We start from the raw sequence: 72,089 nt of genomic DNA, 5'->3' as shown, positions 1-72,089 counted from the left end.
AAAAAAAAAAAAATTTAAGTTAATTTTTTATTCGTTTAATTAATCTTCTTTTGATTATTGAGAACAAAACTTAATATTTCAATTATGCTTTTATCAATGCATGAAAACTTGTAAAGAAATTTGTAAGTTAATTTTTACTATATTATTATAACAATATCTATTGTAACCTTATATTTTGAATTATTTATTATTATCATCTATTGACAACAATTGTCATTAACAAACTCTCAAAACAATTTGTCTCAACAACGAATGGAAATTTAAAAAAAAAAAAAATCAATGATTTCATTATTGTGGATGAAAAGTATGTACGCCACTTTATTCAGTCGTTATGCCGTGGAACTGTGTCCACCTTGCAATGCGGACACAGTTCTATGTTCGTAATTACTGAACTATATGTTCATAATTATAAAGCTAAATATTCATAATTTTTTAACTTCATATTCATAATTATTGAACTCTATAATCACAATTAATGAACTCTATGTTCATAATTACTGAACTATATGTTCATAATTATAAAGCTAAATATTCATAATTTTTTAACTTCATATTCATAATTATTGAACTCTATAATCACAATTAATGAACTCTATGTTCATAATTATTGAACTATATGTTCATAATTATAAAGCTATATATTCATAATTTTTTTAACTTCATATTCAAAATTATTGAATCTCTATATTCATAATTACAGAACTATATGTTCATAATTATGTTCACAACTTTATGTTCATAATTTTTGAACTATATATTCATAATTATGAACAATTTTGGAACCATGTCCACCTTGCAAGGTGGACACGGTTCCACATCATAATTTTCCCACTTTATTGCTCTTATTACTTAAATTAAAAAATAAATTAGTAGCTACAACAAAAAATAATATATATGCATTTAATTAATTTAGAATTAGATGTCTCACAACACATGAAATATGTAGGGAAAACTACCACTACCAAATATCAACATGTGCTTGTAAGATAAAGAGTTCATAACACAACTAAGATCACAGTCATATACACGTACAACAAGACAAATTTAAAACTTCATATACCATAATCTCATTGCATGATGAATCCCTCTATGATACTACCAGTAAACCAATTGCACATGACACACTACCGATAACAAAAAAAACAAAAAAAAAAAAGAAAAAAAAAGACATGTATTGAAAATGAAAACAATAACAATGCTACCTAAAAGAGAATTAGAAACATTTAAACAAAAAATAGTATTTATTTAGACTATTGCTTTTAGACTTAGTACTTAGATTAACGTTATTACAAAGTTGCAAACATTTATTTTTGTGACAGTTATATATAATCAATCTCTCATATATTATCATGCATTTATATACTTTAAATTACCGATTAAATAAACAAATTAAACATTTATTTACCTATGCATGAACATCTTCTATACAATATTACATTGATATACTTTGAAATACTTATTTAAAAGTAAGTATTGGGCATTATCCTATTCGCGCAAAGCGCGTAGAAAAACTAGTACTATATATAAAAACAAAATCCTGAAATTTGAACTTCCCCAATTCCTAAAAAATCTCTCTCTCCCAATAAAATATATTGATTTCTACTTTCCCATTCGTACAATAATTCTGGGTAAAAATTCTATTCTAAAACTATAAAATAGTGTAATACAATTCCTATTGCAATCTATACTATATATAAAAACAAAATCCTAAAATTTTAACTTCCCGCCCAATTCTAAAAAAATCTCTCTTCCCAATATCTTTTTTTTTTTTTGAAAATTCTCTTCCCAATATCTACTTTCCCATTCGTACAATAATTCAGGGTAAAAATTCTATTCTAAAATTATAAAAAAGTGTAATACAATTACTATTGCAATCTATACTATATATAAAAACAAAATCATGAAATTTTAACTTCCTGCCCAATTCCTAAAAAATCTCTCTTCCCAATAAAATATATTGATTTCTACATTTCCATTCGTACAATAATTCTGGGTAAAAATTCTATTCTAAAATTATAAAATAGTGTAATACAATTCCTATTGCAATCTATCTTATCTATACTATATATAAAAATAAAATCCTGATATTTTAACTTCCCGCCCAATTCCTAAAAAAATCTCTCTTCCCAATAAAATATATTGATTTCTACGTTCCTATTCGTACAATAATTTTGGGTAAAAATTCTATTCTAAAATTATAAAATTATAAAATAGTATAATACAATTCTTATTGTAATTTTAACTTCCCGCCCAATTCTATTCTTTTAAGTTGTAAAGTTTCAAAATGTTTGTTTGAAATCGCGTATTTTTTCGAGATCTATCCACCGCAAACAGCCGTAGGCGGTTTGACCCACCAATTTCTAAAAAAAAAATGCTTTATTAAATAGTTTCTAAGAAAAAACTATGAGAACCTTATGTTTTATTAATTAAAAAATTGTCCCGTGCATTATTTCATAATCTCTCTTTATAATTGGTCAAATTATTTAATTATGATAAATTAGGGAATAATTAATGATGGTAATAGAAATCCTAGAAGAATATCAAATTGAAGAATATTTAATTATTGTTATATTATTATTGTGACTCATTGAATACAATACAAGAATATTTAATTATGGTTATATTATTATTGTGCCTCACAGCCATTATATACTAATAGAACTTGAAAAGAAACTAATAGTAATAATAATATAATAATAATAATATAAGTGGTAAAAATAATATCTACAAGTAATTAAGTGTTAATAATAATAGTAATTAAGAATATTAACGTAAGAATTATAACATAGAATAAATCGTAATAATTACTAACTATAGTCTAGAATTAAATTCGGAATTGTCAGGAAAGATAAGCGACTTCTGGTGAAATTAAATCTTAAATAATTATATATCAATTTAAATATTCTTAATATATTACAACAATTCCATTCCGTACATCGCACGCGTGAAAATACTAGTATTTATAAAAAATATTAAATACATACATACATACACTTATGCATTATACTAATCATACAAAATTTAAATGCTACTTTTTTAATTTCTAAATGTAATTTTTAAAATATAAATTCATCAATATAAATCTATACTTCTATACTATTATTAAAAACAAAATTCTTCTTTCTTACTTCCCCGCCTAAACAATAAAAAAGAGAAAAAAAAAAATTACCAATTAATAATACTAATAATAATTAATAAAAAAATTTATTAGTAAAATAGAAAACTAAAAAAAAAAAAAAGATCTTTAATTCGCGAAAAATAGAAAAAAAAAATGAAATTCACTGATTAATTAATACTTACAATAATCAGTAAAAACAAATTTGTAATAAAATAGGAAAAATAAAAAAAAAATCCTTAATTCACTAAAAATGGAAATATAAACAAAATTTACTAATTAATAATAATAATAATAATAATAATAATAATAATATTAATAATAAGTAAAATAGAAAAATAAAAAAGGAGTCTTAATTCAATTAAAATGGAAAAAAAAAAAAAAAAAAAACAGAAGATTGTGAAAAATGGGTCATAATAAGGATAACAGTACAAAAAAAATCCTACCAAAAATTAGAAAAATAAAAAAAGAGTCGTAATTCACGGAAAATAGAAAAGGAAGCGAAATTCACTGATTAATTAATACTAATAATAATCAGTAAAAAAGTTAGCAGTAAAATAGAAAAATAAAAACTGATACTTAATTCACTAAAAATCTATCTATCTATACTATTATTCAAAACAAAATTCTTATTTCTTACTTTCCCGCCAAACAATAAAAAAAGGGGAAAAATTTACCAATTAATAATACTAATAATAATTAATAAAAAAGTTAGTAGTAAAATAGAAAAAAAATCTGTAATTCAAAAAAAATAGAAAAGAAAACGGAATTCACTAATTAATTAATACTAACAATAATCAGTAAAAAAAATTATAGTAAAATAGTAAAATAAAAAAGGATCCTTAATTCACTAAAAATAAAAATATAAACGGAACTTACTGATTATTACTAATAATAATCGATAAAATACGAAAAAAAAATGAGTCTTAATTTAATGAAAATGGAAAAAAAAATGAAGGTTGTGAAAAAAAATGGTCATAATAAGAATAACAGTAAAAAAATCCTACCAAAAATTAGAAAAATAAAAATAAAAAAAGATTCTTAATTCACGAGAAATAGAAAATGAAACGAAATTCACTGATTAATTAATACTAATAATAAGTAGTCAAAAAGTTAACAGTAAATTAGGAAAATAAAAAAAAAAGATCCTTAATTTACTAAAAATGAAAAAAGAAACGAAATTCACTGATTAATACTAATAATAATCAGTAAAATTGGAAAATAAAAAAGGATCCTTAATTCAATTGAAAAAAAGAAAAAAGGAAAGGAAAGATTGTTCAAGAAAAAAGGGTAGGATAACAGTAAAAAAAAAAAAAAAAAAAAAAAAAAAACTACCAAAAATTTGAAAAATAAAAGAAATCCGTAATTTACGAAAAATAGAAAAGGAAACGGAATTCATTGATTAATTAATATTAATAACAATCAGTAAAATTAAAAATTGGCATTAAAAAAGAAAAATAAAAAAAAAAATCCTTCATTCACTAAAAATGAGGTTATAAACCACATCATAACTAAGAAAGCTAAGAAACGATGCCGGAAACACTCTCGTCTCCGCGCTCATCGGAGGATATGGATCTTCTGGAACGAAGCACAAAGAAAACGAAACGAGATTCAGGGACTTCTGATCAACAGCTGAGGCTGGAGAGTCAGGGAGAACGCATCAGCCAAGAGATCGTGATGGTGCAAGAGAAGCCGCTGGCCGACATGGATGGAGGAAACGTGGGGACATCGATGACGGAGCCATGCATGGAAATCCCTGATCCTTCACTGGGGGACAAGGAGATGCCCAAACAGCCGGAGGAACTACGTCGGACCTACGCCGAGAGCCTGACAGGGAAGATCGCGGACGCCCAGCCGAGGCAGGAGGTGTCCATGAGCCTAGATCATGTGCATGAGGAGATAGTAGCGAAGGAAAACGATGACCCCCTTTGCCCCACAATACGCCTGACCAAGGAGGAGCTTGAGAAAATTTGAGCGCCATGGAGGAAATCACTGATTACTAAGGTGATGGGCAGACGAGTGGGCTATGCGTATATGCTTCGGCGGCTCGTGGCAATGTGGAAGCCGAAGAGTAGCATGGATCTGATTGCTTTGGCCAATGATTATTACCTGGTAAGATTTGGTTCCGTGGATGATTTAGAGTTTGCCATGTTTGAAGGGCCTTGGATGGTCCTAGACCATTATCTGATCGTTAAGCCGTGGGAACCGGATTTTGATCCGATGAATGACACGACAGAGAAGGTGCTTGTTTGGGCGAGAATCCCTTGAATTCCCATGGAGTACTACGATTACATTTTCCTCCAAAAGCTCGGACGTCGAATTGGCAGGGCAGTGCGCGTGGATCAGGCGACCAGCCTTGGAGCCCGAGGGATGTTTGCGAGAATCTGCGTGGAGATCGACCTGCGTAAGCCAATTATTTCAAAATTTACATATGAAGGCAGAGTGAAGCAGGTGGCGTATGAGGGCATCCATCTGGTATGCTTCTCATGTGGACTCTATGGGCATGATAAAGATAAGTGTCCGAAACTGAAAAAGTCAGGTCCTGATCAGGAGGATGGCAAGGAAGATGAATCAGATGATGTAAACCCATCCCAGGTGGTGCAGAAGACAAATGCTATGACAGAGGCGAATGATCCCAAAGTCCCGTTTGGGACTTGGATGATTGTGCCCCAAAGGAGGGGTAGGCAGCCAGCGACAGGACCTAGCAGAAACACCAAGATGCCAAACAGCCGTGGGGGTAACAAGGGGGTGAGTTCGGGGAGGGTGAATACATCTCGATTTGAACCGCTGGCACATGAAAAGAATGAGGAGGAAGACGCTGAGGAACCACCGGAGATTGAGGGCCATGCAGGAGGTGAACAAGAGGGATCGGATAAAGAAGACACCATAGTCGCTTTACACAGGTCGGCCCAAGGACCAATCCGACCCACGACAACCAGAGGAAATGAAAATCGCAGGCAAAATGTTATTGCCAATGAGAAACAAATTGCTAATGACCCCACTCCGGCACAGAGTCAAAGTTTAAGAACACCGTCACCGGCTCCCAGACTTCGACGGGAGGTTGGGGAGAGTTCCAGAAGGGCAGCTGAGGAGAATGAACATGTGGTTGTCCAGGGAGAGCAAGGAGGTTTGGTTATTCAGTCGTCCCGAGTGTTTGCTGGAACCACTGGGGACGCGCTTCCTTCCCCGGTCTGGCAGTCCACGGGAGAACATTTTGGTGACCCCCCGGAGGCAGTGGACGACGAAGGGGATGTGGTCATGGACCTAGACGCGCAGCGAGAGGATGGAGGTAACGGAGGAGCCCAATAAAGCTCCTCCGTTTTGTGTTTTTTTTTTTTGTGGTTTTTCGACTATGTGTTTGTGTATGGCGTTTAATTTTGAAGTCGTGTGGCTTCCGTTTCTTTTTATTGTTTGTTAATGGTTTGCCTTTTCTGGAATTGTCAGGGTGCAGCCGGTAAGCCGTTCCTGCGCGCCCTTCAACTTCTCCTCCGAATTCACAGGCCGAAGATACTAGGACTTTTCGAACCAAAGGTCTCCGGTGTTCAGGCCAACGATATATGCAAGAAGCTGGGTTTCTCAGACTGGATAAGAGTGGAAGCAATTGGATTTAGTGGTGGCATTTGGGTCTTCTGGGAGACCTCAATGCGGATCACGGTCAAGTACACTCATCCCCGGTTCGTTTTATTGCAGGTTATGGATGAAAATCAGTTACCATGGTGGATAGCCGCGGTCTATGGAAGCCCAACACACCATCTCAGGCGGCGCCTCTGGCAGGAGCTTCGGCAATCAGCACGTGGCATATCTGGACCCTGGCTGGTAGCCGGGGAGTTTAACTCGGTCCTTTCCAAGGAGGAAACCAATAACTACTCTTCTTTCTCTTCCCGCAGGAGCTCGGATTTTGCTACCTGGATCCAAGACGAAGGCTTGATTGATTTGGGTTTTTCGGGGCCTAGCTTGACATGGGTGAAGGACGGAAATACCGACACAATAAAGGGTGCCCGACTTGACCGGGCTTTATGCAACTCAGATTGGAGTGTCAAGTTCTCTATAGCTTCTGTTACTCATCTCGCGAGAATTGCGTCTGATCATGCGCCTATTCTCATTCGGACAGAAGGGGATTCCCATCAACGACAGGAGGCACCTTTCAGGTTCCAGGCGGCTTGGCTTACGCACCCGGAGGTACATGCTGTAGTTGACCGGTCCTGGAACCAGCAAAAGGGGATTATAGAGAACAGCAGTAAGCTGGCCACAGATTTGTCTTGCTGGAATAAACAGGTTTTTGGGAATGTGTTCAAACGAAAAAGAATCCTCGTGTCCCGAATCAACGGTATACAGAGGTGCTTAGCAGCAAATTATCGCAAAGGTCTAGCGAAGCTGGAAGTCAAACTCCGCGAAGAGCTTGAAACGACTCTCCAACAAGAAGAACTCTTGTGGTACCAAAAATCCCGGGAGGACTGGATTACTTCTGGAGATAGAAATACGGCCTATTATCATGCAGCAGCTGCTATCCACAATGCGCGAGTTACAGTTCGGACGCTTGTTGATGAAGATGGGGTATGGCTAACGCAGGAGACAGGCCTCAACAACCATGTAAGGCAATTTTACGTGAGGCTTTTCTCGGAAGGAGACCAGGTGCTGCATCATGAACGAAGTTTTGCAAACTATCAGCACACTTGGGATAAGACCGGGGACAATGTGTTTAGTTTGGTAAAGCAGGCTTTTTTAACGGGGACTTTGACGGAGGGAATCAATGACACCCTCATAGCTTTAATCCCTAAAGTCAAGGGACCGGAGAACAGCAAGCAGTTCAGGCCGATAAGCCTGTGCAATGTAGCTTATAAGATCATAACCAAGACGATTACAAACAGGCTTAAACTTGTGCTGCCTAAGATTGTGGGCCCGCACCAGAGCTCTTTTGTCCCGGGTCGGCAGATTACTGATAACATTCTTATTTTTCAGGAAGTGATGCACACGATGCGTGGGAAGCAAGGCGGGACAGGGTACATGGCGATCAAACTGGACTTGGAAAAAGCATATGACCGGCTCTCGTGGTGTTTCATACGCGAGACGCTTGAGAAAGCTGGTTTTACAAAAACCATTAAGGAGCTCATGATGACTTGTGTACAGACTGCTAGACTCTCAATAGTTTAGAATGGAGAACGCCTAGAGCCCTTCAGGCCCGAGCGGGGAATCAGGCAAGGAGACGCTATGTCACCGGCAATATTTGTGCTGTGCATGGAGCGTCTAGTCAGATGATAGTGTCCCAGATGGATAGGAAGGTGTGGAAAGGCATAAAGCTTGCAAGTTCCAGACCTACCCTAACTCATTTGTGTTTTGCAGATGATATGGTGTTATTTACAGAGGCCACGGTGGAACAGGTCGAAGTAGTGAGAGAATTCCTTGATAATTTTTGTGCAACTTCGGGGCAGAAGATCAGCTTAAGCAAATCACAGGTGTTCTTTTCTAAAAATACGAATACGGCCACAATGGAGGACATAACCAGCAGGCTCCAAATTGGGCAGACTAAGGACTTAGGAAAATACTTGGGAGTGCCGGCCATACACGGGCGGGTGACATGCGCAACACATGCCGATCTTCTAAATAGGATTTCTGGACGGCTGGATGGATGGAAAGCAAAAACTCTCACACTCGCAAGGAGGGTTGTGCTAGCAAAATCAGTGCTCAACGCTATACCAACATACACAATGCAAACGACCTATCTCCCCAAAGGGGTGTGCCTGGAGATTGAAAAGCGAACACACAACTTCATCTGGGGAGGCAGTGGAACGAGTAACAAGATGAGCCTGGCTAAATGGGAGTTAGTGACGACGGGGTTAGATGAAGGGGGCCTGGGGCTCAAACGGTTGTGTGAACTGAACATAGCCTACATGGCTAAGCTAGGATGGCGTCTCTTAACAAAGGGTGGTAGCCTATGGGCACAAACGATTAATTCTAAGTATAGGAAATCCGGAGAGCTACATACCTTGAGGCCGGGACGACGCAAGGTGTCCAATGCATGGAGGGGAATTGAAGCTGCATGGCCGGATATGCTCAAAGGAGTTTCGCGCAAAGTGAAAAGTGGGCAAAACACCCAATTCTGGATGGATAAGTGGCTGTCTTCGGAGCCTCTATATGGACGGCTTAGGAAGCCAATAGCGCTTCCTGATCTTTATGCCATGGTGCGTGATTATTGGGACGAGGCCAGGGGATGGAAGTGGGAACTGCTAGAACACACGTTGCCTAGAGAAGCTAAGGAACAACTTGCAGGTCGTGTTCTTACGACAGCCGCGATGGAAGATGAGATGGGGTGGAGTTTAGAGCTTAATGGAAAATTTTCAATCAAATCAATGTATGATTTACTGGTGGGCGTCAATAGCAGCGAAACTGATGCTTCTTGGCGACGTCTGTGGAGGATCCCAGTACCGGCGAAAGTTTGCATGTTCCTTTGACTTGTGCGACACAAAAAAGTTTTGACAAATGCAGAGAGAGCTCGACGGAAACTAACTGAGGACCCTTTTTGTTTTCTTTGTGCAGGACATGTGGAAGATCTACAACATCTCTTCAGAGATTGCCCAGCGGCGAAGTTCATTTGGGAGGCCGCGCTACCTAGGCGCATGAGAGTGCACCTGGAAACCCTCCAATGGGACCAATGGCTGGAGGCAAACCTAGAGGGCGATGTGCGCAACGGGTTCGACGAGGATTGGTCAGCGAAATTTTGTACGAGGCTGTGGTGGCTCTGGCGTTGGAGAAACGATGGTGTGTTTAACAGGCAGACCATAGGGCTGGATCGCAAACTGGACTGGCTTATGAAGCAGGATGTGGAGGTCAAGGCAGCTTTTGCTAAGAGGCTCAACCCGGGGACTGGAGACACAAAGGTGGCGAGTGAGACAATTGGGTGGCAAAAACCAGCGACCGGATGGTGGAAACTAAATGTAGACGGAAGTTGCAAGGCAAATGGTGTGGCAGGCTGTGGAGGGCTGCTACGGGATGAACATGGTAATTGGGGTGGACGTTTCATGGCGAACATAGGGAGATGTCAGGTGCTAGAGGCGGAGGCGTGGGGAGTTTTTTTATGGAATACGCAAAGCTAAAGACCGAGGAATCAATCGTCTCGTGGTGGAGAGTGACTGCATGCAATTGATAACAAAGCTGCGATGGTATAATAGGGACTTCCAAACAGACTGCAACATTCTTTGGCGAGGCGTGCAAGAGGCAAAGGATCTTCAGGGAGTGGAATATGTGCATGTTCTCCGTGAAGGGAACAAAGCAGCGGACACTCTGGCGAAGATGGCGACGACCTTTAGTCTGGGCTACCGAGAGCTTGTGGAGGCCCCTGATGAGATTCAAGAGCTCATCAGCCATGATATATTAGGAGCTACGTTCCTCAGACGGATGTAATTTTTTGGGTATCCCCCTCCTTACTGATCCAAAAAATAAAAAATAAAAAATAAAAAAACTAAAAATGAATAACAAAATGAAATTCACTGATCTACAGTAATAATAATTAGTTAATAGGAAAATATAAAAGGATTCTCAATATATACTATTATTAAAAACAAAATCTACCTTCCTTACTTTCCCGCCTAAACAATAGAAAAAAAAAAAAAGAAAAAATGTATTTTATAATTAAAAACAAAATCCTATTTACTTGATTTCCCGCCCAAACAATAGTACATAGTAAATGTAAATTAAAAAAAAAAACAAAAAAAAAAAGAGAGAAAAAAGGAACAAAAATATTTCAAAATAATATTCTACATCATCAATTAAAAAGAGAATGAAAATGAGATAAATTAGAAAAAGAAATAAATATTAATAATTGATAGAAAATTAAATATAGAAAAAGGAACAAAAATTAGGTTAATTGAAAAAGAAAATGAATATTAATAATTGGCTGAAAATAAAAATGATCCATAATTGAATAAAATAGAAAAGAAAATGTCAGATCATTGCATTTTAATTTTTCACAATAATATTACACAGTATAATACATCAATTCACAATTATGTCATAAATCTTTCACAATTTTAAACAATAAAATGAAAATATTTCAATAATAATATTCTACATCATCAAGTAAAGGTAAATTAAAAATGAAAAGGAAATATTTCAATAATAATATTCTACATCATTAATAGTAAATACATATTTTGCTGTGTTCAGTATGTCCCTTTCAGAATTGTTTTTCACCGCTCATGGCCGAGGCAATTGTATGCGAAGAAGTTTTGTCATGGCTAAAGAATCGGGGTGAGGAGTCTGTAAAGATTTATACGGATTGCCTCACATTACAGCATTATCTCACTTCAACACCATCAGTGTTCCGGTCGTACGTTGGTTATGCCATTGATAGCTGCCAAGCAGTTGCATCTACGTTTGTTTTTTGCTCTTTTAATTTTATTCCTAGATCGAACAATTATTTAGCGCATACTTTAGCATCTACAGCTTTTCAGTATCATACTGCTATGTATTGGGATTTAATCCCTCCTAACATTATTGCGGCTTATTTCTAATGAAAGTACCACATATCATTCAAAAAAAAAAACATATTTTAAACAATAGTAAAAGTAAATTAAAAACGCAACGGAAATTAAAAATGAAACGGAAATATTTCAATAATAATATTCTAAATCATCAATTCAAAATGAAACAAAAATTGGGTAAAAATATCACTACATATGATATTTTAATTGGCTAATTGACTAATTGACTAAAAAAAAAAAAGAAATAATTAACTGAAAATGAATAATGATATTACTAATTGACTGGAAATATAAAAGGAAATGAATATTAATAGTTGACTGCAAATAAAAAATGATCTATAATTGACTAATATGAAAAAAATAAATGGTTAGATAATTGCATTTTAATTAAAAATGGAAAGAAAACTAAAATTGAACGGAAATATTTCAATAATAATATTCTACCTCATAAATAGTAACGCATATTTTAAACAATAGTAAAGGTAAAATTGAGAATGGAACGGAAATATTTCAATAATAATATTATACATCATCAATTAAAAATGGAACGGAAATACCCTTGACCCTATAAATTGGGCCTTAACCCTCCAAGTTAGGGGTTCCTTCCCCTCTTCTTCCTTAGAGACACTCTCTCTCTAAATGCTCTCCCTTCTCTAAGAACAATGATGAATAAAAGCGATTTATTTTGTTCTACTACTATATTGTTCGTACACATACATACGGTACATACATTCCACGTACAGCCCGAAATTAGTACTATCAACGGAATTGCAGTATTTATGTAACAATTAACTCATTTCATCAACAGTGCAATTATAAATTTCTGCGAATACCACGATGTAAAATAAAATAAAATATTATTTCAAATCATTCCAAATATGACCAATATTGAATATTTCATATGAACCAAATCGGTAAAATAATTATAAATTAATTGAATTTATCTTGATGTAAAATAAAATAAAATATTTATTGAAATCATTCCAAATATGAGATAACTAAATTTATATCATTTTCTAAAAACAAAATCCTTCCAAATATGAGATAACCTTATGATTGCAGTTGATCCAGTTTACCAAATTTAATATTATAATAATTAATTTCATTAAATTTCATAACATCAATTCTGCTAAATCATTTTAAAATTCTTAACAGAATTGCAGTATTTATGTAACAATTAACTCATTTCATCAACAGTGCAATTAAAAATTTATGCGAACACCACGATGTAAAATAAAATCAAATATTATTCAAAATCATTTCAAATATGACCAATATTAAATATTTTATATGAACCAAATTGGTAAAATAATTATAAATTATTTGAATTTATCTTGATGTAAAATAAAATCAAATATCATCTCCAACAACTCAAGTACAAAAGCCAACGTGGTATTGAAATCTTCAATAATTTGTAATTTTGTGACACTTATTTTTGTATATTGTATGTTAAAGTAATTTCATTATTGTTACTATTTTGCCTTTACATTTTTTTTTTTTAAAGATCGACTTTGTAATTTGCAAATTTTAATATAGTAATCTCTTAAATTTTCACACAATTACACAATATCTTGAACAATACCTTTCCCGTGCATCGGACGGGTACTATACTAGTATTTCAATAATAATATTATACATCATTAATTAAAAATGGAACCGAAATTAGGTAAAAATATCACTTGCATATGATATTCTAATTGACTAAAAATAAAAAAAAGAATAATTGACCCCAAAAAAATTGACTGATCGAAAATGAATTTGATATTACTAATTCACTTAAAATATGAAGGGATCGCTAATTGACTAATATTCTACGATTATATATTTTCACCGAAGTCACCCATCCTGATCGATTGAAGGTATTAGCTCTAGATGATGATGGACAAGATTGTGTTGCTACTACCAATGTCGTCTACAAAGAGGTTTCAATAATGTATAAATAAAATCGTTGATATTATGTGTTTTTAATGACAAAATTGATATATATCTAGATAAAATAAAATAAAAAAAAAACAAAAAAAAAAACATATCTTCCCTACAAATGAATTAAGATAGCAATTCATTCATATAATTGAGTTGTTAGAGAACGAGCACATTTGCCTAATTTATAAAAAAAAAATACTAAAGAATGATAAATAAAATTTCCAAAGTTACAGCATCGCATTCGTACATCTACACATTAGCTATTAATTTGAGCAATTATTTGCTTAAATTCAAACAATGATAACATCAAAAGACATAAATGATTCAACGTATTTTCAATTGCACTATATAATATTTAATATTTTTAATATATTACAAAAAAAAAAATATTTTGTGCATCGCACGGGCGCAAATAGTAGTATTCTTAATATATTACAAAAAATCTATTTCGTGCATCGCACGTGCACAAATACTAATATGCAGTAATACCATAGTTACGAAAGTCTATGCATTATCAATACTTCATTGGATAGTGTAATCGATAACATCCATATAAACAATACATACATACGCAATCCATCACATGCTTTCTATTTTCATATAACCAATACATACATGCTTACAAACAACATACGAAAAACTTAAACATTTGAGTAGCAAATAAAATCTCATTAAATATTTTGTACAGAGCATCATTAGATTAGGAAATAAAATCTCATTAAATATTTTGTACAGAGCATCATTATATTAGGAAATAAAATCTCATTACTGCTACATCAAATACGAAATATGAAGAAGAAAAATATGAAAACATTACGTACATGGTTAAAATCCTTATTGGCAACAGTACAAAATATGAAGAAGAAAAATACTTAGGATTGGGGTTCAGCCTTTTGGAAGAAGAAGAAAAAGTACGAAATATCTCATCAACAGTACGTACATACATATTCATCATAATATATGGAAAAACATAAAGTACGTACATACAACCCTGAACCCTTCATCATAATATATGAAAAAGCATATGTTCTACCAGCTGACTCTGATACCACATGTAAGTAAATTCCTACGAACACAAGATTTGAACACATAATTTTCACATACTGTATTTATTTAGCATTCTATGAACATACCTGGCTCCATTGTTTTCCCGTGAATGCTTGAACTAGAAACTTGGGGGTCGTTTACTAACTTGGAAAAATGGAAAATTTTTCAGAAAAATGGAGAAATTGAGAAGTGGAAAAATGAAAATTGGAGATGTTGTTTACTAAATTTATTTCTCCAAAACTATTTTCCATCTCCATTTTCCGCATTCCTTAAGGAATTTGGAGATATTTGGAGACATTCTAAACAAGTTTCTCCAAATGGAGAAATGGAAGGACGTAGGTGACAGTGCTGCTTACATTTAGAAGTCCAAGGTTCAAACCCTACTGGCGCCTCAGCTTTATCTCTGCTATTTATTTTTACTATGGCGTGCCTCTTCTTCACATCTTCCTATTATTATTATTATTATTATTATTATTATTATTATTATTATTATTATTATTATTATTATCTCTTTTCTTTTTCATTTTCCTCCTACTTATATACACAAATTTGTTGTTGTTATTATTAAATTATTATTACTATTATTATTATTATTATTAAATTATTATTATCATTATTACTATTATTATTATTAAATTATTATTATTATTATTATTATTATTATTATTATTATTATTATTATTATTATTATTATTATTATCTCTTTTCTTTTTCTTTTTCCTCCTACTTATATACACAAATTTTTTGTTGTTATTATTAATTATTACTATTATTATTATTAAATTATTACTATTCTTATTATTATTAAATTATTATTATCATTATTACTATTATTATTATTATTAAATTATTAAATTATTATTATTATCATTATTATTATTATTATTATTATTGTTGTTGTTGTTGTTATTATTATTATCTTTGTTGTAGAAATATACAAATACTGTATGGGATGATTGTTTTTAATAGAATAGAAAATTAGAAAAATAAAAAATTGGAGGAATGGAGAAATGGAAAACTGGAAGAATGGAGAAGGAAAACTGGAGAAATGGAAGAATGGAAAACTGGAAATGGAAAAACAGAGAAATGAAGTAAACGACCCCTTGATTTCTCCCTCTCAGCCTTTAACATTCTCTAGTCTAATTCTCTGATGGAGAGAGTTTTAATTTTTTCAGAAATGTTGGGGAGAGGACCAGAGAATCAGAATGATTTTTAAAACTATCTCACATTCCATCAACGTTGAGAAGTTATCTATGTAGTTAAAACTGCTATTTACCATTGACTGGCCAATAATCGAATTCCATCATTGTTAAATGTAAATAGATATTTATACGCCATAAAATAATTATAATGAGCCATATAATAATAATAATAATAATAATAATAATAATAATAATAATAATAATAATAATAATAATAATAATAATAATAATAATAATAATAATAATTGTTGTTGTTGTTGTTGTTGTTGTTATTATAACATTAATCTGCAAGAAAGAGTAGGGAAAAATGGTTTAATTTCTTAGCCATATATGGCGATAGTTATGGTCTCTCCTCTGATCTTTCCATGTGTGTTATTACCTCCGGCTTTCTCCTTTGAGGTTGTTTTTTTTTTTTTTTTTTTTTTTTTTTTTTTTTTTTTTTTTTTTGGTTTGCAAATGAACAATGTATGGAAGAGAAATTTTTATCTAGAAACTTCAGAAATTTCTTACATATGTTCAAAGGATGAAAAATTATTATTCTGGCCTTAGATAACCACAATATATGTTTCAATAATTTGATTCTCTGCGGAATTGTCTATTGCCTTTCTTTGTTTCAGTTGATCATGTCTAAGTCAGTTTATCTTCTTGTGATTATTTATCTGTTAGGTTAACAAGTTGAACTTTACCCAAATCGCATATTCATGTAACTATTGTCGCCCACATTGTTGTTCGGGAGACCGTTTTTGAGTCAGGTTGCGGAGAGTTGTTTGATACCCCTCCTCCTTTCCTCGTTGATTGTATTTATGGTGATTTAATGAATTAATCCTTCACTCCAAAACAAAAAAAATTAAAGTAATTATTAGTGAGATATTATTATAAAAATTAGTAAATGGTACGTGCAACGGGTAAAAATTCGTACTCAATCTAATGTTAAAATAATAATCACTTTAAAATTATTAAAGAATTTTGAGTTTAAATTATTATTTGTAATTTATTAAGTTGATAAAATTTAACTATTAAATTTGAAAAATATGAACAAAAGAAAAGAACTTATATTATTTTTAATTTGTCTTTTACTAATAATATATATTGTAAAATAATTTCATAAAGTTTAATACTCCGTATTACATTTTTAGATACAAACTAACTAATCGTTACTAAATTTAAATAAAGAGGAGGGTGAAACCCGAAAAACGAAGAATAACTACAACAGGCATAACGATTGCAAGGAATTACTTTTTTTAAATGCTATTGAAGCACATCATAAATAGTAGAAAATCTCTTCTCTCTCTCTCTCTCTCTCTCTCTCTCTATCTATCTATCTATCTATCTATCTATATATATATATATATATATATATATATATATATATATATATATATATATATTAAAGCAAAATAATTGTTCCAAAAATTTTTCCTTCAAATGTGAAAACATTTATCGCATTCATATTAATTTATAAATAAATTTATGTAATTTAACATGTTGAGTAAAAGAAAAATATAATATTGATTATTATTATTATTATTATTATTATTATTATTATATTTATTACTATTATTATTATAGTAATTATTATAGTACTAATAATTTGTTATTATAGTATAGTATTTTAATTAAATTAAATTATTTAAATTAAATGGGAGATTATCTCGGTTCCTCGTGAACAAAATTGCCTAGCTGATGCGTTTGCTGCGATGGCCAAACACTTCCCCAAAGGCTTGTATATTTTAGAAAACCCCCCAGATGAAGTGATTAATATTTTGCTTGATGACTTAGATGGCGTACCAGCTTGGCGCCTTGTTCCCTCTGTCTGAACTGCTTGTATTCCTTGGGTCTTCCCTTTCCAAATATATAAAAAAAAAAATTATTTAAATTAAATAACCCTATATATTTAGTATTACAAATGATTATCCTTAATTAAATTATTTAAATTAAATCAGCCTATATATTTAGTATTACAAATAATCATTCTTAATTAAATTAAATCATCCTTAATTAAATTAAATCATCTTTAATTAAATCATTTAAATTAAATCAGCCTATATATTTAGTATTACAATTAATCACTCTTAATTAAATTAAATCATCCTAAATTAAATTATTTAAATTAAATCAACCTTAAATTAAATCAGCCTATATATTTAGTATTACAAATAATCATTCTTAATTAAATTAGATCATCCTTATTTACCAAGACTATGTGGTCTAATGGTATCCGGGTTGGACTTCCATTTGGAAGATTATGAGTTCGAGCCTCAGTGGAGGCGTTATTGGTTCTTTGTGTTTCAGTAGGTTGAGAAAGTATATGAACAGATACTACAATGTAATAGGGCCAGTAACATTCAAAAAAAAAAAGATTACCTTTTTTCTTTTGAAAGTAAATTAAATCCTCTTTAATTAAATCATTTAACTTAAATCAGCCTATAGATTTAGTATTACAAATAATCATCCTTGATTAAATTAAATCATCGTAAATTAAATTCAATCATCCTTAATTAAATTATTTCAATTAAATCAACCTTAAATTAAATCAGTCTATATATTTAGTATTACAAATAATTATTTTTAATTAAATTAAATCATCTTAATTAAATTAAATAATCTTTAATTAAATAATTTAAATTAAATCAGCCCTATATATTTAGTACTACAAATAATCATCCTTGATTAAATTAAATCATCCTAAATTATTTAAATTAAATCATCTTTAAATTAAATCAGTCTATATATTTAGTATTACAAATAATCATTCTTAATTAAATTAGATCATCCTTAATTAAATTAAATCTTCTTTAATTAAATCATTTAAATTAAATCAGCCTATATATTTAGTATTACAAATAATCATCCTTGATTAAATTAAATCATCCTAAATTAAATTCAATCATCCTTAATTAAAATATTTAAATTAAATCAACATTAATTAAATCAATCCTTAATACAAAACGTAAAATCAGTCTTAATAAGAACACAAAAAAGCGGAATCATCCTATTAGCCAATTATTTTTACTATAATTACTATTACTATTTACTATAATAATAATAATAATAATAATAATAATAATAATAATAATAACTTGCTATTGTATACTATACTACTATATTAAAATAATACTATATACCAAAATTATTATTACTATATTTACTATTACTATGCATGTGTAATTCATGTATTTATATTTAGTATGCATGGGAATTATTATTCATCTGTTACTATGCACGGAAATCATACAATAGCTATTAGTATTAGTATTTAGTATTTTATAATTAAATTAAATTATTCATTTGTAATTCATTTGTACAAATTCATAATTATAAATACCTTATTGGTTTTGTTTCTTATTCACTTGCAATCCTCTCCCTGTATATGCTAAACTTTTCAACTTTCAATATGGCTCCCACCTTCAATCTACTTAACCAAATCACCGCTACCTCCACAAATTGGGCGATACAAGTTCGTCTCATCCGAATGTACGAGTCAACATTCAACAATAACACCTACAATTCTCATACTTTGGAGTGTGTGTTTCATGATTCTGAGGTATATTCGTCACTTGTAGTATAGATATATATAGATTATCTTTTAGTATATATATATATATATATATATATATATATATATATATAGATTATTTCATAATATATTCAATCCCAACATATATTTTTCTTAATTTAAGTTTTATAATTCATATTCTAATATATTTGTTATATAACACATATTCATGTATTTCATATTCTATTATAATATAGATTTCCATCAAATTTTTACTTTTTGCTAATTTAGGGCACGTGTATACATGTAACAATAAAAAAGGCTCAAGTTGATGAATTTAAAAAAAAAAATCTTTTTTGAGGGTCATTTGTACTCTATTAAAAACTTTATCGTTGCACCAAATGACATGCGATATAAAACTATGCACCACAAATACAAGATTTTGTTCATGCATTCTACAAAAGTCTTTCCGTATAACAACGACTTTCCAAACATGACATACATGTTGAAAGCTTTCGATCAACTTGATCCTACCCAAATTAATGCTTCCGAACTATTTGGTAATACTTATTTACGATTTTACGGTCCTCATTTTGTTTACCATTTCAAGTATATATATATATATATATATATATATATATATATATGTATGTATGTATGTATGTATGTATAAACAAATTTGAAATGATGGAATTGAAGCAAACAACAGAAGTTCCAGATTCTCACACCAAGATCGGTCTGCATAGACCATTGATAATGATAGAATTTGTGTATTCATTTTGGGAAGCTTTTATTTCATTGTAAACATCAGTAAAGCAGAGTAACACACTATCCACTTTGAGAAGCAGTGCTGGGAATGGGGAAGAAGCTGATAACCATATTTTCTGCTGCATTTTACACATTCACACACATTAAGTACAAATCTCAGGCACATTAGACACAACACTCACGCACATTGAGTACAAATCTCACGCACATTAATAACCGCACAACCGCACGGGAAGCATTCAACCGCACGGGAACCTTTCACTATATATATATATATATATATATATATATATATATATATATATATATATAAAAGAAAGTTCAAATGCGGCGGGTCTTCTCGTGCGGCGGTGCGGCGGAATTTCAGAATACACCAACAGTGTAAGGAAAACACACCACAACGAAATGCAATAAAACATCAAAAAATACACAACAGACCCAAAAAAATTACACCATATAACTCACCACCCCCAATGGTGTATCTCCGAACAGTGTATGGTTTGGTTGGTTCTGTTGTCTCGATTGAATCTCGATGTACAACCATAATTAATGGACGGGAGACCAAGTTCATCCACTTTGTTCTTCAGGATCATGAGTAAGTCATGTTATATTAATCAACTTTACACTTAATCATGGATTTTATGTGTTTCCTAATGTGTGCACGCCTTATAACAATCTTTTTTTTTTTTTTTCTCTTTGCAGAGAGAGACGTTTACCTTGCACATTTTGGGAGCAATATGTTGATGAACTATTACAGCATGTCAACTATGACAACCTAATCCAGTTGTTTACTCATTCAGTTTTGTCATGCAAAAAGGTACAACAGTAAGTTACTATTCTATATTCACTTTTTTCTACTATTTTTGGCATATTCCGTGTTTCGTAATGTTCATAGTTTACACTCATTATTCTATTGATTTAGATGAGGTTTCAATATCTAACACATGGAATGCTACCAAGATTGTGGTATATGCAAATTGTCAAGAGATTAGTGAATTTTAAAAGTGGTAATAAATATAACTATTTCTAAATCTATATTTATATCTATTATTATGCCAAAATTTTTGTAATATCCTTTGATATTTGAAACTTTGAATATTTTTTCATAAGGTTGGGAGTTCACTCAACCCCAAAACTATCTTTGAATACACCATCAAGAATTTCGTCAGCTACACTAGAAGATGAAATTAATGGGGATACACTCAAGATCTGTACCATTGAGTAGTTGTATGATTTTCCGGAGGTATTTTTCTATTGATATAACTGTCATTTATTAATTATTAATTTATTAATGTTAACAGACATATAATAATTAATAATTTCCCAATTCCTTTATATACACTAATATAATTGTTAATTAATAGGTGGGAAGTTATTGGGAACAGGCTACAATTTTAACCATTCAGACAATAGGCGATTGGTGGTACCTTTCATGCAAGAGATGTCCAAGAAAACTAGAACAGGCATCCAACCATTTCTACTGTGACAAATGTGATAACTCATATCCAGATGAAAATTTTAGGTATAAACTTATAATACGCGTTGTCGATTCCACTGGAAATGCACCATTTATATTGTGGGATCGGGAATGTAATGAATTGATTGGAAGTCAGCTAAAGATTTAAAGAAGTGTTCAGTATAAATGTACATAATTATGAAACAAATTACTTATATATAATGTATAAAATTGATACGTTTATTATTTTACTTCCATTTATCATGAAGGGTAATGCAAATGAACTTCCCCCCTGAGATGCAAATGATTGTGGATAAGGAAGTCCTATTTAAAGTGCAAGTGAAATCTGACCAGCGGAATAATTATCGTGGCCCTTTCATTGTAATGAAACTCAACTGTGATGCAACACTTATCTCAAAGGTCTGCGAGTCTTTGCGAGAGAATCAGGTTATTTATAACATTTAATTATTTACATATTTGAATCTCCAATTTCACATTTTTTATTTTATTTAAAAAAATACACATTGAGAATTTCAATCATAATTAATTACACAGGAATCGGATACATGCAAGACAACCACATAGAGGTAATATTCCCCATGATTAATTTAGTAATCACTATATTTATGTTTATTTGTTTAATTTGAATCATATTTAATTTGTGTTTGTTAATATTGTTTTCAAGGATTTGTCTTTTGGAGATGAGGTCACTACACCGTACCCATATTAAAGTAAAATAATTGTCCCAAAAGTTTTCCCTCCAAAAGTAAAAACATTTATTGTATTCATATTAATTTATAAATAGATTCATGTAATTCATGTAATTTAACATATTGAGTAAAAGAAGAATATAATAATAATAATAATAATAATAATAATAATAATAATAATAATAATAATAATATTATTATTATTATTATTATTATTATTATTATTATTATTATAGTAATAATAATTAACATATAGAACGAATCTTTCACATACAGAAATGCGGAATCACGCATCCTATTAGCCTTAACGAATTATTATTACTATAATTACCTTTTAATATAATAATAATAATAATAATAATAATAATAATAATAATACTATAATACTATACTATAATAACGAATTAGCCAATTTATAAATAAATTCATGTAATTTAACATGTTGAGTAAAAGAAGAATATAATATTAGTTACTATTATTATTATTAATATTATACGCTAAGTTAATGGATGGTGCTAACAAAGGAACAAAAGTGTTGATTCCCAGAATGTCAATGTCACCATCTGGTACGAGGTTGCCATTCAAGTTTCAACGAAGACAATTCCCATTGATGTTATCATATGCAATGACTATTAACAAAAGTCAAGGTCAAACATTGTCACATGTAGGATTGTTACTTAAAAAACCAGTTTTGTGCATGGTTAATACTCAGTTGTACGTGGCTGCTTCTCGAGTTAACAACCCAGGTGGTCTTAAAATATTGATTGCCAAGAACCCAAGTTTCTCTATTACATCAACAACCAACATAGATTACGACGAAGTTTTCAATAATTTGTAATTTTGTCACTCTTATTTTTCTATATTGTATGTTAAAGTAATTTATTTATTGTTTCTATTTTTCATTTTATATTTATGTTCCAACTTTTTATATACTACATCATCTCTTAAATTTTTCACACAATTACACAATAAAATGAATAATATTCATGTCGTCCATCACATGAGTATTATACTAGTGTGAGTATAAAATGGAAGTCCATGTAGAATGCTTAATGCCGTTTACTTCTCCGTTGAGAACTACTGTTACGGTATTGTTTATTTGATTGCGGATGGGATCAGTTAGTCAAGTGATTTGTTGTCTGACATGCGAATGATATGTGCATGTAATCCCATCAAGAAAGGATGACTAAAGCATTGCATTCCTGCTTATTATCTACTCCGTAACAATTAAATTAATTTATATCACGAACATTATTTAATACGGAGTACAATAAATCAATTATATATATATATATATATATATATATATATGTGTGTGTGTGTGTGTGTGTATGGAGATAGAGAGGATCAAATAAGAACAAGCGCACAAAGAGAATTAAAAATCAATCATAGCCGTCCATCTAACGGATCAAAAACATTTAAAAAATGATATGACATTTTTGTAAATAACTTTAATAACTCGAACTTTGACATCCAAGTAATAACAGTATGAAGTGCAAGTAACAACATCAAAAATAGAGTGCAACAATATAAACTACACTCGAACATTGAAGTGCAACAAATAATACTATGGAGTGCATTTCACATTATAGATTGCAACAATATAAAGTACACCCGAACAACAATATTAAGTGCACTTAACATTATTATCATTAATTTGTTGGTTCCGAGGTTGACAAAAATTCTAGAGAAGGAGAAGGGGGGTTGAATAGACTTTTTAAAAATTCTAAGTTAAAAGTTAAAACAAATTTTCAAAATCAAAGCTTATTACTAGCGTAGATCAGAGCAAGTGACAGGCAACAAAAGTCTTAAAATAACTTGTAGCGCGGTTTAATTTGTGCTAAAACAACTTGAATGGTGTAAGTGTATGTGCGTCTACAATTCGATCAACTGCAATAATAAAAAAACATAAAGTAAAGTAAAGAAATAGAGAGTGAAAGATTTTTATAGTGGTTCGACAACAGCCTACTCCACTCTTTTCCTTAATGTCTAAGGAGCATTTACTAGTATTTTAGGTATAAAATACAACTGAGCCGATCTCAGTGTGTCCCCAAAGAATTGACGATTGCGGTAGTGTTTCTTCGATCCGGATGTTCCCTCCGATCTTCAACACTTGATCTTCTATTCCAAGAGTTAGCCACACAGTCGCCTTGAGCAGTAGATTTTCAACCACAACTCCAAAATGTGATTCTTTTGCTTGCCCTCACAAACGGGATGGCCTGTGAATCTGGATAATTCACTCTTAAGCTCGAAGTTGCTCTAAGTATAAACTTTGTAAGCTTCAATTCTCTCTTTGCTTGCACAACACTATGTCAATCATAATCACGATAAAAATGGCAACTTTTATGAGCTTTCGAATCCTTTATTTATAGGATAAAGGTGATGGTAAGCTAGTAATTTTTCATGAAATTTGAATCTATTGTTGAGTTATCTTTTCTCCTAAAGAGCATATTCGCCAAGGTGGAGATTGTTGAGTTTGTCTCATATATGGATTAGGAATATGAGTTTGTCTCATACTAGGAGTAGGAGTGAAACGGGTAGACCCATTGTATAGGGATTAGATGCCTATAAATATATTGGTTGTATTCCTAAGGGGTGGTGTCACCACTATCACCATCACTATGAATATAAGAATTGTTTCACTCCCGTGGATGTAAGCACTTTGCCGAACCACGTAAATCTTGCCTTCTTTATCTTTTATGCCATTATTATTTTTCTTGTTCTTGTTAATCTCAACAAATTGGTATCAGAGCACTGTTGAGATGACCAGTTCAAGTAAAAAATTCGAGGTATCAAAGTCTGATGGTATAGGGAATTTTGGGTTATGGCGGTTTATGGTAAATGATTTGTTGGCATATCAGGGCCTTCTGAAAACCTTGAGGGCGGAAAATCCAGCAAATCTGGAAGAGGCTGATTGGAAGGAGTTGAAGAAGCAGGAAGCTACGGACGTGGTACATGCTGATGACTCTTATTATAGTGAAGGTGATGTTCTAGCGGTAACTAGTAACAAGTTCGAATATTGTTTGGACTTGTTGGGCGTGACTAGATACTAGATGAGAAGGTGGTGAGGGGCGCTGTAGTGTTGGGCAGCGTGGATACCAGAAGGGGATATGGATCTGGTATGAGTCGGGCTTGTCAGGAGTCACGACTGGTATGGGCTGGGCTTGTCATGAGTCACGACTGGTATGGGCCGGGCTTGTCATGAGTCACGGCTGGTATGGGTCGGGCTTGTCATGAGTCACGGCTGGTATGGGTCGGGCTTGTCATGAGTCACGGCTGGTATGGGTCGGGTTTGTCATGAGTCACGGCTGGTATGGGTCGGGCTTGTCATGAGTCACGGCTGGTATGAGCTGGGCTTGTCATGAGTCACGGCTGGTATGAGCTGGGCTTGGCATGAGTGACGACTGGTATGGCGGATTGCTTGGGACGAAGCAGTTCGTGAACATGCACGGGGAAACGTTTGATGCTGCGTGGTGCGTGTTGCTGACCAGTGGCAATTACTGGTTAGTGGAGCATTGGGCAAGGCACACAGGTTTAGTGTGACTTTGCAGGGGTGCTATTGTGTTAGGGGTAGCGTGGATACCAGGAGGGGACATGGACCTGGTATGGGCCAGATGCAGGAGGTGAGCTAAACGGGACAGTAAGCATGAGTCGTGGCTGGTATAACAGGTCGACGGCTGAGGGGCAAATGGCTTGGGACAAAGCGGTTCGTGTACATGCACTGAAAAAGGTTTGATGCTGCGTGGTGCATGCATATGGCTGGCTAGTTGGGATGAACATGGTTGTTCCTACCCATGTGTATATGTGAGATAAGTCTTTTTCTCCTAAAGGGCATATATGTGAAGGTGGAGATGGTGATAGTCTTTTCTCCTAAAAGAGCATATAGGTGAAGGTGGAGATGGTGAGATTAGTCTTTTCTCCTAAAGGGCATATATGTGAAGGTGGAGGTGGTGATAGTCTTTTCTCCTAAAGGGCATATATGTGAAGGTGGAGATGGTGAGATAAGTCTTTTCTCCTAAAGAACATATTCGCCAAGGTGGAGATTATTGAGTTTGTCTCATATATGGATTAGGAATATGAGTTTGTCTCATACTAGGAGTTGGAGTTAAACGGGTAGACCCGTTGTATAGGGATTAGATGCCTATAAATATATTGGTTGTATTCTTAAGGGGTGGTGTCACCACTATCACCATCACTATGAATATAAGAATTGTTTCACTCCCGTGGATGTAGGCACTTTGCCGAACCACGTAAATCTTGCCTTCTTTATCTTCTATGCTATTATTATTTTTCTTGTTCTTGTTAATCTCAACAGAATCAATGCGTTACCTTCTGAGCAACAGGTGTCCAATATTGCCACTAACTCCAACGTGCTGCAATTGTATGTTCGTCCTTTTCTACAACGACTTTTGTCCCTTTTCTCTAGAATTTGTGCGCCTGTATTTGAAAAGGAACATGCAACAGTTGTCCTTTCTTTAACCAATACTTGGGAAAATTCCATATGTCTTCATCTTGCTTCGAAGACTTAGCTGGTGTGTTTGGGATCTCCCGCTGATAAGTATCTTAGGCCCCTTCTAAAATAGTCTGATGACCTAGCCGGCCAAATAAAGTCTGTTGATCCACTCTACTGATATGCTATTTGTTGGTCCATTGTCTTCAATTCAGTTGGTTCATTGTAGCTGATGCTTTGGCAGCATCCGGTTGATACAATAAGTTGGTCAGCTTGAACACATTCAAGTTGAAACTACAAATGAAATCCTAACTTTTTAGCCTAGACAATAGATATCTAGTTGAATACAAGCTATGAAAGAATTGGGGTATAAATTCTTAATACAATATTAACATCATCGAAATCTAAGTACAATAGTTCGTAACATAATTTCACCGAATGTGAAAGGTATATTACTTACACTCTATAATGTAAAATGTTACACTTTATAGTGATATTACTTGCACTTTAAATTTTGAGTTATTTACGAAAATGTCACCGTGTTTGTGAACAAAGAAAATTGAATAAAATATAGTAATATTCAAAATTCTGGATTACAGTAGTATATATCAATGCGGTGGCGTACAAGTCTCTGAATGGTCCTCTGATTCTTCAATTGGATGTCTTGAACACTCCATGCACCATTGAAGGGCCTCCGGGTTTCAAGTGGCTTGATCTTTAAAGAAGCTTGTATATATAGCTTGTTCTTCTTCTTGAAGGGCCTCCGGGTTCAAATGGCATGATCTTCAATGGAGGTTTGAATCAACATGCATCAACATATGGAGGAGGAGGGGCTTTTACTTTCAGGATCACATTTTTATTGTGATATCTGAATAAGTTTCGGAGTTCTTTCTATGATTTTTTCTAGGATGAATACATAGAAATGAAAGGTTCTATTTATAGCTGTAGGATAGAAGAGTTTTGATAGGTTCAAACTCTTTTGATATTATCTAATTAACAAATTAGATAAGATCAATATTATCCAAAATATTTTAAATATATTTAAATATACTAATATTGATAAATAATATATCAATATTTATCAAAATTTAAGTGTGTACCGTGTTATCTCATGTTCTTAATATGTTCTTATAAAACCTTAGATACATATAGATCTTTATGTCTCAATGCGTTGATGGACTATATTTATAATTCGTTCAACAATTAAATGATCAAAATTGTAAAAATTGAAAGAAAGTTACTAGTTACTAGATTTATAACTCAAAAATAATTTTAGGATAATTTTTTTTCTTAATTTTTAATAAAAATAATTAATGTTTAAAACACTTGAATAAATTACAAATAGAGTCAACTTCAGAGGAGAAGTATGGTTGAGAATGTTGGCATGATGATAATATTATAATCAACTTGGGTTTTTATTTTTTAATTTAATTTATTTTATTTTATTTTTCTAACTTGCTCCCTGTAAAGGCTTTATAATATTCGTCTTGGCTTTCAAAAAAAAAAAAAACATATTTTTTTTCCTTCTTCCTGATTTCTTGCCATTCACTGTCAATAATGCATGCATATAGATTTGTAGGCCTTATTTAATACTTAAACTAGTTTATAAAATAGTGGCACGAAATGGGTGGGTTTGAGTCCCAGTAAAGGCGATATTGACTCTTTATGCTTCACTAAGTTGAGAAAATAGTTATGAACAAATACTATATGAGTTAATATTATATGAGGTCTTCCGAGTATAGTGGTTTTGCCACGTTTAGTCTTAAACTTTCAAATCACTAAACTTTCAAATTGACCATCTGTGGTCCTTCGACTTTCAAATTTAACCATTCGTGGTCCAAGTTAACCACCTATGGTCCTTCAAGTTTCGAAATTTAACCAGTCGTGGTTCTCTTGAAAGGACCATGGTTGGTTAAAATTTAATAGTTGAAGGACCCTGGGTATTTAATTTGGACCACGAATGGTTAAATTTGAAAGTCGAAGGACCACGAATGGTCAATTTGAAAGTTTAGGACTAGACGTGACAAAGTCACTATACTCGGAGGACCTCGAATGGTATTAACTCAATACTATATTGTAACAGTCAGTGAAACTCAAAAGAAAAAAAAATTAGTTTATAAAATTTTTAACATTGTTTCTTATCATGCTACTCCAGTTATTTCTCTCATACACTAATTTATACCGTCAGTTATTTCTCTCTTACACTAATTTATACCGTGAACTATGATCCACTTTTAAGTTAAATTTTAGTCCAAAAAATTTACGTTCTTAATTTTTTTTTTTTGTATAAATAAAATTAAAATATAATAAATATCATTAACAAGAATGAATAAAACTGATATTCTGTACTGCTACATGTCTTCATAACAAGAATGTTGGGAATAGAATAATGAATAAATTTCACTTTTCGTCTCCTGAATCGCATTTAATTATTGACTATTAAAATTTTTCAATTAGCTACATGATTAAATAATTTGTATCACATTTAGTTTTGCTGTCCAATTTTCGGAACAACTATATATTGCCGGAAATGCTCCTTTCGGAAGAAGCAAATGCAGTGCTTCTTCCGGGATGAGCACTTCTGGCAATAGTCGGCCAGAAAATTAATGGACAGGACCAAATGTGATACAAATTATATAGTCATGAATCTAATTAAAAAATTTTAATACTCAAAGACCAAATGTGATTCATGTATAATAGTCACGAAACCATAAGTGAAATTTTCTCCAGTCTCTAGAATAATTATTCTGACTCGGTGATGTTGGTAACACACCTAAATCATTAAAACGTTTTAATTAATTGGAATCTTTTGCATGACATTTATATTAATATTTTTAAAAGAAATTTAAATAAATTTACAAGTACATAAAATCATTATTTTAGATACATAAACCACTACATCACTATTGATTCATAAAGTCACAATTGTATGTACATAAAATCACTACTACAAATTTATAAATCATTACTGCCAAGTGCCAATTCATAACAAATTATTAAAATAATATATTGAGAAAATATATCAACATAGGTGTCATTTAAAATATTTAAATGAGATGTTTTTAATATATTGCTTTTATTTATACAAAAGAATTCAAAATAATATATTAATGTGATAATTGATCAATTGGTTCTATTTTTATTAATAGGCCTGCAATATTATTCTTATGCATCTAAATAATTTTTATATACCTATAATATTTTTTTAAGTACATAAGCTCATAATACGACCTTGTGATGATCTAGTGACATAGAGGGAGTCTTGTAAATAGGAAATTATGAGTTCGAGTCTTAGTAGGGACGATATTGATTCATTGTACTTTAATAGGTTGAGAAAGTATATATGAATAGATACTGACGGTAATAATGTTACCGGTGATAATAATACTATAATAACGTTATAAGAGAGTAACAATAGTTGTATTGCCTTAGTTTCAGTATGGAAAGTACAGTGTGTCCTCTGCTAGCTGAGGAGAGCCTCATTTATACTTAGAGTCCTAACGGTAACAACATGGGACATAAATGGGGAGCCTAGCCTCTAATTCTCTCTCATCAATGGGGGCTTCAATGCTGGCTTCAATGATAGTAAGGTGGCACCCTGTTGGAATTCCTAACCGTTCGAGTTCTGCCCGTTGGGTTCCCATGCGATGCTGAGTCAATTCCTAACCGTTGGAGTTCTGCCCGTTGGGTTCCCATGCGATGCTGAGTCAATGCCCATTTGTGATCCGAGTCGGGTGTCAGCCCTATTATCCTGTCACCAGTCCCCCCTACTCCTGAGTCAACGGATGTGTTTGAGTTTGACTTGGGAGTAAAGCTGAATCTATTTTGATCTTGTGTAGGATCCTCTTGATTTATGATATTTTATTTGATCCTGTGTAGAATTCTGCTTGATTTAGGATATTTGGTTTTGTTTTCCAAATCCCTAACTTGCCTTCCAAATCCCTGATTTGTGCTTTCCCAATCCTTTCCTGCTTCACTTAACTTTTTTATCTCAAGCTCCTCTCCAATATAAACCCCTGTCTAGCTCTCTGAGCAGTTTGAGAGCACTTCTTCAACAACTTTCTGCCACAGCTCTGTAAGTCTCCGCTGTCATTATTATTTTGCAATTTATTTTACAATGTATTTATGTATATATGAGTATACGTGTCCTGCCTTTTTTTTTTTTTTATCGGCTTGTGGCCGAGGCGTCGACTCAGCCACTTGGCCGAGGCGCAGCCCCGGCCACTTGGCCTAGGCGCGGCCCCGGCCACTTGGCCGAGGCGCGGCCCCGGCCACTTGGCCGTGGCGTCGCCTCGACCTTGGCTGAGGCGCGACCTCAACCAAGAGGCCGAGGCGTGTGCCTCGGCCTTGGCTGAGGCGCGGCCTCAGCCATTATTTTATTTTATTTTATTTTTATTTTTATTATTATTTTTTTTGACACGCTCTTTTCCTGACAGGCAGTTTTTGTACCCAAGTCTTGCGAGCTTATCTGTAACCGAGGTGAGGTTAGTGTCTTTTGCTTCATAATGGATGTCACCCCTTTGATTGATGTTGGAGAACTTGATTTTGATGAGGAATACCTTCTTGATGATTCCCCTCTTTTTGAAAAATTTTACCCTCTTCCGTTTGTTGCTGACTCGCCTACACCTAAGCCCCAAATGAAAAAGAAGAAAAAACGCAAGGCCTCCTATTCTGTTCTTGATAAGTCCCTTGTCTTGTCCATACAGCCTCAATTAGGGGGACGGGATTGGGATGATATTAGAGGTCTCCTTAGTCCTGACGTTCTGACTCTCCCTCCTGACCCTCGGGGTAATATCACCGACCCACCCCTGAATAAGTATTTTGGGGTCCATCTTCTATCGCTACAGGTTGGGCTGCGGTTTCCCCTTCATAGGTTTGTGATAGATTTTATGAACCACTACGAGATAGCCCCCGGTCAGCTTGTTCCCAATGGTCACCAGGTAATTGCGGGCTTTCTTGCTATATGTAAGGACAAAGGGATAGAACCCGCGTCGGCACCCTGACGAATCAGCCCTGGTCGAAAGGCTGCAGAGAAGGATCAAGGAGTTAGCAAGAAAGGTGGAGGCACGCAATGTTGCAAAACACGCTAGGCTCCCCCTAGGCGCCTAGGTGCCGATTTTTTATTTTATTTATTTATTTATTTATTTTATTTATTTATTTATTTATTTATTTATTATTTTTTTAATTAAAAATAAAATTAAAAATTAAAAATTTTTAAAATTTAGTAATAAAACATAAGGTTTCCATAGTTATTTCTTAGAAACTATCTACGAAAGTGGTTGTAAAAGTGTTCAAAAGATTGTTTAAACCTTCTAAATACATAAAAAACTAAAATTAAGAGCTAAAGAAGCATTTTTTTGAGAAATTAGTGGACCAAACCGCCTTAGGCGGTTTGCGGTGGATAGATCTCGAAAAGTTATGCCTTCCCGAAGTTTTCGCAATTTAAAACGCAAAAAAAAAAAAAAAAAAAAAAAAAAAAAAACAAAATTAAAAGCGCCGGTTCAGGCGCCGATTCAGCCGGCTAGGCGGCCGGCCGCGGAGATGGCCGATTTCGGCCTTCTTCGCGGCGGCGCAATGGCGCCTTGGCGCGATTTTTGCAACATTGGAGGCACGAGAGCAGTCGCCGGAACCCGAGGTACGAATGGCATCACCGTTCTCCCCAAGCATCATGGATGTACCTCTGCCGAGGGACTTCAGGTTACCCGCCATCAAGGCATACACGGGAGCCACTGACCCACGTGTCCACATGACTAGGTACAAGGCTGCTATGGTGATGATTGGGGCAGGGGACGCCATCATGTGCCGAGCGTTCTTGTCCACCGTGGATGGAACGGCCCAAGATTGGTTCAACACCATCCCGGACGGGTCGATCCAAAATTTTGGAGAGTTGTCCAAAAGCTTCCTGACATACTTCTCTGGTAGCATACAGCGTAAGAAACCGTTCTCTCACCTCTGTGTAGTAAAGCAAGATAGAGGCGAGAGCCTCAAAGACTTCCTGATCAAGTGGAAAAAGGAAGTCAATAATGTCTACGACTTCGACTCCAAGGCGGCGATCCCGATATTCATCCACGCCTTGAGATCGGGATATTTTCACCAGCAGCTGAACGCCCACCACCCCCGTTCTTACGAAGATTTGATGAGGACGGCTAGCCGCTATGCCGAAGTAGAGGACGTCGATAAGAAAAAGAAAGATGAGGAGGACGGCAGGAAAAACGGGAAAGCTGGTCCGTCCAGCCAGGCACCACGTTCGAACCACCCGGCCGCAGGGAAGGGCCGGGACCATGAACGGCCTCGCCTGGTTCCCCTGCGTAACCTAACTCCTCTTACCCATCCCGTCAGCGTCATCCTAAAACAGGCTGAGGAGATGGGAATAGTCGAGTTCCCACCAGAGTGCATGAAGGTCTCCCCAAAAGGAGACCAAGCAAAGTACTGCAGGTTCCATAGGCAACCCGGACACGACACAGATGAATGTAACGTACTAAAGAGACAAATAGAAGAACTCATCCAGCAGGGCTACTTCCGGCATTTCGTCAAGCGATCCAAGCAGCAGCAACAGCCGCAGCGCGATCCATCAAAAAATCCACCAAAAAATGTCTGGAGGAAGGAGGTTGGCGCCGAGCCGTCCACCTCGAACGCCAAGAAAAGAGAACATGACCAGATATCTGAGCAGGATGATAGCGAGAAGGAAACCGAGGTGGCGCCCATACGACAAAAGAAACACACCATACACTTCATCTATGGTGGACCTGCGGGGGGCGACACACCCACAGAGAGGAAAAAGTGGAGCAGACAACTGTACGTGGGAGAAGTGGTAAGTCTTCCCAAGGGAAAGAACCAGAGGCGGGAGGCCATCACTTTCTCTGACGAGGACCTCCCCGAGGGCCCCTTACCCCATCGTGACGCACTTGTGATCAAGATGGATATCAATGATACGATCGTACATCGCATCTTGGTCGACACGGGAAGCTCGGTTAATGTGATGTACTACGACGCTTTCACCAAGTTTGGGCTACCCAGAGGCCAGCTCAAAGAGGTACGAACTCCACTCTCTGGGTTTACTGGGGATTCGGTGGAAACAGAAGGGTCGGTGACCCTGCCCGTGGAAATAGGCACGAGCCCCAACATTCGCAAGCTAGAGATGGAGTTCATCGTGGTAAGACTCACCTGTGCGCACAACATCATACTCGGGAGGCAAGCACTGGAGGACCTCAAGGCCATAGTATCGGTGAAACACTTGTGTATGAAGTTCCCCACTCCGAATGGAATAGGAGTCGTCAGAGGTGACCGACGGCAGCCCGCAGTTGCTACGTGAAGGCATGCAAGAAGATTGGCAGCAAGGACCTACAGGTCCACACGATCGTGGAGAAAATTTTCAAAGAAGAAGAGGCCTGGCCCCGCGCCGAGCCCGTGTCAGAGACGGAAGATATAGTTCTGGATCCCTCCAGACCAGACCGAGTGGTGAAGATCGGCACAGGCTTAAGCCCAGAGCTAAGGGCCCAGATAGTGGATGTAATCCACCGTTCTCACACGGTGTTCGCATGGGGGCTAGAGGACATGCCGGGCATAAATCGAATGATCATAACCCACAAGCTCGCAGTCGACCCCAGCGGAAAACCAGTGCATCAGCGAAAAAGGTATATGTCGGCAGAACGAAGAGAGTTCGTGAAAAAGGAGGTGACCGCATTACTCAACGTAGGGCACATCAAGGAGATTTACTACCCACAGTGGCTGAGCAACGTAGTCTTGGCTCCCAAAGGATCAACGTGGAGGATGTGCGTAGACTACACGGACCTCAATAGGGCATGCCCTATGGACCGTTTTCCACTACCCAATATAGATCAATTGGTGGATGAGACGGCAGGGGTGTGAACTCATGAGCTTCATGGACGCCTTCCGTGGGTACCATCAGATATCCATGCATGAGGAGGACGCCGAGAAGACCGGCTTCACCACTCCCGAGGGGATATTCTGCTACTTGGTCATGCCGTTCGGATTGCAGAATGCCGGGGCCACATACACTCGCATGGTGGCAAAGCTGTTCAAGACAGTACTGGGACGAAACATGGAAGCATACGTGGACGACATGATCGTCAAAAGTCGCAAGGCCACCTCCCATGTCGAGGATCTCAGCGAGGTATTTTCCATTATGAAGAAATTTAATTTGCGCTTGAACCCAAAAAAATGCACCTTCGTCGTTGATGGGGGCAAATTTTTGGGCTTCATGGTCACTAGGAACGGCATTGAGCCGAATCCAGAAAAAGTAAGGACTATCCTTGACATGGAGCCTCCGCGGTCCATAAAGGAAGTCCAGAGACTCAACGGGCGTCTGGCGGCCTTAGGCCGTTTTCTATCTAAATCGGCTGAACGTTCCCTCCCTTCTTCCAAATCTTGAAAAAGAGCAAAGGGTTCGAGTGGACGCTAGACTGTCAAAAGGCCTTCGAGGAGTTGAAAAAATACTTGTTGTCCCCGCCCCTGCTTGCAAAGCCAGAGGCAGGTGAAGCCCTAATTTTGTACTTGGGCGTGTCACAGGGTGCGATCAGCTCCGTGTTGGTCAAAGAAGAAGGAGGGACTCAGCGTCCCATATACTACGTAAGCAAAGCCCTACACGACGCAGAGCTCCGATACAGTGTGTTGGAGAAGACAGTATTTGCCATAGTCACTTCATCAAAAAGGTTGGCTCACTACTTCCAAGCTCACCCCATCCACGTACTCTCACACCAGCCGTTGGGGAGTGACAGGATAATAGGGCTGGTACCCTACCCGGATCACAAATGGGCATTGACTCAGCATCGCATGGGAACCCAACGGGCAGAACTCCAACGGTTAGGAATTCCAACAGGTGCCACCTTACTATCATTGAAGCCAGCATTGAAGCCCCCATTGATGAGAGAGAATTAAAGGCTAGGCTCCCCATTTATGTCCGATGTTGTTACCGTTAGGACTCTAAGTATAAATGGGGCTCTCCTCAGCTAGCAGAGGACACACTGTACTTTCCATACTGAAACTAAGGCAATACAACTATTGTTACTCTCTTATAACGTTATTATAGTATTATTATCACCGGTAACATTATTACCGTCAGATACTACATTGTAACAGAGTTAGCATTACTCACAATTTTATATATATATATATATATATATATATATATATATATGAATTATGATTAATTATATAATTTGACAAATTTGCCTGATGCGGTTTACTTCTCCGTTTAGTACTAATGTTGTGGTATTGTTTATTGATGGCTGATGGGATCAGATACTCGAGTGATTTGTTGTATTGACTTTTAATTAATCTCATCAAGAAAGGATAATGATAATGATGAAGTGGCAAACTGTTTTGTTTGGTCGATAATATTTAATAAATAATATGACACATATTTTTAATTTTTACTTTAATTTTAATTCCTTTCTTACATGATATATTTTGAAGAGTTAATTCCATCAGAGGCCCAATGTTTTTTGTGGCAATTCTAAATTTAGTCTCAGACTATTGTTTTTGTCATTTAACATCTCAGATTATTATTTTTTGGACCTTTTACTCTTTCTCATGACTTTTCCTATTTTTAGTACCTAAAGTTCTAAACTTATTAAACCGGTTGAAACCGGAAAAATAACAAAAGAAAAATATGAAAAGACAAAAATACATTTACTAAAAATAAGAGAAGTCATGAGAAGGAGTAAAAGTGTCCAAAAAAAATAATCTGGGATGTTAAATGACAAAAACAATAGTCTGAGAGAAAATTTGGAATTGTCACTAAAGATAAGGGACCTATGATGGAATTAACTCTATTCTGAATCATCCAAAAAAAATTAGTGGGTCATAATTTTTACTACTATTTTTTTCTTATATAAAAAAATTAATAACATGGAGTGAGAGTTTTACACCAAGACTATGTGGTCTAATGGTACTCGGGTTGGACTTCCATTTGGAATGTTACAAGTTTGAGCCTCAGTGGAGGACTTGAGAAAGTAAATCTATTAGTATCTGTTCATCAATCCTGTGACCTTCTCTCAAAGAGAACTATAGAGATGTCAATTGAGCACAAATATGCTTAGCTTATTACTTATATTTAACAATTGTATAATATTATTTTCCCTCTTAACTTCACATTTTGACTTGATAGTAAATTATATTTACTTTTTTATTTTTATTTTTTTGCTTTCAATTTTTTTTAAAAAATATTTATTGTTGCACTTATAAATTAGATGAAGTCACCACGAGTTTAACAATCAAATGAAAAAAAAAAATAAAAAAAAATCAATCGGATAGTGCAAAATATGTAAGTGGATATTAGGAGGCCAGGGTGTTTAATATTACACTTAACAATTAGGGGTGTTTGGTTTAATGGATGTTTTGAGGTAATAAATAATTGTTATAAGGTGTACCATGGTTTAAAAAGGGCGACCGTTATATTTAACAAAAATTCCGTATTTGTGATATGCTCAAAATAAAATGAAACTATAATGTATTTAAAATGAAACTGGATAATATATCTTACATATTGAGTATATATTATCAAATGATACTGTAATTGAATTTAAATGATGCTTTAGTTGTGCTTAAATGAAACTACAGTATGTATAAAATGAAATAATAACGTGTCTCACATATTGAGTGTGATGGGGATTATACCCTGCACATACGGTAATTATGACCGAGCAGTGAGGGATTGGAGAGCGCCGGACGTGTCATCTGCTCGACCCCGTTTCTGCTCCGACGACCGTCCCGGTCACCCGTTCAGATGACCCCGAAGGTTTCTAACGGCTGCCTTTCCCTGGGTCTCTACTTTGACTAGGTAGTCAGATCGGGCAGACCCATGGGACGGCCTAGCCAAGTCAAGGGCTCTGGTGCTGTCAGGAATCATTCGCCACGTACTCGCCTGTGTATCGGCCCCGCTGCACCCGGTGCATGAGCGCCACGTGCCCATCATGCCAGTGGGCCAGGCCCTGTTCCCTAGGCCCTCTATATATACCTCATTTATTATCTGAATGAGGACTTTTCACCTATCTACATATTGTAATTAAGAGGTTCCCAGTCATATTCTACGATCGGTCCTGTCATTCTACTTATCAGTTGGGCACCGGTACAGAACAGTTGCATACCTCTACCGATCCTCCAAGCTATGTATCCTTTCATGGATTTTCTCAAAGGTGAAGAGGCTGATGATGCTCAACCGGATTTGCGAACGCACCTCAATGCGCACGTGGACCTCAACCAGCCGCCAGAGGGGATTTACCAGCACCCGGATCCAGTTAATATCGGGTAGTCAGAGCCGCCGTTCAGAGATATACCTGCGCAACCTGCGTACCAAGCCCCTGTGATGCCCCCGGGGATGATGGACCCTACTTACCAGTGGTGGGCAGGTGCACCGCGATTTTACGCCCCGGCATACCCCCCGCCGCCAATGCCAGCGATGTACCCGGCGCACATGTACACGCCCGTACACAATTACCCGGTTGCGAGCCCAGCTCTTGGCCCGGGGTTAACTGAACCGGTGTTCGGCCGGGAGCAATCCATGCATGTGCCGTCATCGGCACATCCCGGGGTTCACACACCGCCGCGACGACCCGCCAGATCCCGCCTGGGATCGGTAGACAGGACAGGCGAACAGGTTCCCCGCACTAGCGCATTTGATCGCCTCCAACTGACAGGTTCCCCTCGACGGGCGCGGCACAACCACCGAAGAGCGTCACTCGACCGGTCAGCATCCAGCCAAGGGGAAGAATTGGACGAAGTCAGTTTGTCCCGAAGTCTATGCCACCATGACAACTGCCAGGGAGCCCGGGAGGGAATCCCTCCCGGGGTCATGGATCAGGTGCGTCAGGAGTTCAATAGGTGGAAGCAAGAACAGACGTCTCAGGTTCCCGGGCTTGATGCCGCCCTCTTACGCACCCCCTTTTCCTCGGATATCATGGAGTAGTAGTATCCGATTGACCTGCGCATCCTAGGCGCGAAGGACTACTCAGGAAAGACAGACCCAGAAGAGCACGTCAACTCTTTTTACAGGAACATGATAATGATGGGAGTGTCGGATGCTGTTATCTGCCGAGCGTTCTTTTCCACCTTGTCAGGCCACGTCACGGAATGGTTTAAGTCCTTAGAACCAGGTTAAATAACGTGCTTCGCCGACCTGGCAACCAAATTTATACAACGCTTTGCAACGTCCCGAACTGTTAGAAAGCATTTCACACATCTGGAGGCGGCCAAGCATCTAGAAGGCGAGTCCTTGACCGATTTTCTCGTCAAATGGAAGAATGCGATCGGAGAAGTAGAATCGATGGACGACAAGACCGCAATTAACGTGTTACACTGCTCCCTCCGGGCCGGTGCACTATATCAGGATTTCATAGTCCACCCTCCACAATCATATGACGAGGCTATTCGCCGCGTCATAGATTATGCTAACGCCATGGAAGCAAACTTGGCGAAGAGACGTCAAGAGCCCGGCTCTGGGCACCGGGACAACCGGTCAGACCAAAAACGCGGAGATCGTCAGCAAGGATCGCGAGGTAAACCGGATGACTTGTCCCGGTTGAATCGGCTGGCTTCGGAGATCCTCGACTACGCCCAGGGGTGTAACCTGATCCAGTTACCCGAACCCGGCCACTATGGTCGGGACACGACCAAGTACTGTGCGTATCACAGGAATCGGGGGCACACCACCGAAGAGTGTCGAGTTTTGAAGGAGGTGATAGAGGACCTCCTGAAGGAAGATGAGTTGTCCTAGTTCTTGGAGAAAAAGGAGAAGGGCAAACGGTTGAAAAAGTTTTTCAGAAGGTCAGACAAGAACAAGAAGGATAAGGATCAAGATCCCGACGAAGAACCCCGGTCATCCGGCTCCAAACAGGTTATTCACGTCATATTTGGAGGTCCGGAACGGGGTGATAGTTCAGATGAAAGACGCCAGTGGTGTCAGAGCTTGCAGGTCTAGATCATTGAGGATGATCGGAAGGATAAACGTCCCAGGAAGGAAGCCGTCACCTTTACAGACGACGACCTACCCTGGAACCCCGACCACGGTACGGAAGCGTTGATCGTTACCATTGACATCAAAGGGGTAGACATACAGAGGGTGATGGTCGATACCGGAAGTAGTGTCAATGTCCTGTACATGGACGTGTTCAATAAGTTAAAGCTTGATCGGGCGGAGATGACCCCCGTGCGTACTCTGTTATCCGGATTCACCGGGGACACGATCGAACCCGAAGGAGTAATCAGGCTACCCGTCGAGGCCGGGACGTACCCAAGGATCCAGAGGGTGCAAATGGAATTTATTGTGGTCAACCTGGCGTGCGTCCACAACGTAATCATGGGACGCCCGGGAATCGCCTAAATTGGAGCCATCATATCCATGCCGCACTTAACCAATTTTGCCTTGACTATCGCAATGCACACAAGTTGGAGGTACGAGTTTTCCCAAATTAGGAATATTCTCGAACAAATGGTGTAGCCATTCAGCCTTTCTACGACACATGTCTAAGGCTCTCAGCTTAGATTCCGTCATGGATCTTAGCTATCACAAGTCCTTTCAAGAATTTTCATTCAATCAACTGCACTAACCTACGTAAACATGTAACCTTTAATGGACTTAGCGTCCTTTGATATCCAGTTAACGTGTTATTCTTTCCTAGTATAGCTAGATATCCCACGTAGTTAATTCCAAAGTCACGAGTATACCTTAAGTATATCATAACTCTCACAATTGCCTTCTAGTGCGTAGCACTAGGGTTACTCGTATGTCTACCGAGTTCGTTAACCGCAAAGGCAATATCCGGCCTAGTACACCTCATTAGATACAATTAAACTACCAATAATATGAATGTATTCTCCGTGATTATTGACTAGTTGTACGTTAGTATATAACAGTGTTCAAGCCACTTGATTATCATCATTTGCAAGGATTCAATCAACTCAATGAGATAGGCTAAACACGAGACCATACGGTCTTCTCACGATTTTAATCCCTAGGATTAAATCTGCCAAACCCATACCTTTCATGTCAAATCTCGAATTTAACATGTTCCTGGTAGATTTGATCAATTGATCGTTACTACCCAAGATGAGTTTATCATGTATAAACAAATAGTGACATCACCGTCTATCGTACGCATTACATAGACACACTTGTCACCTTCGTTTATACTAAACTCGTCGGTCATCATTGTATGATCAAACCTCATATACCAAATACTAAGGCAATTATTTCGAACCATACAATGATCTTACCAGTTACACACTTTCTTTCTATAGCGCGGAACCACAAAAACCCTCAGGTCGTTTCATGTTTATTAAGAAAGCGATACATCAATTTCGATGAACTTCCAAGTCTCGCTAAACGCCTAGGGCAAGTATCGTACTAATGGATTTCATTCTCATCACAAGAGAATATATATCGAAGTAACTGTGGCTCTCGCGTTGCATGTAATTTACAATTACAAGCCTAGCCATTTACTTCAATATAACCAACCGGTTTTTATCTTCCGACATGTGATCTATTAAGATCCAAAGGTTTTACAACCCTGAAGGGAGATTAACCAGTTCCAAGTATGATTCTCTAAGATAGAATCTACTTTACTTTCGGTAGCCTCTCTCGTGTTTGTCCATCTGTAGAAGTCACCCTTTCTACATACGTTCGAGGCTCGTTTTCTAACAACCATGTCAGAAAATCCGGTTCATTTTCCAGTAAACAAGTTAGAATATGCGCATCACATTCTAACATGTACGTCAGAAAATCTGGACCAAAGGATCTTTCAATCCTAGCTCGCTTGCTATGTCTAGCTTTGAGCTCGTGATCTCTTTCATACCCTCTTACCATAGCTACGTCGAACGTTCATTTCATACATCTTCAAAGAACGATGAATTTCTTGATTCAATTTATCGTGTTTTAAGAACCAAAAACGCCTTTGGCAAGACACCCCCACATTTCAAAACGCCTTTGGAAAGCTTCCTACGTACCCACAACCCATAAGAAGCCTTAACCCATATATAGATTTAGGATCATATGAGAACACTTGCTTAGGTGAGAACGTGAGAACAAATCGTTTGCATCCATCTAATATTTTTTAATTGTCTAGATTAGATTAAGTGTGTGCAAACGCGAATTAAATATGTGCAAACGCGATTAAGTGTGTTTGTACACAAACACATTAAATTCGCGTTCGAACACAATTAATCTAATCTAGACCATTAAAAAATATTAGATGAATGCACACGATTTGTTCACACGTTTTCACCTAAGCAAGAGTTCTCATTGGAACCCTTCTCTCTCTCTCTCTCTATATATATATATATATATATATATATATATATATATATATATATATATACACACATATAGACAACTGCCCATGATGCAGTGATGTCAAGTGGTCCCACTATTTACATTCATAACTTTAATTTGTCAACGGCTTTCATTTTTGTATGTAGTCACGGCTGTCGGAACAGGCATGGAAAACAAAAGAATAAACGAACATATGAAACTACTTTTATAGTGAAAATTAGATTTTTTGTTTGTCTGTTAATTATTCTGACTTATAAATCCAGTGGTTCTCTTTAGTTAATTTAGCTTTTTAATTAGTTATGACTTCAATTTCGCCACTGAATTTTTCGGAAAGTAAAGAGGGGCACTCCGATGAAATCAACTTAGCATATATAACTACATAATTTAAAAATAATTAACTAAGAACTACTTGACATATCTTTATGTATTTTATAACTTCAAAATTAAATAAATAATCTTGATGTATTTTATAACTTCAAAATTAAATAAATATATAAGACCATTGTAACATATATATAAGTACATGATTTGAAAATAATTAACTAGAATTTGAACTTGAGAAACAAAATTACTTTATAAGCTAACATGACATATAAAAAATAAAATAATATCTATAATTACAAAAATAATTAAATATGATATGTATAATAACAGAACATAAAATATATATTTCATAATAATTATAATTAAATGGCAAAAGTAGTAAATATGCATGGAATCTCATAATACTTAATATGCATGAAAGTTATATTCCCTCGAAAAAGTAAAATAACTTGAACCAAACATGAGAATATGACATTTCAAAGTTCACTTTTCTTTGATTATTTTATATAACTTGAACCAAACACCCCCAAGAAGAATTCAAGTGTGTCAAAAAGAAGGGACCTTTCCTATCAAACTTGGTTGGTATTTGGAGTTTTATGAGGACATATTTATTTCAATTTCAGTATATTATCTACTTTAATTTGTCATAAAACATTACATGCAAACATAATTTGATGTTTCAATTAATCAATCAACTAAATTTACATCTCATTCAATGACTTTCACTCCTATAAATATGTGAAGCAGCCAGAGAGGAAGCCTCATCAACCATACATTATATTTATACTTACACAAGAAAGCTGCAACAACCAATTCAACATGGGAAGAGAGAGTTTAGTTAAATTCTCAAAGATGGCAAAGCCATATTTGGCTGTCATCTTCTTGCAGTTTGGGTATGCAGGCTTGGCCATTGTTGTCAAGTTTGCTCTCAATGAAGGCATGAGCCCCTACACTTACTCAGTCTATAGGAATCTCTTTGCCGCTGTCGCTGTCGCTCCTTTTGCCATCTTTTTCGAAAGGTACGCCGTCGTTTTCATATATTTAAAATCAATAAACAATTGAACTTCAAACAGACCTTTTTTTTTTTTTTTTTTTTTTTTAATATATATATATATATATATATATATATATATAAGAAAAAATAAGTCAATTTTTTTAGAGAAGAAGAAATAAGTCAATTCACGTGCTACCTCAATATAGAAAGTGACTGCAGCATAAATATTAATTAAGCATGCAATCATACCTCTGTCTATATATACAACGATAAACATTGGTACAAGGGTTCTAATTAATTTTGACTGTCTAAGTTATCTATTGACCACTTCGATTTGAGTCAGTCATAACTATGGATAACTTAGACTGATTTATTTTTTTGTGGTCCTTTACCAGTTAAAGTCACCCGGCGAGATTCAACCAAAGCAAATTTTTTCATAAATCAAAGATAAAGATTGGTGCATTAATAATATGTACACACTAATTATGTTTGTTTGTATTATTTTTCTATGCAGGAAAGTTAGGCCTAAGATGACAATTTCCACTTTCTTGAAGATAATGGTTCTTGGTTTAATAGGGTATGTATATATGATTTTTCTACCGAGCAAATCAACACTGTTGTTGATAGTATGTATCGACTACAACCAAGTATGATATACTTGATTGTATCAATAGGGTATGTATATATGAATTTTCTACCGAGCAAATCAACACTGTTGTTGATAGTATGTATCAGTGTTGATAATATAATATTAATACAACAACAAAAAAATAATATACATTATTATTATTATTATTATATGCAGGCCGGTTATGCAGCTGGATTTATTTTACTCAGGGATGCAATACACAACGGCAACTTTTACTGCTTCATTGTACAATGTTCTTCCCGCCATTACATTTGTATTGGCTTGGATCCTTAGGTACCTTTTAATTCATACACCAAATTTCTATATTAAAATGGGCTAGATAAAAGCTCTCAAGAACAGACAATACATTTACTATACTCAAAACATACTCAGTGGTCATTTACTTCATTTCTTTGTTTTTCCATTTCCAAATTTTCATTTCTCCAATTTTTCAATTTTCCTTCTCTACTCCTCTAATTTTCTATTTTTTCAATTTTCTAATTTTCATTCCCCATTCCTCCAATTTTTCATTTATCTCATTAAATACAATCTCATATAGTATTTGTACATTTCTACAACAAAGATAATAATAATAATAATAATAATAATAATAATAATAATAATAATAATAATGAAATGGGGAATTATTAAAGATGCCTAGAATTACGGGCGTTGGGTTCATAGAATTAAAACAGAGGAAATAAGAATACGATTTAAGATGGGAATTGAAGAAATAAATGAATAAAATATGAATATTATTTAAATATATGATGGGATGAACATATAGGAATATAGAAGGAATTTTTTTTTTTTTTAATGTTTGGTTTAACTAGGGAATGAAAAATAAATATTATTTAAATGGAAAAGAAATACCCCTATTCAAAATAATATATATGCAAATATATACATACCCACCTACCATCATGATATTTGTTTGTGTGTGTATCATAGTCATTAACAATATAAAAATTCTCAAAAAAAAAAAAAAAAAAAAAAAAAAAAAAAAAAAAACAAAACAAAATACACACACATGTTCGATACAATAAATTATCAAAATTCAAAGCATAATTAATAAAATTATATCATTAGAATGAGATTTTGCAAGTAATTCAGACATGGAGTTTATGACATTAAAAACTAGAAGATTAATTACACAGATAAAATACAAATAAATAAATAGAGTTTTTAAAAGTTACCATACGTTGTTGTGATTATGGTACATTATTCTCAGTAGAGCTGTCCAAATTGCAATGTACAAAAAATAACTTATGAGATTGACTTTTAGTTACCGTTTTCAAAAGAAGGGTAGTGTATTTTTATAAAAAAAAAATAAAAAAAAAATTTACGGTGACAATGCAGGATTGAGAAAGTAAATGTGAAGAAAGTGCATAGCCAGGCTAAGGTTTTGGGAACAGCAGTGACCATCGGGGGAGCCATGATAATGACTCTTGTCAAAGGACCAAACATTGGATTGCCTTGGACCAAACACACAAACCTTATCCAAACAGCAACTGCTCTACATTCTCAGCAAGACATTATGAAAGGGGCTGTCATGATCATAGCTGCTTGCTTCTTATGGGCCAGTTTCATAATTCTTCAGGTTATTATATATTTTAATATTATTCTAAATGTCTTCCACTATAATTTAAAAAAAATTCTACAATGTCAGTATGTCACCATCTAAAAATTTTAAAAGTTCAATTATTTTCGCTCCCCGGTTCTCATCCATTAATCTTCCCTTTCTATTTTTAAATTATGACATTACACTGTTTGCATTTTAAAATATTATTCAGGAGTAAATTTTATTGTTGAAATAGTACCTCGATTATATTATAGTGATTTTCATCACTTTGATTCTCAACCTCTAATTTATCTAATAATTTGATTTACTATCAAATTTGCAAATATTTTAATAATCCAAATGTATTATTTCGTCTAAATTTTTACCTATTTAGGTTATGTTTGTAACATACTTAGCTTATCAATTATTTTTAGCTTATTTGACCACTATTAGTGGTTTGCATTGATTAAACAATCTATGAGTGTTTGATTAATTAGCTTTTTGTAACAGTTTATTGTTCCAAATGCTAAAATTTAAAAAAAAAAAAAAAAAAAAACTGTCAAAGTAGATTTTTTTCGATAAGCTTTTTAAGAAAATAATTTTGAATGTAATCAGCTCTCAGCTAACAGCTAATTTACCAAAACACTTTTTTACAATCAAATAATATTATCAACTATTCAAACCCACATATCCAATCAACTAACAACTATTTACCAAATTTCCCTAGTCATTTCGAGAACTAAAATAGGCACAAATTTAATAGTTAAGAGTATTATTGGATGAAATAACTGTAGCCGATGGATCATTTCGATCAATATAATTTACTAGACTAGATTGTTAGTTTCAGCCTGACAAGTTGTAATGAATGCATATGTTTCTTGAAATATAATGCTCTTATTAATGTACGTTTTGTTTAACAGGGAATTACATTAAAATCATACCCTGCTGGACTATCTCTTACTACTTTGATATGCACTGCGGGAGCATTGCAAGGCTCTGTGGTAGCCTTAGTGGCTGAGAGGAAAAATCTTGCAGCCTGGGCCTTACATTGGAACACTAAACTCTTAGCCATGGTTTACAGTGTATGGAATACTCTCTTCTTTTTTGTTTTTTGTTTTTTTTTTTTAATGAAGAGAAATACAATATGGGGTGTTAGATGATAGCTGTTAACTGATTGAGTTAGTGGTTTGACTAGTTAATAGCATTAGTTGATTGTAGAAATGTGTTTGGTAAATTAGCTTGTTAGCTGATAGATGATTACAGGCAAAATGACTTTCTCGAAAAGTTGATTAAAAAAGATGCTTTGAGTAATTTTTTGAATTTTAGCATTTTAAAGTAATAAGTTGTTACAAAAAGTTAATTAATAAAAAATTAAAGCTAATTGATTAAACACTCATATCCTTTAGAAAAAAACACTTATATTGATTGTTTAAACCAAATAAACTTAAATTGACTGATAAGCTAATTATGTTACTAAATATAACTTATATTTAATTTTAAGGATTATGTATTTGCAGGGAGTAATTTGCTCGGGAGTTACATATTACTTGTCGGGGATAATCATAAAGGAAAAGGGACCTGTTTTCGTCACTGCATTCAATCCTTTAAGCACAATTATCGCTGCAATCATGGGGACATTTATCTTAGCTGACCAGTTGAGCCTTGGAATGTATGTCTTTTGCCCTTCCCTTCTATGTGAATATGCGAATTATGTTATTATTGATTGATTGCGAAGGACCTTATTGGAAGTTGTGGGTTCGAGCCTCAATGAAGGCAGTATTGATTCTTAATACTTCATTAGGTTGAGAAAGTACAAAATTGAGAATGGAAGCACCTCTTTCCGTGACACCGCGAAATGTGCCCTTCTTTTTTAAAATAAACTTTTCGTGTCTGTTCATATAATATAACAGATGTTAAATGTTACTCGTATTTTTAAAATTACAAATATACCACCACATATTTTAGCATCTCTTTTTCACACAATAGGTACCAGTAGTCTTTTTTTGTTTTATTGTTTTTTTTTTTTTTTTTTTTTTTTTTTTTATCAAATCTCTACTAGTGGTAAACAAAAATAATTTGATTCATATTATTATTCAAAAAGTTTAGTTCAATTCATGTTTTCAACTCATCATCATATCACTTGAATTTATGTGTTCCCTTTATCGAATGTATTAATTAATCATAGAGCTTTGGGAGCCGTCGCGATTATGGTTGGACTATACATGGTAATATGGGGCAAGAAACATGACAATGTTCCGCCGGAATCAACCGCCGGCAGTCGTGTAGTTCCGGTGGATGAACTGCCGTCGACATTAGTTAAGCCTGCCACTAATCAAGAACCCTCTGATACTACTACAACTGTTGTTGCCGGAGATGAAGCAGTTTAGTCTGAAGAATATAATTGAAATACCAAGAGATCAGATCAGAAGCATATATAAACTAAACTTAGATTTCCAAGCAAGAAATTAAATCTCTGCTTTTATGCCTCTTAGGTTTAGTTTTAGTGTGTAAGAAAGGGTAGGGAAAAATGGTCTCTCCTCTTCCGATGTATCAAAATCAATCTCATAGACTTAGGATGTGTTATTAGCTCCAGCTTTAATTTCTCCTAGGAGTTTTTGTTGTCATTGTACATCAACATGTATATATATGAAATACAAATCTATATATGGTCAAGTTGAGTTTCTAATTTTATATGCTCTGGTCATAAGATTACTCTATGGAAATATGAGCTTTGCTTCTACAAAAAAAAAAAAAAAAAAAAAAAAAAAAAAAAAAACAAAACAAAACAAAAAAAACAAAAACAAAAACAAAACAAAAACAAAAAACAAAAAACAAAAACAAAAACAAAAACAAAAACAAAAACAAAAACAAAAAAACAAAACCAAAAAAAAAACCAAAAAAAAAAAAAAAAAAAAACATAACCAGCTTGGTTGACAGGAGTGGTCGTGCACTCTTGTCCCTTAAGAGAGTTGAGGTCGAGAATTTGAATCTCCTCTCGTATGGAAAAACCAATCTGGTCAGCACTTTATCTTTTAATTGGGGACGACCCGTTATGAATGGAGATTGGTCTGAGTATAGTACGAGCTTAAAGATGTTTCTTACGGTTAGAGCCAGCTTTTCAGACTTCACACGTACTCTTTCCCAATGGCATTTCAGAGTAGCTAACAGGTGATGCATTTTAATTTGCAAAACAATATATTACCACCAAAACAGAAAATGTTGTAAATAATTACAAGAATTTAAGCTTCTAATCAAATTCATCTTGAACATTGTATAAGAATAATCTCAAAGATGTCATCATTTTACCTTGTAAAAACAAGCAATCAAGAATACTACATATAAATCAACCAAGTTAATGATTTTTATAAGAAACAAAACAAATTCAAATTAAACAAATGACCCAAATGGAAATCACATAAACTGTAAATACAACAAAAGTCACAAAATCAAGATAGGAAGGTATACAGATATAAGGATCATTCGAAAGCCACTTAGGTTTTAAGGAATTTTTACTGGATGTGAATCTTCAAAATCAAAACTTAATCATATGCGTTTAGGGATAAATGGAATTAGAAATTTGTGCAATTAGGGATTTAGATATTAGGGTTTAAGATTTAAAGAGTAATACAATACAACTACCCTGTAGCAGGCGACAAGTGATGGCAAAGACCCCGCCTCTAGCCCGCGGGCTAGGCGGGCACCCGCAACTTTTTTTTTTTTTTTCGTAACTCTTAAGTTGTTAGTTTGATACTTTGTTAATTTTTATCATTTGTACACTCTAAAAATAATTAAAATAACTTGTTACATAACTAATATAAGACATAGTTCATCAAACATTAGACATTACATAATACATAACAATAATTATAAAGTCTATAGTTTAAAGTTTTAACACAATAAACTAGGGTCATGGTTATTATTTATTAGATATAGTTAGATTTTAATAAAATAAAATAATATATATATATATATATAAAAGAAACTGGAACTGGAAGAAAATTCAGAAATTTTTGACCTAGATTGTGAAATTTTCTAGGTGTATTTGGTAACGTATTTTGATTGATTTTTTTTTTTTTTATTTCAAATATGAATTTTAGCAAGTCTAGAACATACACACAAATTTTCATATTAATCCAAGGCCTAGAAGTAATTTTCTTGAATTTTTTCCTTAAACTGTGTCAGACATAATTTTTCTAGACAATACACTGTCAAGAACTTAACCGAATTTTCTGTGATTACTGGAACATGTTTTCAACCCAAACTTTTTTTTTTTGGATATCAAGCTATATAAGTTTAGGTTCTCCAAAAAAAAAAAAAATTCAAGAAAAAAAGAGTCCAGAAAGTATTTTTTTTTCCAAATTTATTTTTCCGACTGTGCCAGACAGAATTTTCTCGAATAGTAAATTATTTTTTTATGGCTATTTTTTCCATATCTGACATCTAAAATGGTTTCCTGGCCGAAAACTTCTGAAAAACCAATCTGGTAAACTGGTTTCTACATTTTTTCAATATCATTGAATTAAAATGTTGAAGTACAATTATGTTCATTTTCTGAAAAATGAACCAAACACAAAAAGACAATTTTTTGTTGTGCAGCCAAACACAAGGAAAATATTTTCTGGAAAATGACTCATTTTTCAGAAAGCATTTTCTAGAAGTCATTTTACTGCTTTCCAAATGGAGCCTTAATTCCTTTAGCGGGGAATAGGGGAGCTTTCAACTATACCTTTCCATGGCACAGACATCCTTGCTTTGGGCTTCCAGGTAGTTAAATCCTTTGTATCTGCTAAATATTTGTGTTCTCATTATTTGTACCCAGAGACTTTCTTCGTTGTTCATAAGCCTCCAACTTAAATTTGCAAGGAAAGCTTTGTTGGTCATCTCAAGTTTCCGTATGGCAAGTTTGCCTAGTCTCTTGAGTGTTGTAACCGTACCGCAGTTCACTATGTTGCAACTTCGTTCTCCATCACTGGCTCCCCAAAGGAAGCTTCGAGAAATATGATCCAGCTTGGATGTAATTATAACACCCCATATTAAGGCCTCTAACCCAAACTAATTATTTAATTACTTACCCTTAAAAGAGAATTAAATTCCCTTAATTAATTAGGAAAGGTCCACCATAGACCATGGACGCTTATCCCTAAACCAAACCCTTAGTCCTATAAGGAATAGAATTAGTAAATCCATACCAATCAGACCATAATTAGGACCCTTAGATATATATAAGGACATAGGAGGAACCTAGAATTCACACCACAATAGCTTTCACCACACAAGAATTCCCAAGAATTCCCCTATCACCAAACGTAGGAGAAATCAAGAAGAGGAGATCTTAGAGAAAGAACCTTTATAGCCAAGGATTCTAATTAAGGCTAAGAGGTAACCCATGTCTCAACAAAACCTATTTTCCTTGCTATAATCTTCTTCTTTGGCTCCATTGATATGCAATTCTATGCTTGTGTCTTGATAAAGCTTTTATGATGATTATAATATGATCTTGACATTTATGAGATGATCTTATGTGTTGATCTTGATAATCTTGATGATTATGAGGGAATCTTGATAATTGTGTGTTGATCTTGATATTCTTGATGTTCTTGATTTTAAAGATGAAGTTATGATCTTGTGATTTAAATGTGATTAGAGCCCTAGGTTAAATCATGGATTTCGTATTGTGATATTCTTGGTATGTTTGGGTGAGATTTTGCATGTTCGGGTATTGAGTCTTGTTTATGTTTAGAAGTCATGTTAGGATGTATTTAACGTGATTCTTGGTTTTAATCCGTTACTTGATTACTTGGTGTCGTCGTTTGTGTTTGAATGTGTCTAGACATGGTTTTGGGTTCCACGACAGATCCCGGGACCAAATTATTACAAAAGAGTCGGTGGGGGTAGGGGAACCCGCCACCTACCCGCTGCCCCAATTGGTGTAGCCGGCAGCGGGCAGCCGGCGGGGAGGCGACTGCCCGCCGGGCACCCGCTGCCCAGAAGGATGCCGCCGGCGGGTGGTCCTTCACCCTCAGGTTTTTCCCAGTGTGGATGATGCTTTTTCCCGTTTGATGTTTCTCCGTTCCCTGTGGTGTCCCAACGGACCCCGTTTGTCGTGCCTGAGTCTAGTTTGATATTTTGGGTACCATTCGTAGGATAAAAGAGTCTTATGTATTGCATGCTAGTTGAATTGGTATCCCGTTGGCCTAGGTGAAAGATGTATGAACCCCTTAGGAATATTCCTAGTATGTGGATAACCACGCATAAGTTTTATTTATACGTTTTCTCCCCTTCCCAATATGCTAATGTGGGTTGCATGTGTTTGCTATGTGTTATGTGTGCATGATACCCCAATTTAGTTGCGATCAAATTGGCTATACGGGCAGTTGGATGGGTTGAGAACCATCGGCTGTTAACTAGGCCGGTAGCGATCGGTCAGGTATATAAATATTATATAGGACTGCGGTCCACCATTTGGTTGCGATCAAACGTTATACATGAGCTGCGGTTCATAATCTGGTTGCGATCAGAAATACACTTTTTGGGCTGCGGTCCACCGTTTGGTTGCGATCAAACGTTATGATGAGCTGCGGTTCATCGGTTGGTTGCGATCAACCCCTTCGTGCTGCGGTACGAGGCAAGGTGCCGCGGGGCCGTATTAGCGCTATATGCGCTGACCCTCATGTATGGGCATGCGATTGGTCCTGTGGCGCAACCAAAATGTGCTTATGTGTTGAGATAATGGTTGAATACTGATATGGTGATGTGTGACCTTAGGGTGTATGCTAATATCTTTATATGCATGATTATAACTGATAAATGTGCTTGTCCTTACCTGTTGAGTCTATTCTCGGTTTTAAAGCTAGAGTCTCCTAAGTATATATATCTTCCGGCTTCAAAATGGTTTTCCTATATATATATATATATATATATATATATATATATATATATATATATATATATATATATATTGTTAGGAATAAAGTGTAATGGTTTTGATATGCCAAATTTGTATTTGTAGATCCCCCAATTTTATTTCTAGGTCTAGTAGAGTCTAAGACCATGATTGGGAAATTATTTAATTATGAAAAGAGAAAAACAGAGGAAAATGGATGAAAATAGAAGAAGAAGATATAAAGCCGAAAATCAAGAATTTGTCTGTTGAAAATGACAAATTGAAGAAGAAGTTGAATGATATGAATTCACGTCGCTACTACTCAAAGAAGATATCCCAGAAGAATTTTCGTGAAGAAAATTAATATTGGAAGAATGCATGAAGTTGACTTGGAGATCAAGCATCTATGGAAAGAAAGAAGTACATCAAATATGATTGGAGATTTAATCAAAAGCTGTACGGACGAAGTGGATGATGCTTGATATATTATTCGAAATGGCTCAAGTTCGAAACTCACCATCAACAATTTTACAAGGTAAAATTTGAGAAGTCAAATTAAATTAATCTGATGGAGTTGGGCGCTAGTTTAAAGCTTTGGGCGCCGATTACAAGTGGAAATTGGGTGGCAATTGAGATGCAATTGCACTTGGGAGCCAGAGAAATTGAGATTAATTGAAATTGGGAGCTAGTTCAGAGAAATTGAAATTGGGAGCAAGTTTCAAATGGAATCAATTCAAGTTGGGAGCCAAGTTTCAAATGGAATCAATTCAAGTTTCAAGTTGGGAGCCGTAGAATTGAAATTGGGAGCCAATTCAAGTTGTAGTATGGGGAATCAATTCAAGTTTCAAGTTGGGAGCCGTAGAATTGAAATTGGGAGCCAATTCAAGTTGTAGTATGGGATGCAATTCAGATTGGGGACCAATTAAAAGAAGACATTGAGGAGCAATTGAATTGAGATGAAATTCAAAGAGAAGTCCAATTTCGAAGTCAACATTGAGAAGTAATTGGAGCACCAGGAAATGTTGGGAGCCAATTGCAAGTCAAAGTCAATTGGGAATTGGAGAAATTCAAATTGGGTGCCAATTACAAGCCAATTGAAATTGGGTGTCAATTACAAAGGAGAAATTCAAATTGGGTGGAAGTTCAACGCCAGTTTGAAGTCAGAGAACACCCAGACGTGAGAATGAAGAAGATGAAGCAGAACTTACAGTGAAAAATATTCTCACAAGGAAAATACTAGTCTAACTAGTATGGGATTAAAATAAAGATTATTTTTGAATCCCAAAGATACAAGGACCACTTCAGAGCTGATCAGAGAAGCCATTCTACACCAAAACTGAGACCCAGATATTTCTACTCAACGTTAAACCAGAGGAATATCAGATGAAGTTTGGGAGCTCATTTACATGGAGATGAAACTCCATCAACGGCTAGCTTATCTCTTTCTGACATTTTTGCAGAAGATAAGATAAGATCTCTGACAAAAGATACAAGATTTCAAAAATGAGAGCGTCTCTTTCCAACAGACAGATTCTCATTACCAGCTATAAAAAGATGAAGATATGAAGACTTGAAGAATACAAGAGCAGTAGAGCAGATCACGAACTCACAAACAAGAGAGCAGAAAATTCGAATCCATCAAGGGATCGAATAGAGCAATTAAGCTTAAAAGAGCAGAGAGCTAAAATTCTAAGAGCTAAAATCTTCAAGTGTGAGAAAAAAACTCAGAGAGCTTCAAGAGAAAATTATTCTGAGAGTTCTTAAACAGAGCAAAGCAGAGCAAAAATATCAAGTGCTTTACTTGATATATTCAAAGAGAGAAAACACTCAGAGCTATCAAGAGAAATCATTCCAGAGTGTTTATCTTCATCAAAGAGACCTGCGCATCATTGAAGATCATCTACAGAGTCTCAGAAGTTGGAAGCAAGACAACACTTGTTTTGGAGCAAAACAAGAGAAGGGAGGAAAGTAGCACGGAGCTGTGAAATCCTGGATTGTCACACGGAGCTGTGAGATCCGAAGCAGCAGTGTCGGAGGCACTGGGCGTGATTGGTGTGGGCTTGGTGATCAAAACACCAGATCACGAGATACGTTTCTACCGGAGTGTGGAAGACGGGGGGAAAGTAACGCGGAGTCGTGAAATCCTGGGATAGTAGCGCGGCGACGTGAAACCCGAAGCAGCAGTGTGGTGTCACTGGGCGTGATTAGTGCGGGCTTTGTGATCAAAGCACTAGATCACGGAAATTCATTGTATCTTGGAACCAAGGAGTGGTAGATATAGTGAATTGGCTCTTGGAGAAAAGAGCAAGTGGAGTAGGAGGATTACACCACCTCGCGAACCACTATAATTGTCTTGTGTTCTTTACTGCTTTCTTTACATACCGCTCTTTATATATACGCTCTCACGAAGATATACTGCTCACACAATCTCACACACACTTTATGTTTATTTATTTCCGCTGTGCACCATACTCTAACAATCTAGTTAAGAGTTTTGGTTTATCTCTATCTTAGCAATTGTTGTGCTGTGCGAAAGAGTTTGAAAGTCTATTCACCCCCCCCCCCCCCCCCCCCCCCCCGTCTAGACTTTCACCTAACCTCTTTTGGGACCAACATATATATATATATATATATATATATATATATATATATATATATATACCTATATTGTATTTTAATGCGTTGGAGTGGGTTACCATCATAATTCGCTGAACAGATATATTTGGCTTTCAGGCACAGATGAGTAGCTCCGGAGCACGCTAGAGGACCCAAGGCTTAGATAGTTAGCTTCCTTTTCGGCCTGCGTGCCATGGTGATGTAATGACATTGTTTTGAAGATAATTAGATAGTTTAACCTGTGTATCTGAGTTCTCCAGCTCAGATGTGGCATAGCACCCCAAACACTTATGTTTAGTATGCTCTGTTTTGGGGATTTAATGATAGTATTACCTTCATTTCATAAGCTTTGAAAGTTTAAAATTTTAGGGGTGTTACAGTTGGTATCAGAGCCTACGTTTGACCCTAGGATAAGACGCTTAAGACAAGACTTTAGGACATTAAGCTTAAACTCTAGGTATTTGGGAACATAGGATTCAGGAATCTTAGGACGCGCGGTGAGATTGTGAGTCTACCTATCATTACATAACTTTCCCCTCACTCTATTCTACACTTAATTTAAAAGAACTCCCCCTACGCTTATCGCATCAAGGTAAGGATGCAACACACTAACTCATCATTACAATAAACATTGGCCCTGTAGACCATCGGCACGACACCAAACAGAAGGCAATCGAGGACCCCCGAACCCACCACTCACGATCCCCTGTCTCAGAATCTACAGCAATTGACTCAGGTCGCCCAGGCACTAAGCGAAGTAATCCTCCGTAACAACAACCGACCACCACCGCCAAACGGAAACTCGGATGTCACTCGACAAGTCTCAAATCATCGGCCACCCATCTTCTCAGGGGAGGAGGACCCCACAATCCTCGTAGAATGGATTCGAACCTTCGACAAAATCCTCGGGTTAGTGGAATGCCCAGAGGAGCGCTGCGTAGAAATAGCCTCGTTCTACTTCGGACACGAGGCCGACCTGTAGTGGATTCACGAAGGACCCACTTATAGACAAGAACCGGGATTCAACTGGGAAAGCCTAAAGACACGGCTGCAAGAACGGTTCTATCCCGCACACGTAAGGGCAACCATGTACGAGGAATTCCTCCACTTAAAACAAGGGATGACCACCGTCATAGAATACCACAAACGGTTCCTCGAGCTAGCTCGTTTCGCGCCCGAATTAGTCCCCACAGAGACAACCAAGATAGAGAAGTTTGTGTCAGGCCTCAATTTCGAAGCCCGAAAAGCCCTAATCGTAAGCAGACCCCAAACCCTCAACGAAGCTTACACCAGCACCGCCAATCTCTATCGAATCCAACTACTACAACGAGGGGTTCAGGAACAGATCCGTAAAAGAAACACAGGAGGTGGTGCGCTGCCTGTAAAAAGGACTAGAAACGATCCTAACATGAGACCGGTCAACCTAGCCAGTCAAGGGCCGCCCATGAGAAATAACGAAGCAAACACCAGACCCTTCCTTTGCCAAAGATGCAACAAGGACCATAGAGGCAAGGATTTCCTGGGAAACCCCTGGCGATGCTTCAACTGCGGGGGAGAAGGACACAAGTCCTTCCAATGCACTCAACCCCCGAACTCGCACCCTACAATCATGGGCCAACACGGGGGCGCAAACAATCAAGGAAATTACGGTGCTCCGGGAAAAGTATTCGTCATGAGCCGCACTCAGGCCGATCTTGAAAACGAGGGCAACTTCGACGAAGAAAACGTGGCCCCGAGAGACGAGGACCCCGCAAATCAATCGGAAGAAAATCAGGGAGAAGAATTTTGCTTAGGATGATCGGTGAACTCCTGTAAACCACCCTCGTATTGAAACCACTTGTTTAGTTTAGTTATTTAGAAATTTTTTATAAAAAACAAAGTCAATTAAATTAGCATAAAAAGAATGACTAAACATCCCCCATGAACCCACGAGTCGCAAAATCCACACACAATGAAGGCGAAAGTTCAACAAGGAGGACCGGTCAAACGTCTTACCACTTGGGGTCAAAAGAAGGATAGGAAAATATCCAAAAGGATGTACAACAAAGAAAACTAACACTATCAATAGGAATGGAACCTTAAACCTCTCACTTATAAAATCAAAGTCTTAACTACTAAGCTATGAGTGTTTCTTGAAACCTCAAGGGAACACTCCCTTCTTAAACCCCTCTAAATCCCTAAAACCCACAAAACCCCCAAATAAAAAACCCTTCTTCTTCCTCCTCCATCACACACACTCTCTCTCTCTCTCCCTCTCTCTCCCCCTCTCCACGCCGCGGGCACCACCCGAGCACACTGTAGCTCGTCCCGCCAACAGCCGCCACAAAACAAACCGCCGTCGACCACCCACACGACCCGCCTTAACCGCCCGGAAGTCGCCCGTTGCTCGCCCGGTCAGCTCCCGCTGCCAACGCGGCCTCCTGCTCCGCCCAGGCCAGCCGCTCCCTCGCCATCGACCCCGAAACGCCACAGAAACCGAGCTGCACCGCCGCCTCGTCGCCGGAAACCCCACCGGAGTTTCACCGGAGCCTCGCCGGAAAAGCATCACCGGAAAAACACCACCTTGGAAAATCTCGCAATGCCGAAGAAGCCCGTTGGGATCCGAACCCCGGAGTGGAACAACGACAACTACACAGTGATCGGAGGTAAAGCCCTCGAACCCGACCAATTCTTTCCGGAATTGGTCGATATACTTAATTTCCAAGGGCTTTTGGAAACCTATCTCACAATAAAAGGAGATACGTACTGTAACACCCCGTGTTGTAGCACATAAACCAATTAATTATTTACCCAGAAAGAGGGATTAAATCTCATTAATTAATTAAGAAAGGTCCACCATGGTCCATGGGCCCTTATCCCTAAAACCAATCCCTAGTCCTATAGGAAATAGAATTAGCAAACCCATACCACTTAGACCCTAATTAGGACTCTTAAATATATAAATAGGGACATAGGAGGCACCTAGATCTCACACCACAAATAATCTCTCACCACACAAGAAGTTCCAAGAATTTCCCTAGGAGAAATCAAGAAAGGAGAAATCTTAAAGAAAGACCCTTCATAGCCAAGGAAATTAATTAAGGCTAAGAGGTAACCCATGTCTTAACAAAACCTATTTTCTTTGCTATAATTATCTTCTTTGGCTTCTTCTCTACGCTTGTGTCGTGATGAATCGTTTATAATATTGATGATATGATCTTGATAATTGATGAGATAATTTTTTGTGGGATCTTGATGATGATAAGAGGTTCTTGATGATTATGTGATGTTCTTGATAAACCTTGATGTTTCTTGATGTTAAAAGATGAACTATGATCTTGTTGATTTAAATATGATTAGAGCCCTAGGATGAATCGAGAAACTCATATTGTGATATTTTTGATATATTTGGGTGGGAATTCGCATGTTCGGGTGTTGATTATGTTTAGAAATCATGATAGGACGTGGGCTATGTGATTCTTGCTTTTAATCCGTTAATTGTCTACGTGGTGTCATCAATTGCGTTTAAAAGTGTCTAAGCATGATTTCGGGTTCCACAAAGGATCCCGAGACGTTTATTTTGATAAAGAGTCAGTGGGGGTAGGGGGACCCGCCACCTACCCGCTGCCCGAAGGTTTGTCTCCGGCGGGCAGCCGGCGGGTGATCCTCCATCCACCGGCTACCCGCTGGAACTTGCCCAACTTGGGACTTCGGCTTCCCCATTTGATGTTTTCCCGACCCTCGTGGTGTCCCAACGGACTCCGTTTATCGTGCCTAAGTCTAGTTTGATGTTTCGGGTACCGTTCGTAGGATAAATGTATCTTATATATATCGCATGCTAGTTGAATTGGTATCCCGTTGGCCTAGGTGAAAGAAGTATGAACCCCTTAGGATTATTCCTAGTATGTGGACGACCACGCATAGGTTTCATTATACGTTTTTCTCCCCTTTCCCAATGTGTTAATTTGGATTGCATGTTCTTGCCATGTGTTATGTGTGCATGATACCCCAATTTGGTTGCGATCAAATTGGTTATTCCTGAGCTGCTGTCAGGATTACACTCTTGGGCTGCGGTCCACCGTTTGGTTGCGATCAAACGTTTTACATGAGCTGCGGTTCATATTCCTGGCTGCGGTCAGATGATCACTCTTGGGCTGCAGTCCACTGTTTGGTTGCGATCAAACATTATGATGAGCTGCGGTTTATCGGTCGGTTGCGATCGACCCCTTCGTGTTACGATACGAGGCAGGGTGCTGCGGGGCCGTGTCAGAGCTATACGTACTGACCCTCATGTATGGGTATGCGATTGGTCCTGTGGCCCCACCAAAGTGTGCTTGTGTTATGAGATGAATGATGATATAAATGAGATAAAGTGAATCTGTGACCGTAGGATATATGCTAGTATCTTTATATGCTTGGTTATAACTGTTTAATGCTCTTACCCCTATCTGTCGAGTCTATTCCGGTTTTTAAGTTAGAGTTTCCTAGGATATATCTTCCTGCTTCAAAATGGCTTTTCTTTTATATATATATATATATATATATATATATATATATATATATATATATATATATATATATATATATATATATATATATATATAGAATTCGGATCAGGTGAGGACCTAATCTTAGGTGAGGACGTGAGGACTAATCTTGTGCGTTTGTTTTTTAATTTGGATGGTCCAGATTTGAGTTTTTTAGATGACATGGACTGATCTTTTTTGCTAAAGTGGGATAATAGTGTCTTTTTCTAATTTTTTTTAAGTGTGGACGCATGTATAATCCTTGGCCAAATTGGTTTCCTATTTTCTTGGATCATCATCGTTGCAATTTGGAGCCGCGATTTCTTCATCATGGATTTCCAAGTTTCCGTTTGGTGGTGACGGTTAGAGGGTTGAGTTCAAACTTGGAAATCCACTGCCAAGTCTCGGAACACCAACCGCCTACCTTCTCAGGGGATGAAAACCCCACGATCCTCGAAGAATGGATCGGAACCTTTGACAAAATATTCAGGGCAAGGGGATGCCAGGAAAGCCACCAAGTAGAGACGGCCTCCTTCTACTTCAAACACGAGGCCGACACCTGGTGGGTCCACGAGAAACCCAATTGCGTACAAAGCCCCGGGTTCAACTGGGAAACCCTAAAAATACAACTACGAGAGCAATTCTACCCCAGCCACCTGAAAGCAACCGTATACAAAGAATTCTTCCATCTAAAACAAGGAGCAACCCCAATCGCAGAGTACTACCGGCAGTTCCTCAAGCTAGCTCGCCTCACCCCCGAACTAGTACCTACAGAGACAATCAAAATCAAGAAATTCATAAAGGGCCTCAGCCTCGAAGACCAGAAGGCCCTAACTATACGAGAACCGAGAACTCTCGAAGAAGCCTATGCCAAGGCATTCCAACTACAACAAATACCAAACAAACGACAGGAAACACACCTGGGACACAAAAGAAAATTCAAAGGGAACCACACGAACCCCCTCCGGGAGCCTAAAACCGCCAGGGCCACCTCGCCCCACAAGGCCGTAACACCAGCCACTTAAGGAAGGATCCTTACCATAAGTAAGGCCAAAATCGGAGATAGCAACATAGTCTCCGGAACCTTCCTTGTACACACCACACCCACCACCGTACTATTTGACTCAGGGGCTACCAACTCATTTATAGCAACCGAATTCGCCACTCAACTCGATCTTAACACCAGCACCAGAGTACAACTCCAGGTCAAGGTGGCATCCGGTGAAATCATAAAATGTGACCGCATGTACAAAAACATAATAATCACCATCGAAGGAGTGGAATTCCCTAGCAACCTAATACAATTCAGACTGGGTGGGGTACAAGTGATCTTGGGCATGGACTGGATAGGGAAATTCCAAGCACAAATCCTATGCGGTGAACAAAGAGTGGTCTTACGAGGACTAAGCGGCAAAATGGTATCCTACCATGGAACCCACAAGGACCTTGAAATCAAATTAGTAAATATGATAAAAATGAAGAAATATCTAACCCAAGGGAACGAAGCCTTCCTATGCTCAGTCAAGGACCTTGACACCGAAATAGTCGAACCCCAAACCATTCCAGTGGTAAACGAATTCACCAACGTCTTTCTAGACGAAATCCCCGGAGCACCCCCAACCAAAGAAGTCGAGTTCACGATAGACCTAATACTAGGCGCTGCCCCGATCTCAAAACCACCCTAACGGCTGGCGCCAAAGGAAATGAAGGAACTGAAAACACAACTTCAGGAACTACTAGATAAGGGATACATCCGCCCCAGCACCTCACCATGGGGAGCACCAGTATTATTCGTTAAAAAGAAAGATGGGAGCATGCGTCTGTGCATCGACTACAGGGAACTAAATCAAGTTAAAATAAAGAATAAATATCCTCTTCCCCGAATCGACGACTTGTTCGACCAACTTAAAGGAGCGGGGGTGTTCTCGAAAATTGATTTAAGATCCGGATACCATCAGATAAAAGTGGTCAACCCAGATATTCAGAAAATAGCCTTTCAAACACGCTACAGCCATTACCAATTCACAGTAATGCCCTTCGAACTCACCAATGCACCTGCTATATTCATGGACCTCATGAATCGAGTATTCCGGCCCCACCTAGATGACTTCATCATTGTATTCATCGACAACATCCTGGCCTACTCTCGGAACACAGAGGAACATGAAAAGCACCTCCGCATAACCTTGCAAACCCTGAGAGAACACCAACTATACGCCAAGTTCTCCAAATGTGAATTCTGGAAGGACAACGTAGCCTTCCTGGGTCACGTAATAACCAAAGAAGGAATCAAGGTGGACCCCACCAAAATCCATGCCGTCAAAGAATGGCCCACACCAAAATCACTTTCGGAGGTTAGAAGCTTCCTAGGATTAGCAGGCTATTATCGGAGGTTCGTACCCGATTTTACCAAGATAGCTCAACCTCTCACCAAGCTCATGAAAAAGGAAACCCCCTTCCGATGGGACAACGACTGTACCACAGCCTTCCAAGAATTGAAAGAGAAGCTGACCACGCCACCCGTCTTAGCCCTTCCCTCCGGGATGGAAGAATTCGAAGTCTTCAGCGACGCCTCCAAAAAGGGATGCGTACTAATGCAAAAAGGTAAGGTAATAGCATACGCATCCAAACAACTCAAAACCCACGAAGAAAATTACCCCACACACAACCTCGAGCTAGCCGCCATCGTGTTCGCCCTGAAAATTTGGAGACATTACCTATACAGAGTACAATGCAAGATTTACACGGATCATAAAAGCCTAAAGTACATCTTCACCCAGAAAGATCTAAACATGTGACAACGAAGGTGGTTGGAACTTATAAAAAATTACGACCTAGATATCCAGTACCACGAAGGAAAGGCTAACGTTGTGGCGGACGCCCTAAGCTGAAAGGCTAACCACTCCCTCAACACCACCTGGATCCTGCCGGACCAGCTATACAAGGACTTCCAGAGGTTGAACTTGGAGGTAGTAGAGCAAGGACAAACCACTTCTGAGACCCACCTATTCAATGCCAAAGTCGTACCCACACTATTCGAAGAAATCAAGGCTGGACAACACCAAGACCCGGAACTAAATAAAATTCAACTCGACCTAACTCAGGGAAAGGACGGACCCTTCGAAATATACGAAGACGGCAGCCTCTGCTATCAAGGGAGATGGTGCGTACCCACGACACACCCCCACCTAAAGTAGCAAATCCTGAAAGAAGGGCACAACTCCCCATACTCAGTGCACCCCGGAGGCGACAAACTATACCAAGATGTGAAAAAGATGTTTTGGTGGCCCAACATGAAAAAGGAAGTCGCAGACTTCGTGGGCAAATGTCTGAATTGCCAAAGGGTAAAGGCCGAACGATGCAAGCCCAAACGACTCGTACAACCCCTTGAGATACCACAAGGGAAGTGAGATTCCATATCCATGGACTTCGTCGGAGGATTACCCACAACCCCAACGGGCAAGGATAAAATCTGGGTAATAGTGGACCGGCTAACCAAGACAGCCCGGTTCATTGATATGAAAGAGACATGGACAATGACGCAACTAGCCCGGGCCTACCTGAATCGAGTAGTAAAATACCACGGGATCCCCCGAAACATTGTGTCCGATAGGGATCCCAGATTCCTCTCACAATTCTGGAAGTTTCTACAAACAGCCTTGGGGACACAGCTGAACCTGAGCACTGCCTTCCACCCCACTACCGACGGCCAAACCGAAAGAACCATTCAGACTCTCGAAGACATGCTAAGAGCCTGCATGTTAAACTTCCAAGGGACATGGGAAGAACATCTAGACCTCATCGAATTCTCTTACAACAACAGCTATCACGCAAGTATCCACATGGCTCCCTACGAAGCTCTGTACGGTCAAAAATGTAGAACCCCCTTATGTTGGGAGGACATGGTCGGCCCAGTAGCACTAGGACCCCAATACTTACAAGACACCACGGCTAAATTCAAACACATACAAGAAAGAATGAAGGCCGCCCAAGACCGCCAAAAATCCTACGCCGACCTAGGAAGAAAGCAAGCCGAGTTCGCCCCCGGAGACAAAGTCTAGTTAAGAATCTTGCCCACACGAGGGGTAATGAGGTTCGGAAGAAAAGGGAAACTCAGCCCCCGGTTTATCAGCCCCTATGAAATCATAGAAAGAGTCGGGAACCTGGCCTACCGCCTCGCCCTACCCATCGAACTGGAACGGGTACACAATGTGTTCCACATATCCCAACTAAAGAAATATATACACGATCCAAGCCACGTGCTACAACCCGAGGCCGTGGACCTTGACGACGCACTAGCTTACGAAGAGAAACCTATAAGAATCCTGGACACCAAGACAAGAACCATCCGCCAGCGAGCCAAAGAGATGGTAAAAGTCCTCTGGACCAACCATGGGACCGAAGAAGCAACATGGGAACTCAAAGACACAATGAAGGAACGCTACCCCGAACTCTTCACACAATGTAACCAAGACGAAAGTATTGGATAAGGGAAAAAGTCACTCAGCAAGGACCAAAGCTTCAGGGACGAAGCTTCCCGTTAAGGGGGGGGGGGGGGAGAGTGTAACACCCCATGTTACGACCCATAAACCAATTAATTATTTACCAGAAAGAGGGATTAAATCTCATTAATTAATTAAGCAAGGTCCACCATGGTCCATGGGCCCTTATCCATAAAACCAATCCGCTAGTCCTATAGGAAATAGAATTAGCAAACCCATACCACTTAGACCCTAATTAGGACTCTTAAATATATAAATAGGGACATAGGAGGCACCTAGATCTCACACCACAAATAATCTCTCACCACACAAGAAGTTCTAAGAATTCCCCTAGGAGAAATCAAGAAAGGAGAAATCTTAAAGAAAGACCCTTCATAGCCAAGGAAATTAATTAAGGCTAAGAGGTAACCCATGTCTTAACAAAAACTATTTTCTTTGCTATAATTATCTTCTTTGGCTTATTCTCTACGCTTGTGTCGTGATGAATCATTTATAATATTGATGATATGATCTTGATAATTGATGAGATAATTTTATGTGGGATCTTGATGATGATAAGAGGTTCTTGATGATTATGTGATGTTCTTGATAGACCTTGATGTTTCTTGATGTTAAAAGATGAACTATGATCTTGATGATTTAAATATGATTAGAGCCCTAGGATGAATCGTGAAACTCATATTGTGATATTTTTGATATATTTGGGTGGGAATTCGCATGTTCGGGTGTTGATTATGTTTAGAAATCATGATAGGACGTGGGCTATGTGATTCTTGCTTTTAATCCGTTAATTGTCTACGTGGTGTCATCAATTGCGTTTAAAAGTGTCGAAGCATGGTTTCGGGTTCCACAAAGGATCCCGGGACGTTTATTTTGATAAAGAGTCAGTGGGGGATCGGTGGAGGTAGGGGGACCCGCCACCTACCCGCTGCCCGAAAGTGACGCCGCCGGCAGCGAGTAGACGACTGCCCGCCGGGCACCCGCTGCCCGGAGGTTTGTCTCCGGCGGGTGATATGATCCTCCACCCACCAGCTACCAGCTGGAACTTGCCCAACTTGGGACTTCGGCTTCCCCATTTGATGTTTCCCCGGCCCTCGTGGTGTTCCAACGGACTCCGTTTATCGTGCCTAAGTCTAATTTGATGTTTCGGGTACCGTTCGTAGGATAAATGAGTCTTATATATATCGCATTCTAGTTGAATTGGTATCCCGTTGGCCTAGGTGAAAGAAGTATGAACCCCTTAGGATTATTCCTAGTATGTGGACGACCACGCATAGGTTTCATTATACGTTTTTCTCCCCTTTCCCAATGTGTTAATTTGGGTTGCATGTTCTTGCCATGTGTTATGTGTGCATGATACCCCAATTTGGTTGCGATCAAATTGGTTATTCCTGAGCTGCGGTTCAGAAGCTGGCTGCGGTCAGAATTGCACTCTTGGGCTGCGGTCCACCGTTTAGTTGCGTTCAAACGTTTTACATGAGCTGCGGTTCATATTCCTGGCTGCGGTCAGATGATCACTCTTGGGCTGCGGTCCACTGTTTGGTTGCGATAAAACATTATGATGAGCTGCGGTTCATCGGTCGGTTACGATCGACCCCTTCGTGTTGCGATACGAGGCAGGGTGCTGCGGGGCCGTGTCAGAGCTATACGCGCTGACCCTCATGTATGGGCATGCGATTGGTCCTGCGGCGCCACCAAAGTGTGCTTGTGTGATGAGATGAATGATGATATAAATGAGATAAAGTGAATCTGTGACGTAGGATATATGCTAGTATCTTTATATGCTTGGTTATAACTGTTAAATGTGCTTATCCCTATCTGTCGAGTCTATTCCGATTTTAAGTTAGAGTTTCCTAGGATATATCTTCCTGCTTCAAAATGGCTTTTCTTATATATATATATATATATATATATATATATATATATATATATATATATATATATATATATATATATATATATATATACTTATACGGTATTTCAACGCGTTAGAGTGGGTTACCAGCATTATTCGCTGAAAAGATATATTTGGCTTTCAGGCACAGACGATTAGCTCCGGAGCGCACTAGAGGACCCAAGGCTTAGATAGTTAGCTTCCTTTTCGGCCTGCGTGCCATGGTGATGTAATGACATTGTTTTGAAGATAATTAGATAGTTTAACCTGTGTATCTGAGTTCTCCAGCTCAGATGTGGCATAACACCCCGTATTCTTATGTTTAGTACTGCTCTGCTTGGGATTTAATGAGAATTTACCTTTATTATATAAGTTTTAAAAGTCTTGAAAATCTGGGGTGTTACACGTACCCTGAGTTGGTGAAGGAATTCTATCACCACTTGATAGCCATCAAGCCGGGGGACAAGTTGGAAGTCACTTCCAAGGTCCGACGCAAAGAGATAGTGCTCTCCGAAGGCCGCTTGGCCAAACTCCTGAAACTGACCACCACAGGTGTGTCAGATTATGACCGAAAGGCATGGATTGGTACCCAAAGCACGGGGTACAAGGATTACCTCGGGTACCTACTAGGAAAGGAAGACGGCTTCACCTCGGCCACCCGGCCAAACAGGAAATGGCTAACTGCCGAACAGAAGTTGCTAGTCATGATTGTAACTGACAGCTTGTTGCCCACGAACAACAAGAGCAAAGACGTGGGGAGCTTAGAGTGCACCTTTGCCTACTTTTTGAAACACAAGATCAAGTTCAATCTACCCGCCCTTATGATAAAACACATGGAATTTTGCAAGTCTAGCAACCGGCTTAGTCTACCCTACGGGATGATCCTAAGTTGGATTATGGAAAGAAAGGGGGTGGACCTAAGCCACACGGAAATCAAACCCATAAGCGGGATGATTTTCAACGCCCAGAACCTCCGCCGCAACGACATCTCCCATATCGGAGAGGGACAATACATCACCCTCGGGGAGGTTTGTCTAAAGCCCACGGGAGAACGACGAGAGTTGGTTGATCAGTTAGAAATCTCCAACAAGAAACTGAGACGGGCAATGCAAGAATGTAGGGAACAAGAGGAACAGGAGGAAGATAGCGAGCCTAACCCGCCTGCACCCACGCAAGAGAAAGGGAATCCGGAAGGCCAAGATGAAAGATCCGTCAATGAGCGCATCCTCGCGCAACTCACCCGGCAAAACCAAATCATGGATGAAGGGTTTTCATCCCTAATCCACGTGACACACTCATTAGATCAAAGAGTGGCGGCAATCGAGACCATGTTGGGCACGCGCAGGGCATCTAGCTCGGGAGCAGGAAACCAAGGTAGACCCAAAATTTCTAAACACCACCTCACCAAGCTCCATTCTACGCCCAGCAAACGACACGTGGAGCCACATTTCCTAATCACGAGGCAAAAATACGTGACGTCAAGGGGTGAAAGAATGGATCCACGCACCGGCTTCGGGGACGAAGCCTCTTGTAAGGGGGGGAGGGGTGTAACACCCCATGTTACGGCCTCTAACCCAAACTAATTATTTAATTACTTACCTTTAAAAGAGAATTAAATTCCCTTAATTAATTAGGAAGGGTCCACCATAGACCATGGACCCTTATCCCTAAACCAAACCCTTACGGGCCGTTTGGTTCACGGAATGAATTTGGAGGGAATAGGAATGCTATTCCATAGGGAATAGAATAGGTAAGGGATAGAATAGGAATTGTATTCAGTTGTTTGGTTTGCTAAAGGAATAGACATTGGGAACTGTATTCCAATGTTTGGTTGGTTAAGGAATAGGAATAGAATATATGTTTAAAAGACATAAATGCCCTTGTACAAAAACTATTATTATTATTATTATTATTATTATTATTATTATTATTATTATTATTATTATTATTATTATTATTATTATTATTATTATTATTATTATTATTATTATTATTACTACTACTACTACTACAACAACAACTACTATATATCATCATCATCATCATCATCATCATCATCATCATCATCATCATCATCATCATCGTCGTCATATCAAGTGATTAATACTCAAAACAAAATAGTCATATAAATAACAAACTTTTGTAAAGAACATTTAACAATATTCAAAAGAAGCATAACATATGTTATTTTTAACAAAATACTCAAAACAATCCAATGCAAGTTACAATGTTCATAAAATGATTAATTGATAGCAAGGAATCTTCTCATCCATTGTAGTCTTCGATCATGATCAAGACTGAGAAAGAAAGCTACTTTATTAGGATGATCAGTGAGCTTAAACGAAACAATGTCCATTTCATCATTTGCCAAACCATCAACCTCTTTTAATGCACATTCAAGCGTCTAAAACATATCCTTATCACGATCATATTGAAGACCATCAGACAGATTCTTACCAACCTCTGACATTGTATTGCTTATTAGCTTCGCAGCACTAAGCATATTCTTAGCACATATCTCAATAGCTTCATCATGGCTCCTCTTTCTCTTACTTGAATTGCTTCTTTTTCTACCATCATTTTGTGGCTCAGGTTGTGTACTCGTTAAATCAATATCATCCAAATCAACAAATGTACTATCTTCTGTGTCAGCTCTTATATCATTCTGTTCTTCATCTTATATTTTTCTTCAACTACGTCATCTGCTGTCTGTGCATCTTTTCCAGTTGCACGATCTTTAGAATATATTGCAGATAAATCATTATAAAACCTAAAGCTTCTGGTTCTAAAAGGGGCAGCTTCTTTGTGACTCTATAATAAACAAAAATAAATTAGTTGTATGTATACATTAATAAAAATAAATGAAATTACAAAAAAAAAAGTAAATACTTACAATTAAGTATGACTCCCAAATTGCATCTTCAGCATACACCATGTGCTTTTGATCATTCCAATCGAACCCACTAGTGTTCTTACCTTGCACCATATCATGAATAATGCTCCATTCTTTTTTCAAAGATTTAATTCTACTCTCAATATGTGGCTTAGCTTTTATGGTACAATTTGGTATTTTGTTCAAAATCATTCTTTCAAGTTCTAATAAATAACCTGTCTTAAACCCTGTATTGGAATTAAATTTTCCTACAGTATGCATTTCGGTCAAACAGGACACTAATATAATGTCTTCTTCGGGTGTCCACTTTCTTTTTGTTTGCTTAACACTTTGAGATCCAATGGTTGCAGATGTAGGGGGAGAAGCCATTCTTAACTACAAATAAATTGAAATAATAAATTATTCATCAAACTCAAACACATTACATTGTTCATAACCCACTTTACAAAAAAAACACCAAATCACAAAATCAAACATCAATGAACATGTCCTTAATTTCTAGATGATATCCATTCATTGAACATGTCATTTGCTAATTCTGTCCTCCAATTATTCCAAACTTCTGAAGGCTCTATTTGTGTGACATCATATCTTCATGTATGGCGTTACTTTGTACGAATTCATCTTCCATAGGATCAACATCATCTCATTTCTAATAAAATTATGCAGCAAACAACTTGCAAGTATAATTCTGTTATGCATTCTAACAGGATAAAATGATGGGCTTCTAAGTATAGCCCATCTCATTTTCAATAATCCAAAACAGCGTTCTATGACATTACGAGCAGCTGCATTGTAACACCCCGAAATTTTTGAACTTTTAGAACTTATATAATAAAGGTAAATATTCATTAAATCCCGAAACTAAACATAAGAGTGCGAGGTGCTATGCCACATCTGAGCTGGAGAACTCAGATGCACCGGCTAAACTAACTAAATATCCTCAAGCAATGTCACTACATAATCATGGCACGCAGGCCGAAAGGAAAACTAACTAATCTACGCTTCGGGGTTTACTCATCTGTGCCTGAAAGCCAAATATATCTGTTCAGCGAGAGATGCTGGTAACCCACTCCAACGCGTTGAAATACAATATAAGTATATATATATATATATATATATATATATATATATATATATATATATATATATATATATATATGTAGGAACAATCATTTTGAAGCAGGAAGATATATACTTAGGAGACTCTAGCTTTAAAACCAGGAATAGACTCAGCAAATAGGGACAAGCACATTAATCAATGATACAGTTAAGTAGAGTTAACATCATAAGGAATATGCATCTAAGGTCACAAATTACTTTTCAATTCAAACATATCATCATTCAAGGATCATTTAATCATCATTCAATCATCATTTGTGACACTCAATCACACTGCCATGGCGCCACGGGACCAATCGCATGCCCCGAACATAAGGGTTAATGCGTATAGCATTAACACGGCCCCGCAGCACCCTACCTCATACCGCGGCATGAAGGGAGTTGATCGCAACCAACCCATAGAGGACCGCTGACGAACTCAACGTCGGACCACAATCCGACACACCGCTGACGCGCACAGTCAGTGGACCATGATCCCCTTTACAAGGGGGGACTTACGACCCTACACACCGTTGATGCGTACAGTCGGTGGACCGTAGCGGATCAAGCCCTACACACCGCTGAGGGACTCAGTCGGTGGGCGAAGATCCTCGGAGACTACAACCCTACACAACGTGTCCCATCACTCGGTGGATCGCAGCCAGCCGTAGCCCTACACACCGCCTGATTACTCAGGTCGGTGGACTACAGCCTTCCTCGGCTTATTGGCCCTACACACCGCCTAGCGCGTCCAGGTCGGTGGGTCATATCACTGAGGCCCATGTGGACCTGTAGTCCTATATAATCTTTATATACCTGACCGATCTCAACCAGCCTGGTTAACAGTTGGAATGGTTCTCAACCCATTCAACTGCCCGTATAGTGGACCACAGCCCTATATAATATTTATATACCTGACCGATCTTAACCGGCCTGGTTAAGAGTTGGGATGGTTCTCAACCCATTCAACTGCCCGTATAGTGGACCGCATCCCTAATATAATATTTATATACCTGACCGATCTTAACCGGCCTGGTTAACAGTTGGGATGGTTCTCAGCCCATTCAACTGCCCGTATAGCCAACTTGATCACAACCAAGTTGGGGAATCATGCATCACATAACACACAATAGCACATAATAGCACATTGGGAAGGGGGAGACATATAATTAAGCTTACGTGTGATCATTCACATACTAAGAATAGTCCTAAGGGGTTCATACGACTTCCACCTAGGTCAACGGGTTACCGATTCAACTAGCATACAATTCCTAAAACTCTTTTATCCTACGAACGGCACCCGAAACATCAAACTAGACTCAAGCACAAAAAACGGGGTCCGTTGGGACACCACGGGGAATGGGGAACATCAAACGGGGAAGCCGAGGACCCGGGGTGGGTAACGGACCAGCGGGTAGCCGGTGGGTGGAGGGTCACCCGCCGACTGCTCGCCGGAGATCACTGCCGGGCAGCGGGTTGCCGGCAGGCGGATGCCTGCCCGACGCCTGCCCGCTGCCCGGCGGTGATCTTGGGGCAGCGGGTAGGTGGCGGGTACCCCTACCCCCCACTGACTCTTTCATCACAAATTCGTCCCGGGGTCCTTTGTGGAACCCGAAACCATGCTTAGACACTTTTAAACGCAATTAACGACACCACGTAGTTAATTAATGGATCAAAAGCAAGAATCATGTATAACTCATCCTATCACGACTTCTAAACATAAACAACACCCGAACATGTGAATTCCCACCCAATATATATCAAGAACATTACCATACAAATTCCCAATCCATCCTAGGGCTCTAATCCCTCCCAAATCATCAAAATCACAATTTATTTTTAACATCAAGAAATATCAAGATTTGTCAAGAATCATTACATCAATATCAAGAACCTCTTTTCATCATCAAGATCATCAAGATTATCAAGAATACACACAAATCATCTTATCAATCATCAAGAATATATCACAAATAGCATAGAGGTATTAATCAAGACACAAGCATATAGAAGGAGGTCAAGGAAGGAGATTATAGCGAAGAAAATAGGTTTTGTCGAGACATGGGTTACCTCTTAGCCTTAATTAATCCTCCCTTGGCTATTAAGGTTCTTCCCTAAAATTTCCATCCGCTTGATCTCCCTAGGCTCGGTGGTGGGGAATCTCCCGGGAATATTTTCGTGTAGTATGACTATGGGTGGTAAGGTTTCTAATTGCTTTCTAATCCCCTATTTATAGAATCATGAATCCTAATCATAAT

At 37.2% G+C, this 72,089-nt stretch overlaps 1 protein-coding gene across 1 annotated transcript; it reads left to right on the top strand.

Moving 5' to 3' along the window:
• Nucleotides 1–43,073: 43,073 nt before the first annotated feature.
• Nucleotides 43,074–47,824, top strand: LOC109187073 (WAT1-related protein At2g39510-like). Its single transcript, XM_019337220.1, has 7 exons — nt 43,074–43,273; nt 43,763–43,825; nt 44,054–44,170; nt 45,236–45,476; nt 46,358–46,519; nt 46,955–47,106; nt 47,623–47,824. The coding sequence occupies exons 1-7, from the start codon at nt 43,074–43,076 to the stop codon at nt 47,822–47,824; spliced, it is 1,137 nt and encodes a 378-aa protein (XP_019192765.1).
• Nucleotides 47,825–72,089: the final 24,265 nt, after the last annotated feature.

Source organism: Ipomoea nil, unplaced genomic scaffold (genome assembly GCF_001879475.1).
Source record: "Ipomoea nil cultivar Tokyo-kokei standard unplaced genomic scaffold, Asagao_1.1 scaffold1416, whole genome shotgun sequence".
NCBI classification, from domain to species: Eukaryota; Viridiplantae; Streptophyta; class Magnoliopsida; order Solanales; family Convolvulaceae; genus Ipomoea; species Ipomoea nil.
Note: the sequence above shows the minus strand (reverse complement) of the source record. Positions and strands in the feature narration are given on the sequence as shown.

Coding starts and splice junctions, on each gene's coding strand:
- LOC109187073 (XM_019337220.1), top strand. CDS start 43,074: ATGGGAAGAGAGAGTTTAGTTAAATTCTCAAAGATGGCAAAGCCATAT. Junction 43,826..44,053: donor ATGGTTCTTGGTTTAATAGG/GTATGTATATAT, acceptor TATTATATGCAG/GCCGGTTATGCAGCTGGATT. Junction 45,477..46,357: donor CCAGTTTCATAATTCTTCAG/GTTATTATATAT, acceptor TTTGTTTAACAG/GGAATTACATTAAAATCATA.